Genomic DNA, 70,276 nt, shown 5'->3' on the forward strand with positions numbered 1-70,276 from the left:
GATAAATTTTGTTCACATCCATTATACATCTTAGGGCACTAATATCAGGTATTCAGAGGAGGGAAGTCTCTAGCAGTAATAAAAATATTTACTCCAATCATAAGTGCTTGCAAAAATATCTACTTTTTTGATGGGTTTATTTTCCTCATTGTGTGTGTGTGTGTGTGTGTGTGTGTGTGTGTGTGTGTGTGTGAGAGAGAGAGAGAGAGAGAGAGAGAGAGAGAGAGAGAGAGAAGGGAAGAGAAGAGAAGAGAAGAGAAGAGAAGAGAAGAGAAGAGAAGAGAGGAGAGAAGAGAGACAGAGACAGAGAGACAGATGATCTGGGTATACTCAGGTCTTCCTTCTCCTTGAGAAAGAGTCAGATTGGTCCACATGTGCATCCCCTGCCCTCAGCAAGCCATTCCTCTCTCCGAGGTCTCCATCAGTCCCAGGGAGTTCTGTCCCCTCGTCTCCCCTAACGCTGACACTGAAAACTTTCTTCTTGTAAGTCGCTGTTCTTAGCCATTCGTTACAGTAATAGGAAGCTGCCTGGCACAGCAGGCTGTCGACCTTCTACTGTCATCCACATCCTTTCTTTACTCCAGTCCCTTCCCATCCCCCAAATTCATATTTTTTCCTTTGGGAGAACCATTTGCCATCTTCTTACTCATCTCAAACTCCTCATCAAATTCTCACCTTATGTTCCAAGTACCCAGCAAGGTGTTTCCCAAGGTAAAAACAAGGGAGTCTGGAGACAGCCATGAACACAATCTTTTTGAATTACAAACACAAAGAGGGAAACTGCGAGGCACAGAAGTGGTGTGAGCAGCCCACCCCAGAAGAGTTAACGCCATTGTCAACCCACTGATTACCTGAAAGACGCCTCAGAGACACGACTTCCAATAAGGCCCCGGTCCAGCTTGGGCCTATTCTAAGCTACAATCAATTGCACTTTGAACATTTTAGGGGAAGCAGCGTGTCCCTCTCCATCCTGTCCATGGGCTCATCTCACGGTGCCACAGGACCGAGGGTGTCGTCTCCAGCTGCCTCAAGAAGTGTAAATAGTAATGTCATTTTGCCTCCACCATGTGAGACTTATTGAGCAATACAGATAAAATTAGTTTCCACTCCAGTAAACACAATACTCAGTTTCAAGAGATTCTTGAGTTCTCTCCTTCCTTATGTATTACTTTCTTCCTCTCTTGTGATCTGGACTTGTCTATACCCATAAATCAATGGTTTACAGCAGTAATAAACAATAATTTCTTATTCTAGTGGTTAACTGCTCTCAAGGATTTCTGTCCTCCAGTTATGCTTATTCAGCCTGGATGGAGGCCCGTGTTGGTTTTCTAAGTAAACACAGCACACAGCAGCGCCCCCCAAATGATCGGTCCCCGAGGCCCCTCCCAGTGCCGCATGCCACCCGTGGTGGGCCAGACTCTGCCTCCAACACACCTCGGGTGGGTGGGGCAGTGCTGGAGAGAGGACCTGGAACTAAGGTGGAGATCTCAAAGCAGGTGCAGCAAGGGGTGTGTCTAGACCTCCAATTCAGCCCGCCGCGGCATGGAGTCCTACATGTGGGCATCTTGGGCTAAATGACTTTGGCAAAACAGGCTGAGGCCGTTGTCGTGGCCCACCCCACGCTGAGCTCCTGAGCCTGAAAAAGCTGTTGCCTGGCTCTGACGTGGCGGTCTGCGGAGTCCCCAACCAGAGGGGGGGCTGGTTCTTTATCTTGCGCCCTGGGTCTAGAGGACTCATTGAACTGTCTCCAGGCCAGTTTAGACCAACTCTGTCTCTGCTTTCAACAGACTCTGAGGCATGTCCTCAACTCTGGGTCGTCTGTTCTACAGTTTCTGAAAACCCTTGCCAAGGTCAAGAAGAAAATGAGCCTTCTTGACCTGGCGTTTCTGAAAGGCACACTTGACAAATTGAGTCATGAATCAATCAGTAGGAAAAATAAAGTCAGAGATTGCCTGCTTTTGAAAAGAAGGAGCACAGGGTCACACGGCGCTAAAGAAGAGGATTGTAAGGGGGCGCCGAGGCCGCTGTCCTGGCAAGTGGGCTGGAGGGCCCTCGCCCGGGGAATGAGGAGCTCTGTCATGCCCAAGAGCACCAACAGCTGGAAACACAAAGGGCTGTCTGTGCTGCCCTCCCAGCACGACTCCAGAGGGCTTGCTCATGGGCACGGCTGCCATCAGGTCACCGGGCTTCCCAGTTCTTGGCGCCAAGGACCCGTGATCCCTGAGCCTGTGCATGGTGCTGAGACAAAGGGCGTCTCCTCACATCACGGAGACAGACTGTGAAAGAGTGGGAGGGCAAAGAGGCCCCGTGCACAAAGGCTCAGGATAAAAATACGCACTTGCTGTAGGTAATGAGACAGCTTGTAGGGCTTATGGGGAAGATATGGGAATTAAAGTCTTATCAGATTCTGAGAACACTTGTAGTCAGTCAAGTGTTTTTTGAGCATCTCCTCCAGGCCAGGGACAAGCGCAGGACATGATGGCACCTTCGCTTGCGGAGGGACCGGCCTCCCAGGGGATGTGTCAGCAAACAACTGCCAAGGTGCTGGCGGAGGCAGGCACGGTGCTAATAGAGGAAGCGGAACTGAGGGGCTGCAGATGTGATCGGTGGCGCAGCACATGTGTGAGGCCCTGGGTTTGAGCTCCAGCACCTTGGTGGGGAGAACCCACAGAATTCTCACGTGCCTGCAGACTAGAGCACTCGAACAATGAGCAGGGGTGCGCTGACATTCGCCAGCTGAACATTCTGGAAAAATAACAGAACATCAGAGGACACGGGACCTGGAAGACTCCTGTCAAAGGTGATGTGCTGAGACACAAATGGAAAGGACTGCTGAGAGGCCAGAGAGCTGGTGGTGGGCGGGTGGTTAGAAGTGGACTGTCCCCTGAGGACCTCATGTCCTATGGTCAGAGTTGACATGATTAAGTCCTGAGGGTTGTAATCCCCTCAGTGATTAATCCATTGTGATGGACTAACTGGGTGGGAACTGAGGCAGGTGGGTGTGGCTAGGGAAGCTGGGTCCTGGGGTGTGGCCAGAGAAGGTGGGTCCCGGGGTGTGGCCAGAGAAGGTGGGTCCCGGGGTGTGGCCTTAGGGCTGTGCTTTTTGTCTTTGAAGCTCATTGGTTGCTGACTCGCTTGCTCTGGCCTCTGTGGTGTGACAGCGCAGCCCTGGCTCTCTCCCTCTCTGCTCCCCTCCACCATGCTCTGAGCTCCACAGACCTGGCCTAACATGGACTGAACCCTAAAGTCTCCAAAACTACAAGCAAATAAATCTTCCTTTGCTGAGTCGTGTGGCCAGCCGTTTGGGTCAGGCAGTGGGGATGCTGACCTGGAGGCTGGGCCACACCCCGCTCCAGCTCTGGTGCCTCAGCACTGCTTAGTTCTTCTCATCGACATCCAGCCTGTAATTCTTACACCACAATTACTTGTTTTTGCTTTGCAGGGTCAGGGAAAGATGAAATTAATAAGGTAAAGATGTAATGAGGTAAGGAGTTTATTTTTAATGGCAAAATTCATTTATATATTTTTAGAAATTACCTTGGCCCCGGAATTATAGAACCCTTAAGAGTCTGGAAGGACTCCTTATGCATTTCACAGTGGAAATTGATGTCACGGTGACGTTCCTGAATGTGGACACTCACCAAACTCATGGGTGAGCCTTTAAGAAAGCCACAGGCCACAGCCTGTACATAGTGAGTTATATCTTACTGACAATCTACTGGATGTTTCAAGGTCTTAAGTTTCAAAAATAACACCCATTCCCTTACATGAATTTTCAATAATTTGGGGAAAGTTACCACTCCCTTTCTATTTATGAAGGCTTAGCATGTGCTCCCAGAAGAAAGGAAAGAGATTTACCCACAAACTGCCATCTGACTTAAGGAGATGGCCTAACTCCTCAGCTGAGTGCTTTTCTACTGTTCTATTTCCTAGAACCTAACAGCCACCGAGACGCAAACTCGGGCCCCTCCCCAAAATACCCTCTGGGCACTTCAAATGTGACATGACTGTACCCACAAACCCAACTTGCTTTTCTTCTGTCTCCTTCCAACCACAGATATTTGATCACCAAACCTGGACTTCTCAGAGTTGACCCAGATCTTTCCCTAACATCTCATCAGTTACCCAGTAAGTCAAATATGCCTCCTAAGCGGCTCCCAGATGCAGCCAGACCTCTCCAGCCCCTCGGCACTGCCCTCGCTCACATCCAGACCATCATCCTGGCAAGAGTCTAAAATCCTGCCTCTCTGTTCTCCTCGCTGATACCGTTATGGGTCAGAGATAAAATGTTCCCTTAAAGAGCTCATATTTTGAGGCTCAGGGGCAAATGACTGAATTATGATGGTTCTAATGTCATCAGTGGATGAATACATTGTAATGAATTTACTGGGTAGTAACCTAGGCAGGTGGGTGTGGATGGAGGAGGTGGGTCACGGGGTGCGGCCTTGGGGGCCGCACATGCATGCTTGAACCCCTTCCCTAGCTCCGGCTTGCTCCTGCCTCCATGATGCCAAAGCAGAGCTCGTGAGCATGCGCCCTCTCCCTGCCGCGCCCTCACCCATGCCCTGAGCGCTGCAGACTTCATCTAGCCGAACACGGGCTGCACCCCTGAAGTTTCAGAACTGTGCACAAGTGATTCTCCTTCCTCTTTGTGGCTGTCATCAGAGTCACAGGAGTGAGAATGCTGGCCGAGAGAGACAGCGCGTGCTTTTCCTCAAAATGTAAATCTCGCTCTCTCTGGTTCACGGGCAAGATAGGACTCAGGTCCTAGGTAACTGCGATGCCTTCGGTCCACACATAACACTTTGAGGACCCCTCGACAGCGAGCTGCCTTTCCCCACGGGGCGTGACACGTGTCCTTCAGTAACTCTGCCGTTCTGCAGCTGCCACCCTCTCATCCTGCCGGACCCCTTCACCCTTCGCTTCTTGGCCAACCTCTACCAGCCCTCCAGGATCCATTTCAAAGGTCAATGTGTCCCTGGAGCCATAAGTAACTTCTCAGTGGCCCCCTGGCATGGCACTAGATACTCATTCCTACGAGGCACACGTCACAGTGGCGGCAACACGTGGTTAGCAGATTTATCTTTTCCAGCCATCCCTGTGCTCCCTCTTGTCCACCCTTGAGCCTCTCGTGCTCAGCACAATGCCTGGCTCCTGCCAGGAAGTCAGGCAGTGTTTGCCGTCGAAAGGACCCAGTGATTGGCGTCTGTGACCACGGGATAAAACGGGAGGCCCGTCATCAAAGGGGAACACTGCTCTTGTGTTAACTATAAAGCCAGCCGAGGTGTCAGAAAAGTTAAAACAAGGACGAAGAGCACGTTTAGATCTCAACCAATTTTTAAATTACTCGTCACCTCTCTCCTAGCTCAAGAGCCCCTTAGCAGCCTCCGGCCCTCAGTCAGAGCATCGCCCCCTGATCACTAGGTCTAGCAAACGTTCAATGGTCGTGGAAAAAATACTTTAAAAGAAGCTATTGGCTTTGAAAACATAAATGGAAGAGGGCGGCGTAAGGTCAGCTGAATCCCCTTCCGCGTTGGCGCGTTTGGCAGCAGTGACAGACCCGAGGTCCGGTGTCCGCGGTGCGGCTCCAGCAGGCACCTGCAGACAGACGCCTCTTTCCTCTCATCAGACAACTCTTGGGCCTTCCTTGTGGCCAGTCACGTGCGGCGCTCCGCAGAGGCAAAGACAAGTGGGGGCTCTCTGTGGGGTAGATGGGTTACTACACATGGGCATCCCGAATTCGTGTCATTAAGCAGTTACTGTCCAATTCTGCCTGGTACCCCCCCCCAAAAAAAAATGTCCTCCAGCTCTCCTGGTACCCAGCAGGCCCTGGGGACCCTGCTAAGCACTGGAATCCAGCTCGTGGCGCGCTAGGCACAACCTGTCTCGGGGCGGACAGAGGCATACACAGGCAGCCTTTCCAAAGGAGGGCGAGCCCACCGCCGCTCCCATCTCCGCGGCTTTGTCGCCGGAGCTGCTCTAGGGGCCGGGGATGTGGACGCGGGCAGGCCTTGAGAGGGGCCGGGCTCCCGCCTCCGCCCCAACGCCCGCGTCCAGGAGAGCCCCCCGGCCAGCTGGAGCACCTGGGTGGGAGGGACGCTGGCGCGGCGCCCAGCCTAGCTCGGACCCGGGCCACCTGGCGCCCGCGGCCCGGCTCCCCGGGGACTCTGGACAGCGCCCCGCCGCCCCACGTGGCCGCCGCGGCCGGCCCTTTAAACGCCCCCGCCCCGCCGCCGGGACGGCAGCCGGCGAGGGACAAAACGCACGGCGTGCGGCCCGCGCCTCCGCGCGGCCCCGGGCGGCCCGGCCCGGCCCCGGCCCCGCAGCGGGGAGGGCGGCGCGGCGGCGGGCGGGCGCGGGGCCGGGCGGGGCGGGCGCGGGGCCGGGCGGGCGGGGCCGGGCGGGCGCGGGGCCGCACGCCGGGCGCCGCCGCCCTCCCGGCTCCATGCGGCCGCCTCCCCGGCGAGGGGCGGGGGGCTCGGCCGGGGCGCCGGCCGCCGAGCAGCACGCCCGCGGGCCGGGCCGGGGGGGCGGCGATGCCGGGCCGGGCCGGGAGCGAGCGGCGCGCCCCCGGGCCGGCGTGACGGGCGCCCCCGGCCGCCCCGCGCCGCGCCGCGATGGGCTGCATCCAGAGCGTCGCCTGCAAGGCGCGGATCCGGCGCGAGAACATCGCGGTGTACGACGTGTGCGCCACCATCGACCCGAGCCCCACGCGCATCGAGGAGACCTCGCCCATCGTGCTGCGCTACAAGACCCCCTACTTCAAGGCGTCGGCCCGCGTGGCCATGCCCCCCATCCCCCGCCACGAGACCTGGGTGGTGGGCTGGATCCAGGCGTGCAACCAGATGGAGTTCTTCAACACCTACAGCGACCTGGGCATGTAAGCGACCCGCGCCCGCGCCCCCGCCGCCGCCGCCCTGCGCTTTTGTTCCGCGGCGCTGCCCGCGCCCCGGCCCGAGGGCGAGGAGGAGGCGACGGAGGGCTGGGGAGCCGGGGCGGGGGCTCGGGGAAGGGCTGCGGAGGGCGCGGGGCGGCGCGCGCCCTGGGGGAAGCCGCGCCGGCCGGGAGGGGCAGTCGGGGCGCCCGCGCCGCCCGCCCCGGTGCCCCCCCCCGCCGGCACTGCCCCGCCGAGCCGCCCTGCGGGGCGCCCTGCGCCGGGGCGCGGGGAGCCGGGCCTGGGCGCGCTGGGTGCTGCCCGCGCGCGAGGATTGGGTGCCTCTCATCCGCCGAGGGGCTTTACTTTTCAAAACTTTCCGAATCCTGGCGCTGGCCGGCGCCCCCGGCGCCCACCGCGAGCCCTGCGGCCGGCTGGGAGCTCTCCAACTTCTTCAGCAGCGGTGGGTGCGCGGGCCGGCTGCGGCGGGGACTCCGGGGCGCGCAACGCTGCGGCGCGGCCGGCCCGACTTTTCTGTGACCAGGTCTCGGGGACCCCCGCCCGCCTCCAGAAGTGCCCTCTGAGCGGGCGGACCGCCGCGCCGGGAGGTCCGGGCCTGTGTTCTGCCTGTGCCCGGTGTAGGTCTAGAACACCCTCACTAGCCCGCAGCCTGCAGGGAGTCCCTTTTTCTGGAAATTCAACCTCATTTCATATCGGGAACTCAAGCGCTCCGAGGCTTGCCTTTTAGCATGGATATGGGTGGGGAGTCCTCGTTTGAAAAGGTCAGGCCTCCTTTATAGCAGCAGCTCGCAGTCCTCGTGTCACCGGGGCGTGTAAGTTGACACCAGTCATAGGCGCTAAGAGGGGTTTCGACAGAGCGTTCTTTTCCTATTTCTTCCCGGTGTTTGCACTTCTCTCTTTAAGCACACAGCTCCGTCCTGGGGCAAGCTCCCGCCCAGTGGGGAAATGCGACTCCAGCTTCCAGTGTGCCTCTGCACGCAGTGTTCTTGTCTTTCTGGAAGCAGGCTAGATGTGAGAAGTGGGGGACATATCATTTGGGGTGAATCATGCCATTTAAAAAGACACACCTTCAAAGGAGTCATTATATCTCAACGCATGTGTCTTAAAAGTGGCTTTGTTTTCTTTTACAAAATTCGCTCTTTCCCGCCAAGGCAGAGAAGGCCAGAGACAGGACAGAGGCCCCAGGTCAGTGGTGGCGGTGGTACCCTTGCCCAGGAACAGTAACAGCCCTCCCAGGCAGCGGGGAGCACTTGGGAGAGGAGTCCTGGAGAGCGGGGATAGAAGCAGCACTGTGTTTCCAAGACTGCACACCTGGGTTCCCTGGGACCTCCAATCCCCTGTGAATCAATACATCCAGAGCACATTATAAACAGTCCTAGCCAGGTACAGCGGCACATGCCCGGAATCCTGGTACTTGGGAGGCTGAGACACAGGTTCAAGGCCAGCCTTGGCAAGTTGCTAGGACCTCAGCAACTCATCTTGACCCTGTTTCAAAAGAGGGGCAGGAGGCTCGGTTTGTAGCTCAAGGTAGGATGCCCCTGGGCTCAATCCCAAGCACTAATAGACTTGCGGACTAACGATTCTTCCTGGGAAATATAGAATATATTTTGCCCTGGAGAAATTGAGACATGGTAGTGATATTTCCTTGAATTTGGAGGAAAGTGTGTCCACACTGGAACCAGTTTTCATGCGCATAAACCAGACAAGAAATTCCCTAACCTTTCCCCACGGATTTGTTGCATTTAGGGCTTGGAAAGAGGTTTTCTTGGGTTTTGTTTTTTGTTTGTTTTTAACTACCAATTTTGGTACTTAAGATCCTAGATTTTCATATTGTTGGTACAGGGGAACAAACATAATTCCTAGGAATCATAAGCTGTATTCTAGACCTGTGTTCAGCGTCTCCTTGTCTTTCCATGGTGTAACTTCCTGCTTGCCCGCCTGCCTACGGTACTAAGGTCTGAACCCAGGGACATTCTACCTCTCAGCTGGATTCCCAGCCCTTAGTTCACGCTAAGTTGCTGAGGCTGTCCTTGAACCTGAGATCCCCATCTCAGCCTCCCAAGTACTGAGATTACAGTACTTGGCACGCCTGGGAATAACTGTGTTTTTTCGCTCTGTGGAATGCACATTTTTTTTAAACAATTTCCCCAGGATAGAAACTTGGCCACTGCTGACTTTCGAAGGGAACTGGAGTTGCGTGAAAGTTGCCCCCTTGGACTAGGTCTGGGGTGGCCTTGGGCCGGCCCCTGAGCGGAGGGGTCCATCTCCACTCCTAAGGTGTGCTGTCCCTAGCAGGACATGGTGAGGGCCTTGCCTGAGAAAGCTATCTTTTCACCGGGCGTGGTGGCGCACGCTTGTAATCCCCACGCTTGGGAGGCTGAGACAGGAGGATCGCGCAGGTTCTAAGCCAGCCTCAGCTACTTAGGGAGGCTCTCAGCAACTTAGTGAGACCCTGTTTCCAAATAAAATATAAAAAGTAGGTCTGGGAGTATAGCCTGGAGGTAGAAAGGCTCTTGGGTTCCACCCTCAGTACCACAACCAAAAAAAGAAAGAAAGAAAGAAAGCTGTCTTGTCAGTATTCTAAAAAGAGAGGATTGCACCAGAAGAAATCAGCCGCCTAAAATGGCAAAAAACAACAAACAAACAAAAAAAAACCATTGTCTTTATAGGGGTAAGAGAAACCACAAACTTTTATAATTTAAGTGTTAAAAATTTCCAAGAAGGCGAGGGGTGGGGGGCTTTTTAAAGAGCATTTGAGGCAGTAGATGGCCATGATGGCTGAATTCTACCGTGAATCCCAGTACCTTGACTGCCCTCAAGTTCCGGCTGAGGCCAGGCCACGAACTGTGCGGGCCTGGCATGGCCTGTCCACGGCCGGGGACACAGGGCTGCAGGCTTTCTGCTTTCAAAGAGGAAAGGCCCCTGGCTTTTCTTGACCATCTGGCAGTGAACAAACCTTTACCAGGTGCTTCTGACACGCAGGCACCACAGGGAAGACCGCGGGTCCCACAGGCAGCCTCCTGCGCCCTCACTGCAGAGAGCCGGGGATCCCGCAGCCTAGGAGGAATGCCCAGAGGCCAGGGACCCGCACCAGGCGAGGTGTTCTTTTTATTTTATTTGATCTGTCAGTTTATTTGTGGTACTGGAGATTGAACCCAGGGGCATTCTACCTCTGAGCTATGCCCCCAGCCCTATTTTTTGTTCTTTATTTTGAAACAGGGTCTCACTGAGTTGTGAAGGGCCTCACTAAGTAACTGAGGCTGTCCGCAAACCACGATCCTCCTGTCTCAGCCTCCCGAATGCTGGGATTACAAGTGTGTGCCACCATGCCCAGCTGTCCCCCTTCTTTTAATTCTTTGTTTTGAAACAAAGTCTCTCTAAATTTCTTGCTTAAAGTTTCACTGAGTGCTGAGGCTGACTTCAAACCTGTGAGCCTCCTGTCTCAGCCTCCCAAGTACAGGAATTACAGGCCTGCACCACCATCCCCGGCTCAGGCAGGGTTTTCTAGAGGTGAAAAGACTCAGGCTGGTCTGAGGGATGGAGAGCACCCTGCTAGATGAGGACGAGGGTCTGATTCCAGAGGAAAAACAGCAGGTGTTTGGTGATAGGAGAGTGAAAGGTGTGTCATGGAGGCTAAGCAGGCCGCTGTGAAGGACTCGAACGCAGTGAGCGCCGGGCTGGGGTCTGCAGGAGGGCTTGGCCAGCAACCTCCGACCAGATGGAAGATGGAAGGTTCAGGTCAGACTTCTTGCCTAGGGGGTGCTGGAGGTGGTGTCTTAAACCCCTCGGCTATGTAGGAGCCTCCCAGTGCAGCCAGAGACTTATGGTGAGTGTTTTTGAATGCGGGGTCTCAACACCCAAGAGTTTTCCTGAGTGAGGTCTGAGCGAGGAACAGAGCTCTTGCATGGGGGAGCGAGGGGGAGCGGGGCCCGGGGACGCCGGCCTCGGCCAAAGGACCGTCCCCCGTCTTCTCCCTGTGTAAGGGAACTCGCCACAGTGGCTCAGCACTGATGGCCCTCGGTGACCATCCTGGAGCGCTTTGACATGGGCGAAACTTTGGGAAGTCGTAGCTTATTCCTGTCTCTGCTGCGCCCCGGGGCCCAGACTTCCCACCGCCTCATTCCAAGCTGGTTTCCGTCCATTAGGAAACCGCCCTTGGGAAGTTGTGGTGTCCATGTAGCCAAAGCTGACAGATGCTTATAAAGGTGCTCACCCTTCCACAACATTCCTGTCCTGAACAGTGTGTGTGTGTGGGGGGGGGGGTCTGACACGCCCTCAGTCAGCCTCCAGGCTGTTTTCCCCTTGTGATCTGTTTGTTTCAGTACAGTTTATCAGAATGTTTCTCTCGCCACTTCTCTCTCCCTGCGCAGTCTGTCCAGCCAGTGGCAGGAGATGCTCTGAGTGCAGCTCCTAGAGAATAGATACGTGTGTCTCTGCAATTTCCCTTGCTGTGGGAAAGAGACCCCACCTGGATTCTTGACCTCCACCGTAGCTCCCACACGCGACCTGCACCTCCTTCACCTTCTCCATCTTTGTAAATAACACCTGTACCTCCTGAGCGACTCAAGCTAAAACATCTGCATGCCCCTCAGAGGTCTCCCACACGTCCAACCCATCATCACCTGTGATCCCATCCCCAAGACACCTCTGTAACCCCACATCTACGCCGCCGTGCTAGGCCTGCCCCATCAGGCTTCCTGATGGAATTCAGCCCCTCCCCCTGTCCTCCCTCCCCCTCTGCTCTCTTTTCCAGGGAGTAGGAAGAATGACACATAAAAACAAAACATAGATGCTATCACCCCCTCCTTAAATTCTTAAATTTCTTAGCGACTTTTCATCACAATTGAGAAATCGAGATGCATTTCAAAAAATAATCTCTTCCTGCCAGTCTTTCCCAGTTTCCCCAGAAGAACCCAGTTTATCCCAACTCAACTTGCCCCTGTGCTGCTCTCTGAAGAATAGAGCAGAGAGTAAACAGGATGAAAGCAAGCATCGTGCCCGTTTTGTTCTCTGGACCATAGCAAGTGTTCAGTAACATGTGCTACAGTTCTATAAACGAGCCATGTTTATGACTTCAGACAGTCCGTGTCCTCATCAGCAGATCCTGACCCTTCAAATTCAGCTTTTCAAGCCAGGCGTGGTGGCGCACACTTGTAATCCCAGCGCTTGGGAGGCTGAGACAGGAGGATCTCACAGGTTCAAAGCCAGCCTCAGCTACTTAGTGAGGCTCCCAGCTCCTTAGACAGACCCTGTTTCCAAAGAAAATATAAAATAGGTCTGGGAGTATAGCCCGGAGGTAGAAGGCCCCTGGGTTCTACCCCCAGTACCACCAAAAAAAAAAAAAAAAAAATCAGCTTTTTGTACTAAGCCTAAGCCGGACCCATGGCGCTCTTGGACTCCTGGCCCTCTGGCGGCTGCCTAGCACTGGCCAGGCAGCCTAACTCCAGCACCATGCTGTCCCCTGGAAGCTTATAGAGATACCTCCTTCGGCCATTGTGTTCTTGAGGACCTCTCTGGGCCACTTCACTGCCACCCATGCCCCATCTGTCAGACGTGGTCTAGGCGTGGCAAGGCTGCTGCTCCCCAGAAGCACCGGGGACCCCGATGCTTAGAGGCTGGGGGGAAACAGGCTCCAGTTCCCTGTCATGTGTCCTCGCGCCCTTGAAGCGAGATGCCTGACCCTTTGCCTCTAATCTCCACCTAGGCCAGAGAGGAGAGGGGAGGATTAACAGTCTTATCAGCAGAGTATTAAGCTCACTGGAGATAAAGCAGAGCCCAGTGCTGGAGGGGCTGGAGGGCTGGGAGGAGACCCATAGTTAGGGAAGAGGGCGAAGGAAAAATGCAAACAGCAGAGTTAACAAACAGCCGTGTAGCTGTGTTTCTGGGATCCACTGCTCTGGCTGGGTTGGGAACAGGGAAGGGTGAGCCCTGAGGGCTGCAGGGACCAGTGCTGTCTTTGGGGCCAGGTCTGCAGAGCATCAGCTTCCAGGTTCACACAGAAGATTGGCAGTTGGCCAGGGGAAGGAAATGCAGGATGTGCAAGATCCGAAAGGTCCCCTTTACCTCTCAGCTGTCTGCACTTGGACCTCATGGCCCAGCGTCCCAGAGCTAGGGCTGTGGTCGCCCTTGCTTACTGAGGCTCAGGGGGTCAGGTGGCCTGCCTGCGGCCATGTATCTCATCAGTAGCTGAGCTGGGAACTCAGGCCAGGCCTTCCCACCCTGTGTCCTGCCTTCACACAGTCCCAGCTTGACCTGGCATGGGAACAGGTCAGCCCTTCATTAATCTCCACTAGAAAGCCTAGTACATGGTGACTATCCATTTTCCAAAATGATTGGGAATAGAAGCAGTTTGGATTTGAGGCTTTTGGGTACGTGGGTTTTTTTTTTGGGGGGGTGGATTTTGGAATATTTGCAGGTATATAAAATGAGATATCTTGGAACTAGAACCTAAGTCAGAACACAAAATTCCTTTGTGTTAAATGTATACGTGCACGTCCGCATCACCTGCGGCGGGTTTGTGTGGTTATTCTAGTGTTCCTGCGTCTTGACTGTGGCCCATCACATGAGGTCAGACACGGAACTTCTCGGAGCTCAAGAAGTGTCAGGTTTTAGAGCCTGAAGATTTTGAGATCACTCCACCTGGAGTCATGGCTGCCGCCAGCATGGCCCCAGCTCTCGACTCCAGCGTATGCAGGGAGGTACATGGTGGCTCAGTGGCCCCACGCAGGCACCTATATAGGCAGCTTCCTGCTGCCAGCTCCTCCCCGTCCACTCTGGTCTACCGAGACAGAAAGTTGTCATGAATAACAGGGCCGCGGTCCCTGCTGTGAACGCCTCACAGAAGTGGCCCCAGTTAGGAAGCTGGTTATTATGGGCTCCATTGAGAAGAGAAATAACAGGAGATTAGCAGCCACAGAGCATTCTGTGCATGCTCCTGGAGAGGCAGAGCCTCACCGTGCCGAGGGCCCCCGAGGGCTGGAGCCCACACGCCACCAGCAGATGCCCACAGTGGGCTGTCCCCATGCAGGCAGCCACAGGGCAGGCCGCCTGGTGGTCTCACCAGCCATCATCATGGGATATAAGGATGATTCTGGAGCTGTCATCCTGGACTTCAGTAAAGAGGGCCGTGCGTGCGTCAGGAGGGAGCGGTCCACTGTGGGGACGCCCAAGGACCTGGGAGGGAAGAGGAGGGAAAAAGAAGAAGAAGAAAGCCTGCAGGGGCGGGCTGCCTGTGCCCCCTGCAGAAGCCCGAGGCCTCTCAGCCAGGAGGCAGCTCCTTTCCCCGGGGTATTCCTAATGGACTGCCCTGCTTCCCGGGAAGGAGGTTCTCTGACCTTGCTCTACAAAATACAAATAAAGAGCCGGGCGTGGTGGCACACGCTTGTAATCCCAGCATTTGGGAGGCTGAGACCTGGAGGATCACGGTTCGCGGACAGCCTCAGCTACTTAGGCCCTCTGCAATTCAGTGAGACCTGGTTTCAAAATAAAGAATAAAAAATAGGGCAGGGGATGTTGCTCAGAGGTCAAATGCCCCTAAGTTCCATCCCCAGACCCGCAAAAACAACAAAAAAATACATATATACAAATAAAGAAGCTCACCTTACCTTCTTTTTCTCTGATTTGCCTGTGTCCTCACCGCTTCGGAAGCGAGCTTTGTGACCGCGGACAGGAACCTCTTGGTGCAGTAGTGATCTTTGCGGGAGGGCAGAAGCAGAGGCAGGGAGCCCGCCCATCCTGCCGAGGAGCTCATTGGGGGCCAGGGTCGGCACCCCAGGCTGGCCAATCAGGCTGCAGGTTGGGGCCTGCGCCTCTGAGCTTTTCCACAGTCACAGGCCCGCTGGGAAGGGGGCCCACGGCCCCAGCAGACAGTCGCCTCGGTCCTGGGTTTGGGCGAGCCTCCCTCAGCTCGGGTAGATGACTAGTGGGAAAGGGACAAAACCCCTCCTGGCAGCGAGAGGCACCCCAACTCCACTGGCTCTGGACATGCCCTGCCCCCACGGCGCTCACACAGTCCATGGGTCAGGTCTCCCCTTCCCCGTGTCGACCACATGGGCCCTGCTCCCCGCCCGGCCGTGGGCCTCACCCCTGGAGCCGGTCACTGTGCCTGTTGGCGATCCAGCCGGGTTCCCTGGCACAGGGGCTCGAGTCTGAAGACCATGACATCTGACAGTCCCGTAACAAGTCGCCGTCCTGTGCACCTGCGTGTATACAGGCTCTCGTGAGGTCCCGGTTCCTACACGAGGGCTAGAGGGCTAGGAGTCGAGTGAGATGGGAGTGTTGTCCAGCTTCGCACGCTGTGCCCTGCCGTCACTACGGAGCTGTCTGTCCCCGTCACTAGAGGTGACTCCGTCAGCCTTCGGGAATGGGGGGTGTGCTCTGCCTGGTGGCTTCAGTGGGCAAGATACATGGGGGCGCTGCAGAGGGTCCCTGATGCGCCGGCTCCCCCAGTCCCACTGGGAGCTGGAAGGGAGGACAGGCTGGCCTGGGGCCTCTGGAGCCGGGGTGGTCGGGAGGGGAGGGAGTCCTCAGCCCACTCAGCGGTCGCCCTGCCCAGGCAGCATCAAGGACCCGGCCGCTCTGATCCCAGGGGCGATGCCTGCAGCTTCCTCATGTCTGGGCAGAAGCAGCCCACCTTGGTGGCAGTCAGCCAGGCCCTGGTGAGGAGGGGCCCTGAGCCTGAGACGAGGACCCTGGGACTGCCACAGCCACACTGTACATCTCGGGCAAGCTGTGGCACTCCCAGCTCAGGGCCAGACAAGACCAAGTGCTGAAGTCCTCTGTGCCACCCTGTAGTGCACCTCGTCCTTTCCAAGTCCCTTTCTCACCTGTGCCTCTGCGTAAGAGAACCTCACGCCACCACGGAGCCGGTTGAGGGCACAGTTGCTCCCAGCTTAGACAAGAAGCCGAGGCCTAGCGAGATAAGTAATGTGCCCGAGGTTGCCCTGGCAGGCTGCGGTGGGGCCTCCCACCTCCTGCCCCAGTGCCCTCCTGTGCCAAGTACGTGGTCAGCCGGCCAGGGCTGGGAGGGGCCGACCTCGGGAGCTCTGCGCGCTGAGCCCTGTCATCTGCCAGCATGTGGGGACATCCGTTATGGCCCCTGAAGACCCGAGAGGGAAGACAGAAACATCTAAATGTGTTCAGCACACCACAAAGAGAGAAGTCTTCAGGCTGTCAGATTCAAACCTACGAGGCCGTGTGCGGGCTGATGGCCCGTCCCAGGGCGCCGTGTTGGCCTCATCTTGGAGCGGCCTTGTCTGCCTGCATCCAGAGGGCCTGACCTTTCCCAGCGGCCCCAGAGGCCTGTGTCGGGCCAAGGCTCACAGAGGCTGTCAGAGGTCTGTCCAATGGGAGGTGGTAGGAAGACATCCTCGGTCAGTGGCCTGCAGCTTGCGAGGGGCAGACAGGCCCAGGCAGCTGGTCAGGTGGCCAGGACAGACAGGCACGGCTGGGAGCTGTGAGAAACCAGGAGCCAGAACCTGTGGGGAGCCTGGGAGGGAGTGAGACATCTGGTTCTCCAGAGAGCTTCCTTTCCTGGGGGCCACTCATGAACCACACCCCATTCCAAAGGGCTGCGACCTCCCCAACCTCACCCTCACAGGAGCTGGGAAGGCCCATTCAAGAACAATCTTTTAAATGACTTCACTAGCTGAGCGTTTGTTTTCCAAACTTCCATGAGCCAGCGCCACGTTCTTTGGGGAGGATGAGGGCTTTGTGCCCCAGCATCCTGTTGGGAATGTGTTCTTGGCCTTTGGAAGCCAAGCGCTTGCCTTTTGCAGGGATGGGGCCGCCTGTGTGCTCTGAGTGATGGACAAGTCGGGTCTGTCTGACTCCACCCCATAGTGAGTGACTTGTTCAACCTCCTGATAATCACGATGAGACTATGCCTTGAACACTTACGTGGGTCGAAGACTTCCTGTGAGCTGTCTCCGAAGTTGGTTTCCTAGCTCGGAGATAGAGTCTGGGAGCTACAGGGTTGGATGGGATGCCCAATATTACCTATATAATTGGGGGCAGAGCTGAATCTAGAAACCAGATCAAACTGTTTCCAGCATCTGGGTATGATGCTGCCTCCTTCAGGCTAAAGAAATGAGCATGTAAATAAGGGCATTCAAGATACTGACCGGGCTTGCTTTTGTCCTTACGGAGAGGTAAAGAGGAAATGGCCCTTCTCACCTCCCTGCTGCTTGGCTCACTTGGCCGGTCAGGCTCTAATTCTAATGAGACCAGAGTCCTGGGATTGTACGCAGGGCCGCCTGGGATTGGAATCTGGCTCCCAGCCACAACCCGGGTCCTCCTGTCTCAGCCTCCCAAATGCTGGGATTACAAGTGTGTGTCACATGCCGGGGGCTAAAGAGAGAGAGAGACTCCAACAGGGGCTAGAAAGACAGGCTGAGAAGTTACAGGGGAGTCAGCAGAAGCCCTGGCTCCTGCAGGGCTCGGGGTACAGGAAGGAAGTCTCCTGGCCCAGCTGCCCACTTCACAGAAGGGCGTGTGAGCCAGGGGCGGGGAACCCGGGCTCTGGCCCATAGCCTCCACCAGGCCTCGCTGGAGGCCAGGGATGGAGGCGCCCCCACCGGTCTGTAAGCAGTCACCAGCCCTTTTCATGTCTGTCCCTCCCTGTCTCCTGAGGTGAGGTCAGGCCCTTCAGGCAGAGGTAACCCCTTCCTTCCCTGAGCAGAAGGCTGTCCCTCAGCGTGGGGCGCACCCAGCTCAGCCCAGGAGATTCCTATGTAGGTTCCAGGAGCAGAGGCCCGACTGCTCCCGGCATCCATACGCCATGATTAGCCAGCTAGAAAGGAGCGGCTGTCCCCAGAGATGCCCACAGTCAGCAGGAGGCGGGAGGGCTGGTGGAAGGGCTGCATGGAGAAGCTGATCAGCCAAGTGCTCCGAAAGCCAGAACCCTGTCCTCCGCCCCTGCCCGGCCCAGGTGCAGGTAGCAGGCATGGGCCTCTGGCTCCCTGCCACCAGCAGGCCGGGGTCCTCCTGGTTCCTGACAGCTCCAGGGAAACCAGATCCAAGTGGTGTCAAAGATGGCAGATGGCAAGGGGCTGGCGCCCTCCCCTGATGGCAGGGGTCAGCCAGAGGCCCAAGACGTAGGGCAGACGGGGACTGAGAGGGCTAGCCTGGCGCCCGCGGACACATCTGCTGCAGCTTGGAGTTGGGTATCACTCCACTTTTTCCTCTTTCTCCCCTTGTGGTTGTTGTTAACACAGCACTTTAGTGCGGGAGGACGGTCCAGGCACCCTCAGTTTTCACTGCCTTGATGGGATTTAGGGCCGGGATGGAGGAAGGACGGCAGGCGGCCAGGTGCGCCTCCAGCGGCCGAGCCGCTCAGGCCTCCTCTCTGGAGAGGTTCTACACCCAGGATGTGCCAGGGCACCTCGCACCCCCGGCACCTCGCACCGTGTGCGCTTGTGCTCAGGTCGCCTCCCCTCCCCCTGAACACCTGCGCCAGGCCCCGCTCCTGCCCTCCCCGGGGCCTCCTTGGGAAGGGCCTCCCTGGGCTCTGGGCCAACTCGGCCCCTGCGGTGTGCCACCTTGGTACTGCGGCCCTTTCAAACTCTGTGACCCCAGGGCTCTCGGCGCCTGTCTGATTGGTCAGTGTTTGCAGCCAGGCTGTGTCTGATTGGTCAGTGTTTGCAGCCAGGCTGTGGCTGCCCCATCAGGACCTGTGACTTGTGTTATCCTCTTCAACCCAACATCTACATGTCTGTTTCTGGACCTCTGCTTTTCTCGCAGGTCACCCTGTCAAGCCTCTGAGCCTTAGCCAGATACAGGCTCCCAGCTCCTCCTGCTCCAATGGGTTCCTGGTTGTGGGCTGGCCCTCTCCCTCTGAGATGGAGGGACAGACTCAGAGGGACCGCATAGCAGCAGGGACAGCACTGCCCTTCTACCTGGGGCAGAATTGCCCCTCTTCCAGGAACCCAGGAGCCTCCTGCTCCTCACGTCTCGCCAGCCTGGCTGGCTTCTTACAAGTGAGTTGCTAAGGAAAAACCCACTCACAGTGATCTTTAAAGAAGATTCCTTGTGACTCAAAGGGGCAACTAAGCTGTTTCTGGGTGTCTGGTGGGGAAAGAAACACAGTCCAGACCAGAGCGCCCCAGACGTTCCCTGAGCAGGCACTGGAGCCAGGGAGGGAGCAGGGACTGATGGATTCAGCAGCCTGTGGGCTGGCTCACCCTGGCAGTCCTCAGCAAGAGGCAGGCGAGGAAGAGGCTGAGGGGCGGGGTGCGCTGGCCTCACCCATGGCCCCTGTCAGGAAGGCCCAGGATTCAGGAGCAAACCCTAGGAGGGTCATCGGGGCAAGGGGGGTGTCTAGGGACCAAGCCTCGCTCCTGCCCTTCTCCTGGTCTAGCACGGTCCTGCTGGTGTGGAACCGGGAAGCCAGCAGGGTTGGTAGCTGCCTCATCTCTGCCTCCTCTAGGCAAGGCGGGTGTGGGTGCCCCGGCCAGTGCCTGGGCTTCTCCGGGGTCTCGGAGGCTGTCTCCTCAGAACCTGCATCCCCAGGGCATCTTGACCCTCGTACCTGTGGCCCGCGAGGTGGTGACTGGGCAGGCTTGAGGGTGAACTGCTGTGTAATTACGTAGAGGTTGGGTCAGGAAGACGGTGGTCTGAGGCGATGGTGCGGGGTTCAGTGGGGGGGGGGCCCTCCACTAGCCACCAGTAGAGGGGAGAGGAGGGGAGGGAGACGTGGCGTAGAGCAGAGTACTGTGGAAGCCCTGCCTGTGGCCTTGAGCCCAAGGCCCGTGGAGACTTACTTTCCCATGAAGCAGCTCATTGTCTGGAGCCAGGCGCTGAGGAGCAGGGCAGGTCCTGTGGTCCAGAGGAGCTGCTTGGGAGCAGCCTGTGGGCACACGAAGCCTAAGGCGGCTCTCCCCGAATTCTGCTTTTTATACCAAGAGCTCCAGACTCCAGGCTGAGGGCTCATATTTAGCCAAGAAAAGCAGGGATGCCCCAGATTGGAACCAGGAACATGAGGAACTTCGTTCCGAGAGAGAAATCCCTGGTTTTCCAAAACCCACCTTCAGCATCTGGTGCTACCTGAAGCCTATGGTCATTAGAATTAGGGTGTATAGAGCCAGGTGTGGTGGTGCACGCTTGTAATCCCACCACTTGGGAAGCTGACATTGTTTGTGGACAGCCTCAGCTACTTAGGCCCTTTGCAACTCAGTGAGACCTTGTCTCAAAATACAGAATAGAAAATAGGGCTGGGGGGTGTAGGGTTCCATCTCCAGTACTGCAAAAAAAAAAAAAAAAAAAAGAATCAGGGTGTAGAGATATACCCTGGAATTAGGACTTTCCACAGACAGAAAGAACCCCTGGCATGTTTTCATGCCATCCCCCGAAAGCAAAGATTCTGGAGAAAAATCCTACAGAAATGCCCCTGGTTAAACTGAAGCAGAACAGTGCCTGGGGTGGTTAGATTGCCTGTCTTCAAGGGGATGTGCCAAGAGACTGCTGTGCCCAGGGTTCAACAGCACTTTGCATAGCTGGGCATGGTGGCAAATGTCTGTACTACAGTACTTGGGAGGCTGAGAAGGGAGGATCACAGGTTTGAGGCCACCGTCACAACTTATAAAGGCCCTCCGCACCTTAGTGAGACCCTGTTTCAAAATAAATAAAGTAGGGCTGAGAGTGTAGCTCAGATGTAGAATGTCCCTAGGTTCAACACACACACACACACACACACACACACACACACACACACACACGGCACTTTACAGGCACGCCTTGGACTCTCACGGCTGCGCATGCGTTCATCCTTAAAGCCGTCCAGCGGGGGCCAGCAACAGCTGAGACGCCCCCTGGCCAGCGGCTCTGTGGTGAGATCGGCTCCCAAGCTAGGTTCAGAGCTCAGGCCCGGGTCGTCCTCCACCTTCTGCACATCTGTATTTCTTACGAACATGGGATCAAGCTTAATTGTGCAGATGTTCCATGTTCTTGATACTCTTTTCTGCCTGGTCTGTCAGCTGCGGAGAAGCCGCACACTTCCCCGGCTGGCGCCGGCTTCTCCCATGGCCCCTTCATGGCTGCGTTAAACCTTTTCAGCCTGAGCTGCCTCTTGGTGTTCCGTTTCCATCATTTTTGGCCTCCAGGGATTTGCTTTGCAAATCAACTGTGCATTCAAGGAGAAATTTATAATGGGGGAAGGGGTTCCCAAGATATTTAGTTTATTATGATTTTGCTTACTAGGTTCTTCCATTCCTCGGTTTTAACAGAAGTAAGCTTTCAGCGGCTACCTTTTCTGGCTTGAGTGAATGTCTCTCAAAGGAGCTGCCTGTCGAGGCTCTTTCAGTGTTTCCTGCACTCTGCTATTGGGGCTACGGGGGGAGCTGAGCCCGTGAGGGTCTGGGGTCCACAGCCAGCACAGGGGGCCGAGCAGATGGCCCACTGCGCATGGACGCTGCTGCCGTGGCTCACCGAGGCGCTCCTGGGTGTCGCAGAGACCCTGTGGGCTTTGTCACCTGCCTCACACACGCCAGGCCCTGACTAGCCCAGAGGCGCCTGCCTTCCTTGATCCCTCCTGCCCTCGAGCCCAGCCGTCCAGTCTCGCTCCCCGTCACCTGGCCTGGCCTGAGCCCTGGGGCCATCTTGCTCTGGCATTTGGCTTCTGCAGGCTGTGGCTGGTCTGCTTCCTTCTCTTCCAGATGGCTGGAGAAAGACCAGCAGAGGGTGGGGAGGTGTGGTGGCCCAGGAGGCCCAGGTCTGCCTTTTCAGAAGGTGCAGCAAGGGCTCCCGGGAGGCACGCGCCTCTCCACCCTGGCACCGCGCCTGGTTCGCCAGAGGTGGGGGACACTGTTGAGCTGTTCTAGAACGCCGAGCTCTTGAGGTAGTTGGGGCCATACAAACCTAGAACCTGCTGGAGCAGGCCGGGCTGAAGCTCCCCATGTGCACAGCTCTCCTGCGGCGCTTCTGCTGAGCCTCAGACTGCCCAGAGAGAGGCTTCCGTCGTCCTCCATGGACAGGTGGGAGACCGAGGCTGAGGAAGCCCAGCGGATCTGACAGCTTTGCTCGGTTAGGAATTGGCCAGACTTGCCCTCGATTCCAGATTGGTGGCTCCCTTTATGTAGCTGACCCTGGAAAAGAGAAACGTCAGGAGCTGAAAAGACCCCAGAGATCCCAGCCAGACCCCGGTGTTTCATAGGTGAGGAAACATGTAAAAGAAGAAGTAGCGGGAGCTGCCCAAGGTTGTCCAGGAAGCGATCTTCACAGGACGGAGCTGCTCTGTACGTATCTGTGTTTTATGTAACATTTCGAGTCCGTGCATTTAATTTTCGTGAACGCATTCCTCTGAGCAGCCCATGTAATGGGATGAGGCTCACAGAAGTGTCCTCCCCTGAGCCAGTAGAGTTACAGTAGAGGAAGCTCTGCGCCTCCAGGTTGCAGAATGGACCCCCCCATATCCTGAGGTCCCCGTGGAAACCCGAGCTGCGGCCTCCTGCCCGCCTGACTGTCCTGTAAAGCCCTTCCTGATGCAAACGTCCATTGAGGACCCTGCTTTAATAGGCAGGGGTGCACAGGAGACGCTGGGTGTTCACGCAAACCGCAACTCAGCTAAAGCTCACTCCCATTCATGTCCCTCCGTGTGATGCATAGAGAAAGCAGCTCCTGTGAGACCGTCAGCGCCAGCGCCCACGCTGGACCAAGAACCTAGCACCAGGTTCAGACCCTCCTCTGCTTCTGACCACCTCGCTGTCCGTACATCTGCTCACCGCAAAGAGAAAACTGACCTCGGCTCCTGAGCAGGGCTTGAGAATGCTGTAACAGCAAATCACTGGATCTTCTCAGGCAAAACTATTACCACACTCTCACTAAGCCGCGACGGTAGGACAGGCGTGTCAAGACTGTGTGAGTCACAAACCAACATGCCTCACAGGGACTTCTTGATTCTCGCCCTCTGGGCCCCACAGCCAGCTTCCCGCTCCTCCAGGGTTGAAGACCCTAGTCTTTGGTTAAAGTTGAGGTGAGTCCAGCAGAAGGGGAGCCCCAGGCGGAGAAGAGTGTGGGGTGTGGAAGCCGCCAGCCTCCAGGAATCCAATCCCCCTGGTTTCTCCTTGATGGGCAACCGCATATTGAAAGCACAGACTCGGGACCCTTAGTACTTAGTAGCTGTGTGCCTTCAGGAGCCTTAGTACTTAGTAGCTGTGTGCCTTCAGGAGCCTTAGTACTTAGTATCTGTGTGCCTTCAGACCTTAGTACTTAGTAGCTGTGTGCCTTCAGGAGCCTTAGTACTTAGTAGCTGTGTGCCTTCAGGAGCCTTAGTACTTAGTAGCTGTGTGCCTTCAGACCTTAGTACTTAGTAGCTGTGTGCCTTCAGGAGCCTTAGTACTTAGTAGCTGTGTGCCTTCAGGAGCTTTAGTACTTAGTAGCTGTGTGCCTTCAGACCTTAGTACTTAGTAGCTGTGTGCCTTCAGGAGCCTTAGTACTTAGTATCTGTGTGCCTTCAGGAGCCTTAGTACTTAGTAGCTGTGTGCCTTCAGGAGCCTTAGTACTTAGTAGCTGTGTGCCTTCAGGAGCCTTAGTACTTAGTAGCTGTGTGCCTTCAGGAGCTTTAGTACTTAGTAGCTGTGTGCCTTCAGACCTTAGTACTTAGTAGCTGTGTGCCTTCAGGAGCCTTAGTACTTAGTATCTGTGTGCCTTCAGGAGCCTTAGTACTTAGTAGCTGTGTGCCTTCAGGAGCCTTAGTACTTATAGCTGTGTGCCTTCAGACCCTTAGTACTTAGTAGCTGTGTGCCTTCAGGAGCCTTAGTACTTAGTAGCTGTGTGCCTTCAGGAGCCTTAGTACTTATAGCTGTGTACCTTCAGACCTTTAGTACTTAGTAGCTGTGTGCCTTCAGACCCTTAGTACTTAGTAGCTGTGTGCCTTCAGACCCTTAGTACTTAGTAGCTGTGTGCCTTCAGACCCTTAGTACTTAGTAGCTGTGTAACTCAGCTAACGCAGAGCTCTTGAGGTAGTTGGGGCCATACAAACCTAGAACCTGCTGTCTTGTCTTCTCCTTGGCCACCCTTGGGACTCTGTCCAGAGTCTGGCCTGGAGGGACTTCTCAGTACTTCCTGCACACCGATCCCTAGCCAGGGGGTCTGTGTTCCCGCCTGGTGCCTGCTTCCCCTAAAACCGTGGCATCCCCGCAGGAGAGGCCGCTGTCACCTGGATGGCCCTTGGGACCGCCTGCCTTTCTGTCCCGCCGTAGGCTGGTTCCCCCTTCCCCTGCCCGCTGCCGCTCCTGCCAAGCGGAGCCTCATCCCCTCACCCCTGGGGCGAGCTGCTACTGATGCCTCCCTCACACCTGGTCTCTCTGGAACCCAGCCAGACCTGGGGTTGGGCTGTGCATGCTGGGTGGCCTGGGAGCCGAGGTCAGACCCACAAAGACAGGTTGCCGTCCCGATCACAAGGCGGTAGACGGAGCCCACGCACTGAACACCAAGGGAGAAGGTCTAAAACTGCCAGGTGGAATGCCGGCTCATACCCAGGAGGGAGTTTCTTCTGGTTTAAGAGGGCGACTGAGAAGGCGCCCAGCTTCCTCACCCGCGCGCTGCCCACCCACCGCCCTGCTGGCTGCTGTGCCTGGACTTGCTGCTCCTGCCCTGAGGCGGGCTCGCAGCCTCTTCCTCCAATCCCCAGCCCCCACTGCACGACAGAGCTCTGCCCCTGGTGCCGTGGGACCGACCTCGGAGTGCTTGCAGCTCAGTTACAGGTCACTAGGAGAATCTTCTAGCACTAGGAGACTAGACAGCCTTCTATCCCTCCTCACTGCCCGAGGGCTGGTCTTCCCACGGAGCCCCTCAGCAACTCTTTATTTAACAAACATTTTTTAAGCATCGGCTTCACATCAGCCACCGTTCTAAGCACCAGGGGACAATCAATAAGCTTGACCCAGAGGTAGAAGGAATGACTAAATGTCCTCACTGCAGCCGAAGCTTTGTGGCCCTGAATGAACAGTGGAAATTGGCCCTGGGGCCAGAAGCCTTGGCAAAAATGGTGGTGGCCTCAAACGGGTGCAGTGCTGCATGCCTGTCGCCCCAGTTCCTGGGGACTGAGATAGGAAGAGCCAAGTTCAAGGCTCAAGGCCTGCAGCACGTGCTAACCCAGCAAGACTCTTTCAAAAATAAAAAATAAAAGGGCTAGGGGCATGGCTCAGGCAGCACCCCTGGGTTCAATCCCCCAGTATCACAAAAAAAAAAAAAAATAGAGACATCCGTACCCTGAACTAAAGGCCATAGACCCCCCCGAGTCCTTCCCAGGGGAGCTGAGACCCTCCCTGGGGCTGGCAGCGGCCCTCCAGCATGCTCCCCTCCCGCTCCCCACACCAGCCGCCAAGGGCAGGCACTTCTGAGAATTGGTGTCACTTGTCGGGGCCAGGCTTGGTGGTCCATGTCTGTGATCCTCGTCCTCGGGAGGCTGAGGCGGGAGGTCACAGGTTGGAGGCCAGCCTCAGCAACTTGAGGAGACCCTGCTTCGAAATAAAAATAAAAAGGTCTGGGAGTGTAGCTCGGAGGTAGAATGCCCCTGGGTTTCATCCCCAGCACCAAAAAAAAAAAAAAAGTATTTGAGCTCAAGTGAATAGGCCAGCTCATGACCTTTGTGTGCTGCTGGAGCTTGCCTCTGATAACGTGTTCAGGACCCACTGGCCCTTCGCTGGCTTCTGCTGAGGCAGTGTGTCGTGGTCTTGGACGAGTAAGGCAGCTGAAAGGGGGTCTGGGGGGTCTGACTCTCCGTCCACGCAGCCTCGAGGCAGGCGGGGGCTCCCCACAGGCCCTCCATGCCCCGTGCCTCCCAAGGAGTCATCTTGCCCCTTGAAAGCACAGGCGGAGCCCCAGGCCCAATGGCCCCAGCCCCAGGTGCCCCGCAAGCAGGGGCAGCGGTGCCCCAGGAAGGCCCGTGGAAAGTCACTCAGTGTAAGGGGTCGCCTGGCACCGTGCCTTGAAGGGGCCTGCCTCGGCGGAAGAGAGGGGAGAGGGAGGCAGAGGGTGGCTGCCACCCTTCACCCCCGGGTATGCGTGCCAGAGTTTTGGCGTTGGTGCCCAGGGCCCTTCAGGATGCTCATCCTGCCCACGTCTAGCATGGGCCCCTTCACGTCTAGAGAGCACGCTCCTGTCCTCCCCGCCGTCCTCTCTGGCATGGTTTGGGGTTCGGGGGCCGACGCACGCCTTTAGGATGTCCAACCTGGTAGGTGGTGGTGAGTCCCCCAGAATCCCACTCCACCTCCAGCTGTTTCAGAGAAACCCAGAACTTCAAAAGGAGGGTTCTGCGTGTTTTATGGGAAGCCCCTGGAGGAGGCGGCGGGGTCCTCCCTGCGGCCCTGTGCCTTTGATGCCCCACCCCACCTTTGGCTGAAGACTTTGCCCTGGAGAAAGTTAGTTTATACCCCGTTACTGAGGAAAATCATGAGGTGGAAGAGATAAGTAGCCACCCACTCCGTGTCTGTCCAGGGCGGAGTTTAAGATAAGTGGGGTCCTCGCTCTGCCCCTCTCCGCCCGCCCCATTACTCCCCTGCTGTCCTTCTCCATCCTGAGGAGGACGGCCAGCCGCCTCCGCCCCACGCCTGCCTCCCACCAGAGGGCAGGCGCAGCAGAACTGAGCTAACCCTTGAAAAGGTTTAGTGCTCATGATAAATGCCCGCATAGATGTGCTTTGAGGGCTCCTGTGATTCTGGGTTTAAAGCCGCCGCCCTCCTCTCCTACAAATTCACCCCCATCTGTTGATCTCATTCCTGTGACACCCACATCGTGATCACTCATAGGAGGATGGGCCCCACTCCCAGGGCACCCTGACTCCGCACCATCCACAGGCCTGAGACGGCCCATGGAGAGGTGTGTGCACACGCGCAGGCGTGCACGCACAGCCCTGCTTGAGCTTTGGTGTTTGGTTAATAAATCAGTAAGAGTGGGCGCGCACCAGCCCTGCCCCCCAAGAACCAGCCCGGGGCTCATTAAGGGCCTGGATTTCTCTGCACCCATTCTCACCAATTCTCCCGTCTTACCTTTGTTTCCTCCTTTCTCGACATATCCTAGGTGAGTTTAGGCCGTGCCGTCTGTGCGCCGGCTCCTAGGGAGCCCATCCTCACGCCACACGCGCGCCGGGGTCCTGGGCTGGTGGGGACGGGCAGACGCTCCCGCTCTGCCTGCACAGCGCCTGGCCTGGCTTACGGCGGGCGCCTGGTGCTTTCCTACACACTGCGCCTGGTTTAACCTCCGGCTCCGCAGAGCTGCCCTCTTCACTCCACCCCCATCCTCCCCACAAAGCCCACCGGCTTACACACCACCACAGCCTCCTCGCCGGCCTCTCTGCCTCCGATCCCACTCTCTGTCTCCACCACCTGCTTTCTATACCACACACCACAGCACAGTGGGCATCTCAGAACTCTGACCATGTTTTACACACACACACACACACACCACTGAAAGCCTCTCAACGTTCCCATTCCCTTAAAGATAACACTCAAAGCCAGCCATGGTGGCACACACTTATAATACCAGCATTCGGGAATCTGAGACAGGAGGATCGTGGTTCACTGACATCCTCAGCTAATACTTAGTAAGGCCCTCTGCAACTCAGTGAGACCCTGTTTCAAAATAAAGAATAAAAAATAGGCCAGGGGGTATAGCTTGGAGGTAGAGTGCCCCTGGGTTCGCCCCAGTACCGCTTCCCACTGCTGGCCTGGTCTTTCCCAGTTGGAAGCCTGGGTAGCGCCAGCCTCCCATGTTTCTGCCTCCCCCTGGGGCCTGGGCCAGAGCCACACCGCCTGCCCTGCATTTCCAACCTGTTGCCTCTGGCCGTGGCTTATGCTGTTCCCAGCCGGGGTCATGCCCCTTCTGCTAGAAGATACCTGTGCACCTCCCAGAGGTCCCTCCCCGGGACCCCTCCCCGAGCGACCTCCTCTAGCACGCATCAACAGCTGACACTTGGCGCTCCCCAACAGCTCCTATGTCCTCACCAGCCCTGCACTGCTGTTCCTGCGGCCCCTGAGAGGTGAAGAGGTTGAGACATTAGGTGATTTGCCCGAGATGGGGTAAGAGCTGGGGCATGAACCCCACGTGATCTGCCCCCAGAGTCCACATGGGCACTCTGGGCTCCGTGGTCTCTCACTACCGCGCCATCTGCCTGCAGCTGTCCCTGCCCTGAACTCCCGGCCCAAGACAGCAGGTGCTTCTCGAGCGTGCGTGCTGGTGTCTGTCCACTGCCCGGCATGGCGGGAGCCTGGTTTCTTTCCTTTTAACTCCACTCAGCTCATTCATCATCCCAAAGCTGCGGTGCTCAGAGGAGCCGAAGGCAAGGCCACACAGCATCCCATAAACAGGGGCCCGAGTGTTCTCTGTGTCCTGCAGCTGTGGGGTCTGAGGCCTAGACGCCCAGGCTCCACTTTGAGGAATTTATAATTTGGCTGAGGAGACAAAAAAAATATATGCATACCTAAAGTAAAGGCACAGCCAGGCATGGTGGCACACACCATAATACCAGTACTTGGGAGGCTGAAACAGGAGGATCACAGGTTTGCTGCCAGCCTCAGCCACTGAGGCCCTTCACAGCTTAAGTGAGACCCTGTTTCCAAATAAAATAGGGCTGGGGGTATAGCAGAAAGGAATGCCCCCGGGTTCCATCCCCAGAACCACACATATACAAAAAAAAAGAAGGTAGGACACTCCTGGGTTCAGTCCCCAGTAACACACACACACACACACACACACACACACACACACACACACATGATAATAATAAAGGCACAGTTCCAACCCTGTTTCTTTGTTTTCTGGGCTAGCCCCACATATAGATGGTCTACCTCTTTCCCTGGCTAGACCTCACACTGCTTGAAGCAAAGGTCCAGGCTAGTGGACACACGCGCACACATGTGCTCTGCATGGACCTAGGGCTCCCGCTGTTGCCCCCGTGCCCACCTCCCTTGCACATTTTCCCGGGCCTGGTAGCTGAGGCCACCCAAATGACCCAGGCATCCAGGAAGTCCCAACTGGAGGGAGTTTCTCGAGGCAGAGCCCCAAGCTGCAGTAGACCGAGTCACTCTGGACATAAGAACCCCCTTAGAGCAGCTGACGCTCCCTGACTTCAGCGCACCGCCCCCAGGGGCCTTCCCGGGCACACGCCTCCGCAAGCCAGCTGTCCCTCCACACGGGCTGCTGGATGTCGGAGTAGGGATGGCCACAACGTGCACTCAGCCAGCCTGATCAACGGACTGCACCCAGGGCAAGGCAGTCCGGTCATGCGTGGACGGCACGACTGGCCGAGACATGAGGGCCAGTGACCAGAGTGCGTGTGAACCATGCTCGTAGGGTTTATTGAGTGGTTTCATAAAGTTCAACAAAGCGCAGTGTTTCCTAGTGATCAGCCACTTACTTAATGCCCCTGAGTCCTCAAAAAAAAAAAGAGACTTCTCCATTCAACTCTGTGTCCCTCAACCCAGCGCAGTCACGACACATGTTCTTGGTGTTTTTTTCAATAAAGAGGCTGTCTGCAGGCTGGGCGTCGCTCAGTGGCGGAGCGTGGTGTACTGCGAGTGTGGGCCCTGATCTGACCACCGTCCAGCTGCAGCAGTCTGCGGGCTGCACTTGTTTTAGGACAGTGCACTTGGGGTTTGCTTGGCTACGAAGTTTCTTCACCCTGGATCCTCCCTCTTCCTATCGAATAAACCTCTTGAATAAACCTCTATGTCCCGCTTCTTCTCACAGCTGCTGGGCCCCGTGGGCTCCACTGGCCAGTGACAATCCCTGGGGCTCTGTGACCCAGACCCCGCTCGGCAGCCCAGAGACAGGGTCTGGGTTCTCTTCACGCCACGTGCAGGGAGCTGTAAACGTTCCATGAGGGAGCGAGACGGTGCAGGGGGCCAGGCAGCTGTCTTGAATTATTTGAGGGGCTGGTGTGAAGATGATGAATAAGATTCGATTCTTTTGAGAAGCCCCGAGGACTATCATGAAGCCAATTATTAATTCATTCAACAAATATTTTCTGAGTGGCTGCCACACACCAGGGACTGTTCTGAGCGATCTCAAGACAGTGATGAGGAAACCCGCCCAAAGTCTGTGCCCTTGTGCTATTTACGTTCTCCTGAATGGAGGTGATACGGGAATCCAACACACCCAAAGGCGGGGCTTCGGGGCGCTGCTGTGCACTATGGAGGCCGTACGCTCACCGATGCGTCTAGTGCTTGGAACCCACTTGCAGCGCAAGTCCTGGGTCAGCGGCCCAGCTCGTGACCTCGCTCTCTGGCAACTCCGTGCCGGGTGCCATTTTCAGGAAAAGCATCGAGAAACAGTGCGTTGGAGCGTGCATTGTGGGGTGGGGGCTCCTGGGGTCACTGTGGTGTGGAAACTGCAGAGAGAGGCCCACGAGGGATGGACAGCAGGGTTGGAGGAGCAGACAGTGAGTCCAGAGGAAGAGGAGGCAGACGCAGGACACGGAGTGCATCTCTGACCAAGAGGGAGCCCCGCCTCACTCCCCAGGCCCCACCACCGCCTCTCCTCCAAGGAGCAGGAGCGAAGCAGCAACCCACGTTCCTGTCACTAGCGTGTGCGCCGCAACCGGATCTGGGCCTCCAATCAGAGTGGAAAGGGGGGAGGAAGGCTGGAGGACGAAGCCCTGCCCTGCGGGAGACCCTCTCCAGCCGCTGGCTCCACCCTGAAGCGTACCTGGGGCCAGCTGTCTTCAGGGCACTAGGGTCTGCTTCTGCTGTTAGCCTCGATCCCCTCCCAGGCTCTAGCCTGTGGGTATGGACCAGATGCAACCGTGGCAGAAAGGAAGAGCCTGGACATCTGAGGCCCCGCAACGTGCCAACCAGGGCTGCTGGACCTTGCCCCGTCCTTGTAGCCACTGACTGCACCCTGGTGTGAAGCAAGGAGGGGGGCTCAGAGCTCTGGGATGCGGACACTTCATCTGATGGCTAGCAGTTCTGAGAATAAGAATCGTTTCGTCTAGTCTGCCAGTGAGGAAACTGAGTCATGGGGAGCTCACTGGCCCACACTCCCAGAGCTGGAACTGGTATTAGGACAGGAGAAGGAGCAGAAGAGTGCCAGGCTTGGAGTCCAGGCTGCGGGTTGGATTCCATCCCACTAACGTCCAGCTGTGTGCCTTAGGATGTATCTGATACCTAACTCCATTGTCTATGAACTAGGTTGGGCTAAAAAAGAAAGTGTGGCGACATCTCGTCCCATCTGTCCCCACGCCCGAGGCCCACTTGGTCACAGATCACCGCACGCCGTCCCACTGAGCCAGACTCACCCACACCCTCAGTGCAGTGCTCCTGGCCCGCAGCCCCTGCTGAGTCCCTCCTTCCTTTCCAGTCTGAAGTTCTGGGCATAGAAAACGGCCTCCTGCCCTTCGGCCTCATGTTGTCTCTGCCGGGGCATGCTGGGACATTTCCTTCCTGTAGACCTAGTAGTCGTGTCATGGCTGGGATGAGGAGACCTGGCCGGGGCCCTGTCTCTCCCTCCGTGTGAGCTTGGTCTAGGCAGAGGAGCTTCTGAGAAGCGGAGCAGATGAGCAGCCATCGTTAAGGAGCACAAGCCCGTCTACGCGGCTGAGGTCCCCGGCCACAGCAGAGCTCCCGCCAGGCAGGCAGGTCCACCAGGCTCTCAGCCCGGCAGGATGGGGTGTGGCCGCCCCAGGCCCTGCTGGAGGTGGGGTCCCGAGGCAGAGCCCTCCCCAGCTCTGCTCGCTTTTGGATCTTTCTGTTCTTCACTTACTCATCTGCTCTTGGCCCCTTTACTCTGTTCTGGTCCTTATTGATAACCTTATGCCGCTAAGAAGAGAGAGCAGGCGCCTGGTTCATTATAACGCCGGGAGCGAGCGTCACCAAGGACAGGCCCAGGCCCTGAAGATGGCCTTCCTATTATCCATGCCTCTCCCCCGCGCCCGCCAGGAGCCATCACGCCAGCAGTCAGCCTCCCCAGCCCTCCCGGCCCCTGTAGGCTCGGCTTTCTGTTCCAGGCGCTGTGAAGATTCGCGTGTCATCTTTAAAGCACTTGGCGCTCCTTGGGAAAAGCCATGCTGTGAAGCCAGGCACTGCTGAAAGCGCACACTCTTATGAAGTCTCTGACACCCTGCATGCATCCGAATCCTTCCGGCCTTTTCTGTGACATCCCCCAGGCCCTGGCTCACTCCCAGCTGGTCCCAGCGACCAGCAAATTACTGGCGGGGTCTGGTGAAGACACTGCACTCAGCTCGCTAACACTGGCGAGTGGCAGTCCCCTTTAAACGGCCATCTGAACGCTGGCTTGCCATGTCCTGCTCCATCTCCTCTGGCTCCAGCATGCTGGAACCTCGGGGGCTTTCTAGGTCTCGGGAAACTAGATCTCGTCTTAATATGTCAAAAACCAACTTTGGAAAGTTGCCTTTGTCTATACCGAGTCTAAAACACCTCGGATCGGAGTCTTGGTGTCGTCTACAGAACACGCACCGAACGTGGCTTTCTCTGGCCGTACCTCCCCTGCCCGCTGGACAGTCCTGGGGTTGAGCAGGGCCTGCTGTCCTGGGCCAAAGTGGAGCGGGCCAGGGACCCGGAGTCCTGGACCACGGTGGAAACTGCTCCACCTGGAATCCTCCCCGGCTTGGCTCCTCCCCGCTCACAGGAGGGGACATGAGAGCGCCTCGATCTGCCCGCCTCTGCCTCTGCCTCTTCCCGCATGTCTCCCAACGCCCACGCCCACACCCCCGGCCTGGCTTAGTGCTGATGGAACACCCGAGGCCCGGCACTTGCTTCCTTTATGAACCCTGAACCAGAAGGATGCGGGAGGTGGCGGGTCTTCACGGGAGGGGGCTCCACCGTCTACGCGGGTACCAGAGTGGGTTAGCCATTCCCAGTGAACCCCTGTGCAAAGACGAATTGTTCTTAGAATATTGGACACTGAAAACAAAAGGAATATATTTTCAAGTTGTCACTGCTGCCGTACTTTATATTTTAGGTATTTCTGACCTACGCTCCTACTCTTTCCTTTTTATTCTGGATCAGATATGAACCACGACCATACAAGGTGACTACAGAAAATTCTTACCTGAGCCGGTTCTAATGAGAAGGTAGCTGGGGAAAGCCGGCCCTTGTAAATGGACTGAACTTTTTCAGGGAACTTGTTGGAACCTCAAAACTGGCCTAATTAATGTGTTTGCATAGTAGTGCACCTGTTTTCATTGTAGACTTAATTAGCTTCTTTAAAAATAATTCTTCAGGTGAAAGATGTTAATGGCTTCTCATCCTGCCCTGCTGAGCAGAGCCAGAGAGCTTGATAGTTTCAGGCCAAATAAAGGGAAATGGTACTTTACGCTGTAGGTAGTAAATGTGCGAAAATCGTTACTCCAAGAGAAATAGTATGGGCTAAATTATAAATAGACTCCAGGAATGAACTTGTGGAGGAAGTTATGGATGACAGACAGAAACTGGGCTATTAAAAGGGGGTCGTGGGGTCTCGTGAATTTTCAAAGTTAATATTACAGATGGCTCCCATGGTCTCCCGTGACCTTGGCGACGGCTCCCACGGTCTCCGGTGACCTTGGCAATGGCTCCCATGGTCTCTGGTGACCTTGGCGATGCCGCCCTCGAGGACCACCTCAAGGAGGCGACTGCTGTCTGACCTGCAGAGGCCTTGTTAGATTCTCATGCTCCACTCTTAAGCCCGTTTGGCCCCGATACCCTCTGGGTTTCTGTTTGACTCTTCAATATTCTGTTTTCTCAAACGGTCACCTCTTCAGGACAGTGAAATGGTTTAGGAAGAGCAGAGGGTTCTCGGGCTGACCATGAGACGGCAAACCCTAGCTCCCTCCCTCTCCACCACCACCTAGGCACTTGCTGAGCGACAGCTCCGCACATCACCGCGCTCTCCTGCCTGCCTTTTCTTCCTGCTGAGGGAGGGATTGGGTGAAACGCCCCGCTGGGGATTGAGCCAGTGATGGATGTTACGTGCACACTCAGGAAGCCCCTAGGATTAAAAAAAAGAGACAGTGGGGTGAGGGCCTGCTGTGTCCAGCTTTCCCAAAAGACAGAGCGGTCCTCCTTCTGAGGGAGAAGGGGCGTGATAGGCACAGCTCGAAGCCCCTTTACCCGGAACCAGAACTTTGCAGATTAATATTGTTTGAAACTTGCATATATTTTAATAAATCTTTGGAAATTGTTAGCGTGTGGAATCTGAAGATTCCTCCCCAAAACGAAGGCATCTGACTGGTACTTTGGCTTGTGGTGCTGCCGCCTGCTGGTGGAGTACACAAATTGCAGGTTCTTTTGTTTAGAATTGGTTACCTCAAGCCGGGCGTGGTGGCACACATTTGTAATCCCAGCATTTAGGAGGCTGAGACAGGAGAATCAAGGTTCGCAGACAGCCTCAGCTACTTAGTGAGGCCCTCCGCAACTCAGTGAGACCCTATTTCAAAATAAAGAATAAAAAATAGGGCAGGGGGTGTAGCTCGGAGGTCAAATGCCCCTGGGTTCCATTCCCAGACCCGCAAAAAAATAAATAAATAAATAAAAGAATTGGTTACCTCTCAGATCTTCAGAAAGTGTAACACTAAACCCAAAGTTAGGTAGGAGGCACAGCATCCTCTCCTAAGAGGGACTATTATTAGACACATCAGGCACTGCTATGAGCTGCTGAGTCAGGACAGGCAGGTGCAAAGCTCAGCCCATGCACCCAACCCAGAAAACTGGGTCTACCCTGGAGCAGAAATGTCATTCCCAAAGAGAAAAACAGAGTTAACTATAGACTTGCCTGGTTGTGGCCAGTTTAATAGATAGCCCATTGCTTCCCTTCTCAGTGCAAACTCCAGCCCCCAGCCAATGCTGGTGACCTGAGAATGGCCCAGAGGCTGTGGCCACACCCAGAGGGATGAGCTGAACACCCACAGACCACCCTACAGACGGGCCTCAGCGCTCACCAGGCCTCCTGTTGGGAAGCCGGCAGGCACCGGGAAGCGGGTTCCTCATCACTGGGCTGGTTCATGCCTGGATTGGCTGTTTATCTAGCAGAAGTAGGGGCTGTCGGTAACAAAGCTGACCCCAGTGGTTCACGTGGCTGATGTGGTCATGTTCGCAGCTGGTCCATCACAGGACTAGAGGCAAGAGGCTTTGAGCTTCAGATTCTGCCGCACACATGAATCTTCGTGTAAGTAGGTGGGACGGCTTGGCAAGAGGGCCCGGCACTTGGCTGGGGCTTCGTCCATGGGGGAGGGGGTGGAACCCTCCCCCTGGCCTTGTGGGAAGGAGCGCCTTTGCTACAGTGGCTGTCTGTGGTGGGCACTCGGCGAGCACACTCCCCCTTTCGCATCCTTCACAAATGTCTCCTTTAATCCTCAACGGGTAACCTGCAGAAGGGAGTGGCGTTTGTGTCCCCACGTCAGACAGGGACACCACAGGACTGAAACCACAGGACTCACCCAGGGCCACGCTGCAGCCCCAGCCCAGGGACCTGGCCGTGTTGGGCATGCTGGGTGCTGTGCTCCTCACACTGAGCGTGGGCACGAGGGACGTTCTGAACCACCCTGTGTAACAAAGGGTGAGGAGACGCCGGGGGCCATTCAGCTGCTCGTGTGAATGGCACAGCCCTGTTACCTGCTGGTAACGACAGGGCGCCGTGAACACGTCACCCTCACTTCATGATAAGGCTTCCTGATGACGGGTGTCCTGTGCGCGGGCTCCGTAGCCTGTGGCTCACGCTGTGGGGTGTCTTAAGTTGAAGGCGGTGCGCTGTGGTGGGCTTCTGTGCCCTTCCTGAGTTTCAGCCTACACTGATGCAGCCGTCTCTGCACTGTGCCCACAGCCTTGACCTGCGTGTGCAGAGAGATCTGCGCCACTGTGGCCGCGATTTAAACCTGGGTCTTCTGAGAGCAGCCCAGCGCCTCCTGCCTCCTGCCTCGCAGGGGCACGGTCCCAGCCCTGCCGGGAGCATGTGGCCCAGACCCGCGTTCTCCTTTATAAAACATAACGGGGCTTTAGCATTTCTAGATAGGAGTTTTTTCAACATCCCTTGCAGGTCACCCAGCCTACCTGACTTCCTCGAGCTGTTTTAGACAGCTCTCTTCTCGCTCTCTCTCTCTCTCTCTTTTTTTTTTTTTTGCAGGTCTAGGGATGGAACCCAGAGGCATTTGACCTCTGACTACACCCCCAGACCTATTTTTTTATTCTTTATTTTGAAACAGGGTCTCACTAAGTTGCAGAGGGCCTCACTAAGTAGCTGAGGCTATCTGTGAACCATAATCCTCCAGTCTCAGCCTCCCGAATGCTGGGATTACAAGCGTGCGCCACCATGCCCAGCTGTTCTCTTCTTCCTCCTCGTAGAGCACCCAAGTCTTCCCAGCTCTGCCCTCCAGGGCCCCCAGAGAGGCACCTCCCTCCTCTCTACATGGCTGCCCTGTGGGCCAGAAGATGCCTCCTGATCCCCGCACCTCCTCTCCATGCGGGCTGCCGCCCTTTCCAGCCCCTGCCATCCTGAAGTGGCCAGCTCCAGAGCTGGGCCACTAGCTGGCATCCATGCAGTCCCTCCTCCATGGTGGCCACAGCCGCCCTCTGCTCTGCTGAGTCCAGGCATCAAACACCACCTTTCCCCCACCAACTCGACTCGCCCCCACCCTTTGGTTATTCCACTCCAGCCCTGCAAGCAGTTAGGGTCCTGAGATTGTTCAGTGCCGCCAAGAAGGAGCAGTCAATGTGATAACGCGGTGGTTCCCAGGACAGCCATCCCTCTTCCACCCTGCACACACTTGAGCTGTTGATCCTTACCTGCCAATGCTTTCCTGCCTCCTCGGCCTTCCTACATCCAGACCTGGCTCTGTGTCCCCTTCCCACACCAGGGCTGGACGCCCCTGGACCCCCATTCCTCCCACAGCCTCCAAAATCCTGCGCCCAGGGCCCCAAGTGGCCTCTTCTCCTTCCTTCTCTCCTCTTCTGCTGCCCAGTGAGAATTCTGTCTAGTTCTGTCCACGTGGCGTGAGCCTCAGTCGGCACCAGGCACTCAAGGCTGGCTCTCACAGGCCCTGCCCTCTGGGGTAAACCGAGGCCTGGGTTTGGGTGCTCTGCCGCCTGCTAGCTCTGGGTCTCGGGAAGTTGTGTGAGCCAACTGGCTGCTCCTTGCTCCATGGAGCGGGCTGCTGCCAGGGCCCACTGCCGTGAAGGCAGGTGTGTGGGCACTCTAGAACACCGCCCATGTGCTCCCATGATCCTTCTTGCTCTCCAGTGTCAGTAAGGACACGTAAGTGTGCTAGGAGCCACGAAGGGGGCTGCACTAGCACAGGGACCCTGGGAAGGGTTCTCGGGAGCGTTAGCACGGGGCCTCCTCCAAGCAGGGGTAAGCGATGGAGGAACGCTCCAGGAAAGGGTGCTGGACCCTAGAACAGGACGTGGGCCGAGGCCAGCCTGTGGGAGCTGAGGAGCCTGCGGTGCAGCGCGGGGGCCGGGTCCCAAGGGGATGCTGGCCTGGGCTCGGCCACAATGGCCTTTGTCTTTATCCCTTGACTTGTATGGACCCAGGTACCATCCCCAAGCCACTGATGGCAATGTGAAGGGATGCGCCGTGGCCCAGGGCTCCCTGGGATTTCTGCCAGAGCTGTGGTGGATCCGGGTGGCCCTCCTGACAGTGTGGAGAGAGCTGTTCTGGGCCCCTGACAGCCTCCTCCTCAGGCATGGAAGCCCTCCTCCTCAGGCATGGAAGTCCTCCTCCTTAGGCATGGAAGTCCTCCTCAGGCATGGAAGCCCTCCTCCTCAGGCATGGAAGCCCTCCTCCTCAGGCATGGAAGTCCTCCTCCTCAGGCATGGAAGTCCTCCTCCTTAGGCATGGAAGTCCTCCTTAGGCATGGAAGTCCTCCTTAGGCATGGAAGCCCTCCTCCTCAGGCATGGAAGTCCTCCTCCTCAGGCATGGAAGTCCTCCTCCTTAGGCATGGAAGTCCTCCTCCTTAGGCATGGAAGTCCTCCTCCCGGCCCCTGCAGTCCAGTACTGTCCATGGTCCTCCTTCTCTTCTATGAATATGCCAGGCATCCTGCCTACAATTTTTTTCTTACCTGAAGTTTCATCAAGTTGTTTTCTAATATTTGCACATGAAAACAAAATGCTAACTACCAGACTAAGGGGGATTCATCCCTTGAGCAGCGAGGGCTGTGGAAGGTATTCAGTTGGGTCTACTGTGCATTTTAGAGCCAGTGCGGACAGTGGCGCATGGGGGATGAGTTAGAGAGGCCGGAGGCGAGGACTGCGGTGGTACAGGCATTCCAGGTAAGTCTGAGGGGCAGGAGCGCCGGGCCAGGGGCCTTGCAGGGTCCAGGACGCGCCCAGCAAGGCGACAGGAGCTGGTGGCAGTGGCCACTGGCCGCTGTGTCGGGCCGCTGACGGGCTCTGCTCTCTGGCGTGGGTATTCACTCGTCGTCCAGCGCTGGGCAAGGGCGGCTTGGCCATGGCGAGGAGGAGCATGGAGCCCTCTTGGGGGACAGAGACATTAGGGCCAGTGGGGGCTGGTCCCAGCTTCCGCTCTCCTGGACAAACGTGGATCATTCTTATGGTCCAGTGGCTTCTGTTGCTTGGGACATCTGTAGGTCAGAAGCCTGACCTGGGCAGGGTCGGCTGTTTGCTCTCTAAATTTGCGTGGGGTAGATCGATCTTGTTGTTTTCCCTCCGCGGGGTCCCCTTTGGATTTGCCTTTTTCCAAGGAAGGTAAATATCAGGTCTGCGTTTGTCTCGCTGCTGGAGCAGATGCCACTGAAGGAACGGTGTGTTAAAACCTTTCAACCCGTCGGGGCTGCCGGGAGGGCGTCCCTGGGAGCCTGCAGAAGGGTTTTCAAGTGGAGCTGAGACCGCTGTAAATGTGTCCTTTGTTGGGTAGCAGAGAGGGAATGCTGATGGCCAGAGGGATTGGGGAGCCTCCTGCTGCACCATGCTCCAGCGCGCCCACTTCCAAGGCCCAGGCTCTCGGGGCGGTCACAGCTGGCTCTGTGTTGGCTCGCCTCGCCTGGCCCGGGAGGGACAGCGACACTGAGAGGCTGGCCACTAGGCTGGCCGCTGGGCTTCGGGCCCAGCTGTGCTCTGACCCGGGTCGCAAGCTCTGCGCATCCAGGGGCTGTCTGGCCCAGCTCCGGGCCCAGCCCACCCAGCGAGAAGGACCCTAATGCATGGTAGGCCCTCGGGACTTGGCGTCCACTGTCTCCAGGGCCTTCCACCCACCTGCACACCCTCAGGTCCTCTGTTCCTGGAGGCAAAACAGCTAGCCGCCTTCTTGATAGACTCCATGCTGGCGAAAGCACGCATCCAGAGGAAAATAAGCACCATTAAGGCCAGAGCGAAGTGCAGGCCCCAGCACGCTCCTGGGGGAGGAAGGAAGGGATCCTTGTAGCCATTCGCACATGGAGAAGCAGCCGCTCCTGCTGAGAGGGAACTCAGACAAGGCTGTCATGGCCGATTGTGTAAATGAGGACAGGGAAATGTGCTGTTGGGGAGACTGTTAATGTACTGTTGTATTTACTGAGCACCACCAGCAAGCTGTGTGCTCCCGAGATGCTAATGAGCCAGACTCCTCCCCAGGGGCTGAGCCCGGGAGGAAAGCAGGAAGACTGCAGGAAGGGGGTGTCAAGTCCAAGTCCAGGCATGATGACCCCTGCCAGAGAGACGGCCGGGTGCTGCTGTGAGGAGCAAGCATCAGGAGCCAGAGCTGGAGGACACCTGGGGCCTTGCCTCTGACACCCCTGCTTCAGATGGCCACTGAGGCCCAAGGAGCTCGCCAGGACAGGAGCCCAGCCCGTCTCTACCTGAGCCCCATGGACACAGGAGGCCTCGGCGGGACCGCGCCAACGGGAGAAGACAGACTGGACGGTTGAGCAGATGCCCCTCAGGCTGGGGAGAGCGACTTTTCTTCTTGGTGGAACCAGAGAAGGGAATGTGGGTCATACTCAATTCCAACTTCCCTGTTAGGGGCTTTTTGATTTGCAGAGGCCTGGCCAATCTGCTGATGGAAATTTACTCCCAAACGTTCCTCCAACAAGAAGCCGGGTCCCAGGTCTCTGTGGACTGAGTGGCCAGCTTTGCTGGATGGACAGAGGGATGCTAGGAGGCCGCGCTTCGCCTGCTGCTTGCGCACAGGGTCATGGACATGCAGGAAAAAGAAGCAGTCGGGGGAGACAGCGGCAGTACTTTACATCCATGGAGGACTTCACCGTCTTCAAAGCATCTTCACACCCTTGGCCTTGATTCTCTCGAGTAAAGTCTTCTTCTTCCTATCTTGTGCAAAAGATAGTTGGAACTAGGAAAGATCCAGGCTTGTCCTGGAGGGGAGGGTACAGCTGGACACAGAACGCGGGCCTCTGGCACCTTCACGACGGCCCTGTGCGCCCTGCCCTGGGCTTGGCCTCTGCCTGCCCTCCCTCACTAGACCAGCAGCCGCGTGCAGACGGGCCACTGCTGTTCACTGTTGTTCCTCCGACACCAGGACACGCAGAGGAGGCACATCAACGCGCAGGTCCTCTGGGTGTGGCCTCCTGCACCCGCCTCCTGCCCCGGCCTTTGCTCTTCCTGACCCATATGCCTCGAACACTGTCTCCTGATAGCCACATGCTCCTCCTCTATAAAATGACAGCATGGCAACCTGCTCCAAGATGCTGCCCTGCCCCTCTCTCCTAGGAAACACCCCCCGCGTCTGTCACGCTCGTGGGTTTGCTGTCTGTCTCCCCCTCCAGAGGTAAGCTCCCTCAGGGTAGAAGCTTTCCTCACTGCGGTAGCCCCAGAGCTCAGAGCAGACTGTACGCAGAGAGCACTCGTAAATGGACGAACAGATCACGCTCTCCGTGTTTTGAACACCTGAAGCTGCTCTCTCTCCCACGGAGGCCACAAGCTTCTCCTGAATCTCTTGCTCCTCACCCTCATTAGCCCCCAAATCTGAGAATCTCCACCTCTGTATCAAAGGAGAATGGCACTGTCCTTTGTCTTTGTCAACATTTTTATTGCAGTCATCCACAACCACTGGCCACACCACTTAGAGGAAGGAAAATTTATTTGCTCATAGTTTTTGGAGATTTCAAGGTTCAGTCCATGTGAGACCGGGTCTACGAAACTCAGGGCATGGTGGTTGGAAACAGAGAGAGGGAGAGGGCGGGGGCTCTGCTCTCACACCATGGAGGCCAGAGCAGAGAGGGAGCGAGGGCTCTGCTCTCACACCATGGAGGCCAGAGCAGAGAGAGGGAGAGGGCGAGGGCTCTGCTCTCACACCATGGAGGCCAGAGCAGAGAGAGGGAGGGAGCGAGGGCTCTGCTCTCACATCATGGAGGCCAGAGCAGAGAGAGGGAGAGGGCGGGGGCTCTGCTCTCACACCATGGAGGCCAGAGCAGAGAGAGGGAGGGAGCGAGGGCTCTGCTCTCACACCATGGAGGCCAGAGCAGAGAGAGGGAGAGGGCGAGGGCTCTGCTCTCACACCATGGAGGCCAGAGCAGAGAGAGGGAGGGAGGCTCTGCTCTCACACCATGGAGGCCAGAGCACAGAGAGGGAGCGAGGCTCTGCTCTCACACCATGGAGGCCAGAGCAGAGAGGGAGGGAGCGAGGGCTCTGCTCTCACACCATGGAGGCCACAGCAGAGAGAGAGTAAGGGCTCTGCTCTCACATCAGAGGGAGAGGGAGAGGGCTCTGCTCTCACACCATGGAGGCCAGAGGCATGAGGAAAGCAAGGAGATTCCAAGGCACCCACACAGTCTTTAAGGCCACAGCCCCAGGAACCCACCACCTCCACCCATCCCCCACCTGCCTACCTTACGACTCAGTAAATTCACCAGAATGAATTAATCCATTGGTGTTATTACAGCCTTCATAACTCTATTACACCAACTCTGACCATTAATGCATTAAGCTATTCTGGTAGGATTCTTTATCTAACCTTTGTTCAAGACCAGACTGTGTCTTGGGAGTCAGAAGGCCCTCGGGGCCCCTAGAATCAGACATGGCCTATCTCTGCTAAGATGCTGGCCTGGGGAGGGGAGGCCGGGTTGCAGCTCAGTGGGAGAGCTTTACCTAGCATGCACAAGGCCCTAGGGTCCATCCCAGCATTGCCAACACACACACACACACACACACACACACACACACACACACACACACACACAGGCTGGAATACATGATTTCTGAGTTTGGGGAGGAAAAATCGCAGACTCTGATGTTTACTACTGTCTCTCTTTGAGACTCCGCCTTGCTCTGCCCTCTGAGCAGGCTCCATGTCTTTCTGCTTTACATCCTCTGAGGTAACTGATACAGAAAAGCAGGGGGGAAAAAACATTTTTAATACTGGCAACAGAACCCAGGCGTTGCACGTGCCCAGCAAGCCACTCCTGAGCTGCACCCCAGGCCTCGCTGGGGCAGGTGTACCGGCACCCTCTCCCACCCACTCTGTCTTGGTCCAGGGCCGCATTTCCCACGCCCTGCTGGGAATCTCCTGGCTGGAAACCATCCCAGACACCCAGTTTTCTTGCTTGAAGTGCGTCTCTCCTTTTCTCCTTGAAGTCAGGGCAGGAGAATTTGTGTGCTGTATGTGCCAGCCTTGTGGGAGGCAGAGCGCGCTCAAAGTTCACACAGAGCTTCTGAAATGCAGTTTTGTGCAGAGTTGACGGATCTGTACCAAGCTGCATTAAAGACAATTCTGAAAGAAAAAAATCCTAAGCAGTTTATGAATGAGGGGGCGACTCTCCCGGTGGGATCTCCCAATGGGCGTCAAGTGCTCCCTGCCGTTTGGTCACTGCCCGTGGTCCTGGGCCTGGTCCTTCCCTGTCGGCATGCAAGCTTGCTCTGCACCGCTGGTTGTGGGAACTCCGCCAGCTGATGCCGCAGCGTGCAGACAGAGGTGCGCTTCTGTAGCCCAAAGCTGCCAGCAAATGGCAAAAGCGGCCGTGATACCTGTCTGGTCTATTTCTTGTCCTGTGCCTTGTTGCTCGAAGGATTTGCACACTTAACCAGCGCCTTCGGGCTGGTGGCTTTGGGTGGTGGGCAGTGGCAACGGTCCGCTTGGCGGCCTCTGCTGGGCCTGTGTGACGGTCCCGGGTTTGCCCCAGTTTGGGACCTGGCTGCCCTTGCGGAGTGGCTCCCTCCCCCGCTCCCAGCACGGAGTTGCTGAGTCAGCCTCCTGGTGCAGAGCTGTGCCAAGCCTCGCCGAGGGCAGGTCCCACCTCCCCAGCCCCTCCAGCAGCCTCTGTACCAGGAAACACCAGTGTGCATGCGCTGGGGTCTGCAAGGCCCAGTCGATGAGCACGCACGCAAGGAGGGCCGGGCAGGAGCCGGAGGCTGCGCTCCCCCAGGGCAACTTTGAATTGGAGGAAGCCAGGGGCAGGCTCCTGGAGTCCCCTTGCCCCATACACACCCCACTACTTTGGGCCGCCTTTGTTTCATTCCTCTCCTCTCTGCAGTTCAGGTATCACTGGAGGGGATCCCAAGGCCATTCACACCTCGGTGCCTGCACGTAGCTGTGTTCTTACTCACTAAGGTTTGTAAGCGCTGAGTGTGTTCTCGTCGCACACTCCGCGGTAGCCGTGAGCCCCGCTTGAGGCCAGAGCAAGAGGTGATCTGAACGTGCAGAAGGGGTCTCGCCCAGCCCGAGCCTGCAGAGCGGGCCATCTTGTGCCACAGGACCGCCAGCCAGGGTGCAGCTGAGGCCGGCTCGCTACAGTGCTCCTGTGCTTTTATTTCTTTAAGCAGAAAATAAATGTTTAAAAGTGCGTCTAATGTAGCCCATTTAACAATATCCTTGGCGTGGCTTTCCCAGGAGTACAGACATGGGAGTCCAGTGGCCCGAGTCCGCAGCCCAGCCCCGGCGCCCGTTAGTGACGTGAGTTTGGATAATTATGCAACCTCTCTGGGCCTCGTTTCCACATCTGTAAGATGCAGGCGCCCTAGTGTGAACCTGCCGGGACCGCGGCAGACATGCAGTGAGGTGACCACAGAGATGACAGAGTCCATGGCTGGGTGCACGGGAAGTGGGTGCAGACTGCAAGGCCCAAAGCTTGGTCGCCACGCCCTGCACTCTTGGGTTGCAGGCAGGAGCTTGGGGATTCCAGCCACCCATTGAACCGGAGAAGGGGCAGCCGGGGTGGGAGGCGAGCACATGTACGGTGCCCTCCCGGCTGAGCACTGGCATCTTTGTCCAGAGAGCTGTCCCAGCAGATGGTGACTTCTTGGGAGCCTGGAGCCAGTGCAGCCATGCTGAGAGGTGTTTCCAGGAAAAGCACCCTCCCCGGCCCTGGGGCCTCTCCTAGGCAGGTCCAGACTGCAGATTGAAAGCCCTGATTGGAACGTTTTGCTAAGTGGGTTGAAGTGAGCTGGAGGCCAGAGGAGAAGGCGCAGGCTCCCGTCACACAGCGGCCTGGGGCTCAGCCTTCCTCTGTGCCTACCCAGGGACCAGGGCTGCGAGCCCAGCTCTAACAGAACGTGATGAGTGACTAAGGACGCCAGTTCCTAGTGAGTCTGTCTTGAAGACTAAGCTGAAAGAGAGTCGCAGAGTCAGTGGAGAGAGACGCTGGGAATTGGCAGAGACGGTGATAGCAGAGGCCCGGCTGCCTCCAGGACAAAACTGCCCAATTGTGGCCAGGGCGCCGCAGTGCTGAGCCCGTCTAGGATGCCGATGAGGCCTCCGAGAGCCCGCGTCACCCAACTTACTGATGTCATTTATGTTCTCCTGGGCCAAATCTCCGTGGCCTGGATAAAAGTAGCTAGAGAATAAGAAAGCTGAGACGGACCCAGGGGACCGGCGGCCTCTGGGGAGCCAGTTCCGCTCGGTGGCTTCGTATTTTTTAAGTTACAAGAAATTAGGAGATGTTGGACATTTACTGTGTGTTGTGTGCCAGGAACTGTGCTGTGGACTCTGGTGGCCAGTGTCCACTGAGCCCCCTCTAGAGCCCTGAGCAGGCCGCCCCATCCTGTCCCCACGTGGCAGTTTTCTGTTGCAAAATATCTTCTTTGTTCTGGGGGATTTGACTTTTCTACCACTTCAGGTGGCCAGAAAGAAGTGATATTCCCAGTTCCTTGTAAACAAAGCAAGAGACTTAATACTTTTGCCCGGAACACAGGCACAGCAGGGACACTGTGTGAGCTGCAGCTGCGTGTCATCGCTGCAGACAGCTCACCAGCCTTTCTAACAGCAGCTTGAGGCCCTAGATCTCTAGCTTCGGCACCATGCTTGATGGGGTCATGCCATCAGACCTCTCCACCTCATAAGCTTCGAAAGCAGAGGCCCTTTAGTGGGATTCAGAGACCCAGTGGTACCCGGTGTGACCCTGTCTTCCGCTCCTGCCCATCAGTCTTGGAGAGAATTCCTATTTCAAGTAAACTCCATAAATTTGGGATCTCCTTGGTGCAGAGAACAGCAGATGTGCTGAGCCTGGACTGAGCCTAGCTACCTGGACCTCACAGTCACCTGGCCTGGGAAGAGAAAGGAGAAGGGCCCAGTCTGGCCAGTATCTCTGGGGTCCAGCCCTGTCCGCAGTGGCCTGCCCGTCCGGTCCCTGAGGCTGCTATAGAAGACAGTGGTTCCCACTGGCTCCTTCATCACAGCCTCTGTGTCCGTCTTCAGCTTTCCCAGCAGGAAACTCACAGCTGCTTGTGCGATTCCTACACACATGCATGGGGAGAGGGGCGTAGCACACACGCCAGGCTGTGCTGACGCTCGGAACCTCCTGGTGCATAGCCTCGGGACCTCCATTCGTGGTCCTAAGCCATTATATTCCATCGTTCCTTCTGCCCCATGGGTTCAGATGTGCTCAGCTTCTCTGAACTCTGCAGATGCGGTGTCAGAAGACACGCCCTACCAGCTGGAGGCCACCGCTGTCCTCTCCAAAGCCCGCCCTCAGGTGCATCTGTGTGGCTCAGTGCAAAGCTCTGTGACCTCTGAAGTCGCTGGTACCATCTGACCAGGGTGCAGGACCACACAGCTGCTGCCCCATGGTGGCCCTGGGCAGAGCCTCACAAGAGGAAAACATGAGATGGTGTTCCTCCCTTGCTGGCTGCAGCCACAGGAGGGAAGATAAAAGAATAAGGTCCAAATGCCAGAAGGAAGAGGGCATCTGCAGTCTCTTGCTGCCTGGCTCTTCGAAGATGCCCAGCAGCGCAGAGCCAGGATCTGAGGTTGGGCTTTCACAATGCCCAGGGTCAGGACCGGGATAAATCCCTGCTCTTTTTCTTCCCAACACAGCCCTTCATCTTCTCTGGATCCTGAGACTCCAGGCCGGTTTCCTTGGCAACCAGCCAACTTTCTGAGTGACAGGTCAGGGTGGGTGGGATGCACACACAGGAGAGTGGACATTCAGGGAGGAAGCCGGTGAGCGAGGAGAGGAGGGCCACTCAGGCAGGCCTTCCCAGCCACTTCAGGACAGTCAGAGATACTCCCATCCTGTCTTTAGGACGAGGAAGCTGAGGCAGTGAAGTCTTGATGTAACCGGGTCACATCTCCAGGACATTAGAGAACCAGGCATTAGATCTGTTGAAGAGAGAATTCTCCTTAACAACGAAATGCCTCCAGCACCCAGGGAAATCTTGTACTCAAATTGTGTTCTTGGGAAAGAGGGGAGCGCACTTTTGAGGGCGAATGGGCAGTGGACTGGCCAGCCATGAGCCCCCTGGCCAGGGACCAGCCTGTCTAGCAGTGGCTTCTGAGTAACAATGGGGCTTTGGGACCCAGAGGAGAGCCAGCATCCCAGCCTATGCCCCTCCTCACCCCCACCCCAGGCAGAGGAAGACAGGGCGGGAATTTGCTGATGGAGGCAAAGCCCAGGGGACCAGGCCGAGCTGAGTTTCCCAGACACAGACAATATGCTAGTACCAGATGTCATTTTAAGCTAAAAACCTGTGGTTATGTTGCTTAGATGATCTGCTTTATTTACTCTAACCCATAATCCAGATGCCACTCTCCATTGAATGTGGGCCGCGGAGCGTTCCGGGGAGGACCACCGCTCCGTATTTTTAGGTGTGGGCCCTCCCAGCTGGGGGGTCACGCGCCTGTCTGCAGCTTCCTGCATTTGGCATCTAGCTGTCCCTGGTCGGTTCTCCTCACCCTGCTCTGTCAGGCAGCGTCACCCCAGACGGTTCCTGACGCGCTCCTCCCCGGGAGGGTCTGTGCGTGGCCCACTGTCTCAGGCACATCTGACCATGGCTCTAGGCTCTCCTGTACTGTCAGCCTTGCGAGGAACGTGCAGACTGTTTGAGATAGGAAATCCAGCCCCAACAGAGCTCGGCAGACTCCTTTCAGCTCAATGCAACACGGCCCAGGGCAGTTCCGGGCCCCCCTGGACTGAAAACCCCTGCTGCGGCTCAGCTGTGTGCCTGTCCTCTGCAGGGTGATGCTCTGCTCCGTCACTCCTTTGGGCTGCAGCCTCCCCTCCTCGGGCTGGCTTGGCTCCCGCCGTCCCCGCCTCCCCAGGTCCTGCCCCTTGCTCACCACCATTTTTCTTTGGCCCGTGGACTGGGGCACATTCCCAGAGCAGCGCCCCTTGGGTAGCTTTGGCCCCAGGCTGCAGCGCGCCGTGTTCGAGTCACTCCAGAGCGTGGACTCGGCGCCACACATGCGTACACACACAGCATGCCCATCTGCTTGCCCTGGCTGCCCCCCAGGCCCCCAGGCTCTGTGCACAGTGAATGATTGCTCAGCACCGCCCCGGCATGGCAGCACGGTCCTGGGTCCTCCCAGCCCATCAGGACATATTGAGGAACAATTAAAATCTTTCCTTAAAATAAGGCAATGCCTGCCTTGCCTGCAGTGCCCAGCCCACCCCTGCTCATGTTGTCACCATTTTAAAAACATAAAAAGCCGGGTGTGGTGGCGCATACTTGTAATCCCCGCGGTTGGGAAGCTGAGACAGGAGGATCACACAGGTTCAAAGCCAGCCTCAGCTACTTAGTGAGGCTCTCAGCAACTTAGTGAGACCCTGTTTCCAAATTAAATACTAAGTAGGTCTGGGAGTATAGCCGGAGGTAGAAGGTCCCTGGGTTCCACCCCCAATACCACTAAATAAATAAATAAATAAATAAGTTATAAGAGCGCCTCCCACATGGCCCGCCTGTCTGCCGTTTGCAGGCCCCAGAAGTCCATGAGGATCGGGCCCCTTGGTTCTGCCGAGATGCTCTGGCACACTCTTCTCGTGTTGTCCTCTACTAACGTGGCACAGGCTCCGTCTCTTCGAACCTTTACAACAGGGAAGGGATAAAGATGCTCTGTGGAGGAAGACTTGAAATGGGGGCTGCCTCCCCTCCGGTGGGGCTACACATGCTCTGGCCTCTTCCTTGCCTCACCCCAGAAGAAGAGAGAAAAAGAGGTGAATGCCCAGCCCCGCTGCATGGGGTGGGACCCATGGGAAGGGCGGGGACGTGGAGCAGCTGCTGGCGGCTGAGAGGTTAAAGTCGTGTGTCTCTCTGCCCTTCCCTGTCGGTGTCTCCACCTAGAAGCAGGGCCCGACGTGGCCATGCAGTCTGCCTCCCTCCTTTCTGCCTGATGCCTGTTCTGGGCCAATTCTCACAAGCTTGCACACCCCACTTTCAGAAACCGGAGATGAGCACAGCTGTAATCCCAGTACTTGGGAGGCTAAGACAGGAAGATCGCAGGCTTGAGACCAGCCTCAGCCACTTGGTGAGACTCTCGGCAATTTAGCAAGACCCCACTTCAAAAGGGAAACTGGAGATAGACAAGCGACAGACAGACAGACAGGCCCAGTGTGCTTGCATGAAAAATAGGAATGACATTCATTCCCACATAGGCAGCATTATAGAAAGCATGTCATTTCTTTTTTATTTTATTTTATTTTAGTCTTGTAATCTTGAGGACTTAACCTAGGGGTCTTTTACTTCTGAGCCACACCCAGCCCTACTTTTTGTTTTGAAACAAGGTCTAAGATGCAGAGGTCTCACTAAGTTGCTGAGGCTGGCCACAGACCTACTATCCTCCTGTCTCAGTCTCCTAAGTACCGGGAATACAGGCATGAATCATAAGGCCCAGCAGGTAGAAAGGATTTTTTAAAGTTGCTTATTCCTTCATTCATCAAAAATGTGTACTAGAGTGATAGTGTATCGCACAAAATCTCCTTCTCGTGGTACCGCACAGACGTCACTGTAAGAGGTCACCAGGTATAGGCGTGTGTCTGGATGGGTCGGCCCTAGACTAACTGCTATGGTGCCCTCGCCCTGGGGCCGATGTCCTGCGACCCCAAGGTCGGGGCTGGAGTGCTGGTGGGCACGGCTGGCTCTCAGCGGAGCAGTGTGCTGTGACTGGCCGGAGCCCGTTCCCTGGACAGTGGGACAGGCCAAAGAAAGCTTTAGGCTTGGAGACCAGAGGCTGCGGAGACTCCGAAGGCCAGGATACTCTGCAAGGAGAAGGTCTCAGGACAGAAGAGGCAGGCGGGTCAGCACTGTTACCTGCAGCCCCTTAGAACAAGCCCTCGTGGGCCGGAGCACCAGGCAGGGAGTCCCGGCCGCGCCGCGCACGGGCCCGCAGCCTGGGGACGCTTTCACAGCTATTTATTCTACCAATGCTTAGCTCCATTGGCACAGATAATTAGCATTGATGGTAGCTCATTAGCTAATTATTTCTGCCTCGTATTTACCAAATGTATTACAGGCGGTTTGGACAGATCTCCTCTCTGAAATCCAAGTTCTGGAAAATTCTTAAGAAAAAGAGACTTCTGGGACTCCAGGCACTCTCGGCTTTTGCCTTGAGAACTGTGGCGGGCCCGGGTGTGGCGGAGTTGCTGGGCTCTCCTGCCGCCTTGCCTTGGTGAAACAGCGGACGTTGCAAAAGACACGAAGGATGTGTGTGTGCTCGGCCGGCTCCACCATTCACAGCCCGCTTGGGCTTTCTGAGCTTTGGCTTCCTTGTCTAAGAGGTGGCGGGCGTGACGTCTGCTTCTAGCCTGATCGCGAGGATTGCCTTTGGATTTTGCCAGATGCGTCAGGTCAGGCTGTGGTTGTGGTACCCTCCCACCTGTGCTGTCACCGTGTGAACCCAAGTGTGATGCGGATGGGAGGTGGTGGGATCCATAAAGACTGTGCTTGGAGACACCAGCTCCTTGACCACTCCACAGTGCGTCGGGTGTGTTCAGTCTCCGTGTTACCCTAGGCTAGGCCCTTCATCTCCCCAAGCCTCCGGCCCCGCCCCTGCAAGGTGGGAATAAGGCTAGACCATCCTCACTGGGTCGCCGTGACGGCTGTCAGTCAACGCGTGCAGCGAGGCAGGCGCGAACTCCTCGGCCCTCACTCTGTCTCCGCCAGCCTGCTCCTGCTGCTGCCCTTGATGACGGCTCGGCCCTCAGACAGCCCGTCTCTTTTTGGCATGATCTGCTCTAAGACTGTGTTCCCAAACAACTACCCTCCCGCAGGGCAGGGACGCTGTCATGAGCCCCGGCATCCCCTGCACCCAGGACGGTGCTGAGCGCATGGCCAGCAGGTCCTGGAGCTGACCCCTAGGCGCCCGTCCCTGAGGTGGCAGCCTTTGTTATGATCATGATTGGGCCTGCATCCCCTTGGGCAGGCTGGGTGAAGCCAGCGGAGGGAAGACTTGGTAGCCTGTGACGTCCAGTGACCCTTGCTGCGCTGTCCTTGGAGAAGCCGCCCCTCCTTTGACTCGTGCCTCCTCCTCTCCTGCGGCTTGCGCTTGTTGGGCTCAGTCCTCCTGGTGAGCGAGGACCGGGCCCAGTGCTGAAGCTGCTCTGGCCGTCCAGGGGGGCGGGTTCCTGAGTCGGTGGATGGACAGAAGGCCACTGTGCCCTGGCCTGCTTCGCTGCTCAGAGCCCTGAAAGTGTCGTATGCGTGGCAGGGCTTTTGCTGTCTACTTTTCCCATCACAACTTTTGACCTACACCAGGGTGCAGCTCAGAGAGTAGACACGGGGAAGCCACAGAGCTCAGGGAGGGACAGGAGGCGCATGTGTTACCGACTCCGGTATGAATTCTTCTTTTAAAGAGCTGGTTTTGCAAGAAGCAGTTATTGGCTTCCTGTTGGCATCTCCACCCTGCCGCACCCCTACCTTCCCAAAGAGCTCCCTCCCTCTCAGTCCTATGGATTCTAATGAAGTTCCCACTCCCTGACTCCTGGGGGCAGGACCACCCCATTACCCAGGTCACAGGCAGCACTGGGCCATCCTCGGGGCCCTCTGCCACTTCCTGGCCCATTTCCCAGCTCCCAGGACTCTCAGATGGCCAGCCCCATGGAACATCAATAGGGCCACTTCTTCCCCTCTCTCAAAGCCTCAGAACACACCGGGCCCCGTGAGCTCCTCCCGGGTCTTCCTACTGACCCAGACGGCTGGCCCTCCACCGCCTCCTGCAGCGCCGCCCCTCCCGCCCCCTGAGACGCCCCCTGTCACCGGCCAGGCTGGTGGGAGGAGGGAGAGCCCATTTGCGACAGTATCAGAGTTCATGTGCTCCAGGCCGCATGGAGAGACATCTGGAGGTTAAACCGCAAGCCAGCTCACGATGTGTAATCACAAATGGCCATTGAGTCGTGCAACTCAGGGAAAGACGGGTTTCTGAAAGCAAGTTTGGTATGGGGACATGGAAATCTGTGGGACAGGAGTGGTTTCCAAGGAGGGCTTTGCTCAGCCCTGGGGATCATCCACGAGCCCCACAGGAACAGCCACAAGGCCCATCTCAGCTGTCCATCTAAAGGCGCGGCTGCAGAGGCCTCGGCCACACACTGCACACGGCTTCCCGCAGCCTCCTACATGGGCGCCAGGGTCATCCAGCCGGGAACAAAAGCAGGCGCCTGTGTGTTTGAAGGTGACAGCCAGCCTGCGCCGATTGACCGGAACACCTGCAGGCTGGCTTCGCACTGGGGGACTGACTTCTGAGCCCCCTGCCAGGTCCAAGAGGGAGCCAGCGGCCCAGCGGCCCAGTGCAGAGGAGGGCAGCGGCCCCGGCAGCCCAGAACATTCTTGGCCCCACGGGGACTCCCCTCCCTCCGCTGTGCACACGGATGATCGGCATATGCCTGCCAGGAGCCGCTGTGTTCCCTCCCTCCAAACCGCTTATTCACACAGGACTTTAAAAATTACTTATTGAAGCAATTAGCCAAATGAGCAAAAGGCAAAGTATATGGGAGTCGGGGAGGCAGGTACATGATGTAACTCGTGGAAACCGAAACCACGGCCCAGTCATGTGAGATGCTGTCCTGGTCTGAGTGTCAGCTACGACGCTCTCCAGCTGGTGGACACGGACCGGTGACTTAAACTTTCTGCATCTAAGTGGCCCCAGCTGTAAGACAGGATAACAGTGCCTCTGTCACCAGCTTGGGCCCAAACGAGCTGACCACAGAAGGCACCTTGAATGGTCCCCCAAGGGCAGCAAAACAGGGTTGTACCCTTCCATGAATACTGGAGCTAGAGCTATGTTCCCTTCCAGAATACTGGAGCTGGGAAGGCTCTTCCATGAGAACAGGTGTACAGCTTCCGTGCACCTCGGTGGGCAGGGTCCCGCTGGATGGCTGTGCCCAGCACCACTGAGGCATCCCTGGAAGCCTGCCAACTCTGCCGCCTTGGCGGGCTAACAGCTCCATGATGTCTCTGCCCACGGGTGTCAGTGTGCCCGCCACCCATTCCCTGCACATCGGCGCCCTCCCCGTGTGCTAGGAAAACATTTCCATGGCCCTGTCACTGGGCCACACTCGGCTGCCGGCATCCTCACAGACCCTGTGCCCAGCTTAGCTGCCACTGGTAGCTCCTCACATCTGCAGCCCTGCTCAGCGCGCCGAGAACACAAAGTGGAGAGTTAATGAAAATGATGGACTCTGATTTCAAAATCTGTGCTGTAGACCACTCCGCCTCCACCCTCTGCCTCCCCATCCTGCCTCCTCATCTGCTCGCGATGGTGGACCTGGCCTCCCCCCCCCTTTCTTGGTGCTCCTTGGCAGGCACTGGGCAGCCCCTAACGCCTCCCGCCCGCAGTGCCAGCATAAGACATGGCCGCTCCCAGCAGCCGGCGCGTGGCCCTGCCAGGATGTCTCTGTGCCTCCACCCCTCCCGGGGCTGCGCCTGGGCCCCGCGGCCGCCCAGTGTTCAGGGGTGTCGGGGAGGGAGACTCGGTCAGGGCGCCCTGGTTGGTAGGGGCTGCAGCTGCACTTGGTCCTGCCCACGCTGGGGGCGTGGGTGGACGAGTCCCCAGCCTCCTCCCGCTCGCCTTGGTGACGTTGGAGCCATTTGGCCTGAGCTTCAGCTCCCTTCTGCAGAGCAATGGGAGCCATGTCCGCCCGCTGTGAGGCTGCTGTCCACAGCACCTACTACAGCACTCGGCACACAGCGAGCTCCAGTGAGCGGCAGTGCTGGGTATTACTGACGCCCGGCTTCGGCATCCCACCCTCAGCCACCCGGGCCACCGTGACCTCGCTGCACGCTGCTCAGCTGCGCGGCTCCCCTGGCCTTATTCTCGCTCCAATAAACAGAGCTCTTTGACTCAACTTAATTTCCTGGTTTCCAGCTTTTGCAGCCCACTGAGGCCAGGGAACCCCCAGCCCAGGGGCACTGAACCGGGGACACTCACCCTTGTCACTTTGGGTTTTTTGGTACTGGGGATTGAGCCAGGGATGTTCCACCTCCAAGCTGTCTTCCCAGCCCCATTTATTTTTTGTTTTGAAATGGGGTCTTGATAGGTTGCTAGGAGTCTCACTACATTGTTGAGGCTGGCGTGGAACCTATGATCCTTCTGCCTCAGCTCCCCAAGTACTGGGATTACGGGTGAGCACCACCACACCCGGCTTCTTTGTCACCATGAGCCCCACCCTCGGCTCAGTGGCCCAGGTCCAGGTCTTTAGGCCTCTACTCTGTGCCTCAGCCTTTCTCCCTGTCCACTCCCCAATTCTTACCCTTCAGAACAAATGTCCTGGTGCAGCCTGCCCCTGAGGGCCTTCTGTAGGGCCAGCGAGTGGGCAGGCAGAGCAGAAAGGGCCATCTGCACCCGTGCTGCGCAGCGTCTGGGAGAAGAGTGCCCCGCGTGGCCATGGTCAGAGCAGATGGGCTTAAGCTTGGTGGCAGGGGACATGTCCTGGCCCCGGCGTCTTCTCGCTGGATCACTGTTGCTGCCACACGCCCTGAGCAGGGCGTGTAACTGCTGGTCCCGGCAGCCTGGTGGTGCCAGGACCCCTGCTCTGGTCACTCACTCAGCTGATAAATATCTAGTGCGTCTTTACTCACTCCGCAGAACATTTGACAGCCACGTCCTTATCAGTATGTCCTAGGCTTTGGAGATTTGTTCCCTGAGTGATCTCCGAATCCGGAGGGGAGAGGTCATAACACCTGTGCAGGCCACTGCTCCAGGAGGCTCAGAGCGGAGTCGGGCAAGTCTCCCTCAGGCCTGGCCAGAGAGCTGGCCGCTGACCCAAGACCTCGGACCCAGCCGGGGCAGCCGTCCTCCAGGGAATGCAGGCTGGGACACCGTGAGGCATCCCCAGGGCGGGGGAAACTGGGACCACACAGCCTCCACTAAACAGGGTGCCCCCCAGCACTGAGGATTCTGGGAAACACTGGACAGGCTCTCTTCTGCCCTGGGAAACAGATCTCCCTGTGTGCCACAGACAGGATGTGGCCAGAGAGAAGCATGGAGGGGCCGTGGGAGGAGAGCATGTGTGGGCTTCTTGGGTCTGACACAACAGTACAGAATGAGGAAAAGCCTAATTTTAAAACTTACCCTGTAATCATGGCGGGAGCCATCTGTGGATCGGGGCGTGTACAGTGCCTGGCTGGGGCATTGGTGCCTGAGAGGCGGAGCAGCTGCCCCTCAAGGCCGTGGGCCCGTGCCTCACCAGGGAAGTTCTCAGAGGAAGTCCCATCCTGGTTACACTCTCCGTGTCCCCGAGTGAGTGGTAACTCCTGGGGTTCCAGTCGCGAGGACTAAGGGATCAGGCAGGAGCCTCCTTCCCGCCCTCGAGGTCCAGCCCCTGTCCCTTTAACAGCAGGTTCACCACAGCGCTGAGACCACACGCTCTTGGAACAGTGCCTCCCACACTCCGAATGCCCTGGGTCAGCTGTGATGGGTGATGTAGAGCTCACTCTCGGCCTCAGGACTGCAGCCGGGTCTGCATTAACCCCTCCGGTGACTCTGGGGAGGAGCCTGGGTGCCAGGGAGGAGGCGCTGCGGGGAGCGGGAGGGGCTGCCCCTGTCCAGGGACATCAGCAGTGTGACAATGGGTGCCTGCGGTGTGGGTCGCTAATTTCACCCACAACTATCATTATTTCTCAGAACTTTGGGACTGTTTTGTACCAGAGGGAACCACAAGAAAGCCTTAGAAACCAGATCCTGCATCTGCCTCTCAGTGCTGCCCCTTACTCGCCAAAGGGCCAAGTCCCTTCCTATGCAGTGTGAAACAGAATCGCTCCCACCTCGTGCAGTTGGTGTGCAAAGTGCAGGACTGGATCCTGTTTGCTGAGGCTAAATGGGTGTGAGTAACAATACAGAGTTAAGTAAATAATTCCTATTTGGAACTGTTCGAGGCCCAGAACTGTGTGTCCAGATCACTTTCCTCTGCCTCTAACTTGTGTGGGCTCTGGGTAAAAATATGAAGCCTGGGTACCATATTTATGAGCATCTTAAAGTTATACATCATACTAGCAAAGCACTGAATCAACTGTTATCCTTCTACCTAGACAAACACACCTTTAGAACCTGAAGGCAAAGTTTGCATTTAGAATTCTGGACTCTTACGCCGGGCGTGGTGGCGCAGGCTTGTAATCCCCATGCTTGGGAGGCAAAGACAGGAGGATCGCGCAGGTTCAAAGCCAGCCTTGCTGGCTTAAAAGACCCTGTTTCAGTGTGTGTGTGTGTGTGTGTGTGAGTGTAGCCCAGAGGTAGAAGGGTTTCCAGGAATCCCAGTACCACCAAAAAAAAAAAAAAAGAATTCTGGATTCTTCCAAGCTCTGTGCCAGAAAGTGGCTGCATAGGACCAGCAGACCCTCAGCCCCTGTCCCCACCCACCCCATGTTCCACCCCTGACCCAGTACCCTCTTGAGAGATATGCACCATCCTGTGTATACCCAATACCCATGTCCAAGCCCCATTCATGCCCTGACACACAGCCACCCTCTGAGCGTCCCTTGGGCCCAAAGGGCACCTGCAGTGGAGTGGCTGTCCATGGGGGGCAGAGAGGAGAAGCCTGCATGGATCCTGGAGTTACCCGGGGGTGATCTAGGAGGAGGGGCACATCGTCTCAGCCCCGCAGTCCCCTTGCCTAATATGGAAGGACATGCCAGAAGACCAGAGTGGGCTCCTCCCACGGGGGCCTAAGATACTAGATCCCAAGCCTGCCTGATGGCTACCCAGACCTGAAATCATGGGTCTGCCGTGTGGTTCCCTCACCAGGCCCACACTCCCCAGGGACATTAGTGTCAGCAGGGCCTGGACACCTGTCTCCAAGAATGCTGCTGCCCGTCTCCGCAGGGCCTCCCGGAGCAAAGTGGGCCCTCACAGAGCCACTCTGCCCCCGGGCACTGGGGAGCAGCTGGGTCTAGGTGGAGCCGGCCCTTAACCCAAGAACCACCTGTTTGAACAAAAAGCTTAACATGAACTTGTGTGATTGAGATTTGCCTCTTCTAAAAGTGGGAGGCAGAGGGCATGAAGGTGGCCATAATCGACGTTTTCATGACTAGGCTGTTGGCAAGCCCATTAGCTGTGAGCTTGGGGTCAACGGGTGATTGTTTAAAACAAAAACACTGTTTGTCTCAGTGAGGGGGAGGAGGGCTCTGGGAGAAGGTGGGAGTGAGGTGTGACCAATGTTGGCAGAGCGTGCCACGGGGTGCAAGGCATCCGCTCAGACACCATCATTCCTAAACCGAAGTTTAGGTATGCACTAAGTTGCTGAGGCTGGCCGCAAATGTATGATTCTCTTCTCTCAGCCTCCCAAGTACTGGGTTTACGGCATGCACCACCATACCCAGCTCCAATAGCTTTTCATTTTCTTATTTTTTTATTTTTATTGGTGCTTTATAGTCTCACAACACAATGCAGTTGATAGTGATGGTGCCACCCATGCCCACAGCACTTGGCGGGCTTTCCCCCTCCGTCCCCACTTCTCCCTTCCCTACACAGGGTACTGAGACTGGCACTGGTTTTCTCACAAGCACACATGTCAAAGGAAGCTTCCTTCTTTGATCCTCCCTCCCCTCCTCCCCTGGACCATCCCCCAGTCCACTGGAATTTCTCTTCCATTATCTGGAGTCCCTCTGGTATCCTGATTACTCCCCAGCTTCCGCATAGGAGAGCGAACATACGGCCCTTCGCTTTCTGTGACTGGTGGTCTCACTGAACACTTGTTCTCCAGGTCCATCCATTTTTCTGCCAATGACATAATTTTGTTCTTCTTTAATGCTGAGTAGAATTCCATTTCCAACAGTTTTTCTTAGCCCTACTCTCTGATTTCCGTGGCGTTCAACACTGCCAACTCCCTGAAATTCCTTGACTATGGAAACTAGTCGTCCCTCTTCCCTGGCTTCTACCTTGCGTTTCAGTGTCTCTGGACATCTGAGGAGACTCTTCACATCTCTCTTCTGTCCTCAGAGATCTCACCCAGCATCATCCCACCTCTCCAGTCGGTGGTGAATCAGTACACATCTCTACCCCTGACTTTTCCCCAAGCGCTAGTTCCAATTCTACGACAGCCTCAAAGCTAGTGTCCACTGCCTGACCAACACTGCAAAAGCAGCTGCCCACTTACTGAAATCACAGCGTCCTTGAGTCCTTATTTCAGTGCTTATCCAACAAACAATATTTATTTATCATTTCTATTTATATTTATCCAACAAACAACTTTCAACTCCTATGTGCCAGACACCATCCTAGATTATTGGAGATGTTGCGGTGCGTAAAACTTGTGCAGTCCCTGCCTGCGTAGGGTTACTTTCAGAAAGTGGAATGAGAGGAGACAGGCCACAGATAAAGCGAGTAATTTATACAGTTGACCAGGAGGTGTGACAGAGAAGTAAAGCAGAGTTGGGGGTGGGGATTGTGAGGCAGGAGGCCGCGATGTTAGATGTGGTTGCCGGGAAGGGTCATAGACCCAAAGAAAGGGAAAGGGTGCCATGAGCACATGGTTTTCAAGCCAGGGATGGTGGGAGCAAAGGAGTGAGACTGCGCTATCTCCCACCTGCAATCCTCCTGTCTTGGCCTCCCAAGTACTGTGATCTCAGACAAGCACCACTGTAGCTGACATGGACCGCTCATCATCGGTATATGATGCTTTTAAAAGTCATCCAGAGCCAGGCATGGTGGCGCACACTTGTAATCCCCACGCTTGGGAGGCGGAGACAGGAGGATCGCGCAGGTTCGAAGCCAGCCTCGCTGGCTTAAGAGACCCTATTTCCAAATAAAATATAAAATAGGTCTGGGAGTGTAGCCCAGAGGTAGAAGGGTTTCCAGGAACCCCAGTACCACCAAAAAATAAAAAGGTCATCTAGATACACTCATGCTCACTAATTTATTCAGTTTTATTTAAGTGTGCCCCCCAACTGAGGATAAATAACTTTTAAAACCATGTGGATAAAGCCCTGTAAGGTTTCTCTAACTATCTAGAAGGAAGAATTTTATATCAAATAAGGCCTTTTTGTGTAGGGGTAGTGATTACTGGGGATGGGACCCAGGGACATTCTACCTCTGAGCTATACCCACAGCCCTATTTTATTCTTTTATTGTGAAACAGGGTCTCACTGAGTTGCAGAGGGCCTTACTAAGTTGCTGAGGCTGGCTGCAAACCTACAATCCTCCTGTCTCAGCCTCCTAAATACTGGGATTACAAGCATGCGTCATCATACCTGCAAGCCACCACCTCTTAACTGAAAAAAACAGTCCCACTTTTTTCTTTACTTATTAAGTTCTCATACATTATTACCAGTCATTATCCCTGGATCCAGAAGCAGAAACAGAAAGCACCTCTGCTGGGGACGCCGTCCCGCCCCTCCAGCCCTGGGGCTGCCCCCGCAGACAGAGTCTAAGGCGCTCCACTCTGGCTCCTGCTGAAGGGCTCTTGGCGAAGCACGAGGCCTAGTGGCCAAAAGCGCAGGCTCTGGAGCCAGCTCCCAGCCCTGCCTCTTGCCATCTGCAGGACCCTGGGTGCGACCTTAACATCTTCTCTATTTTTCGTACTAGGGATGAACTCAAGGACATTCTACCCTGGACCTACACTCCCAGTCCTTTTTATTTTTCATTTTGAAACAGGTTCTTGCTAAGTTGTTGCAACTGGCCTTGAACCGGAGACCCTCCTGTCTCCGCCTCCCAAGTACTGGGATTACAAGGCATACAGTGCGTGTTGAAACCTTCACTCCCTCATGTGAACACGAAAATAAAATTTGCTTATGGCACGGGATATTTTGAGTACTGAGATAACACAAAGTTCTCGTCTCAGTGGATGGAACAGAGTAAGTGTCCGTGTCAGCCATTACTGTTAGTATTGTCATTATTATTAGAGGCAACAGTTCAGGCAGGGACACATGGGCTAAGAGTGGGGTGAAGTCCTTCTCCCTCCTCTGTTTAAGCGTGGGGTCAGCCAGGAAGAGTACCCAGAGTGCCAAGCTTGCTTATCTAGGCCACCAAGCTTCCAAGCCAGATGCTAAGCTGAGAGGGAGCAGTGTGTCAGAGACCGTGTGTGCCAGGGACCTTGCACAAGGGGCCAGGTGGCATCCAGAGTGGCCAGTGTCTCATGTGTCAGCCTCTTCTGTACCTGTGGCTTCCAAGTGTTGGATGGGCTGTTGGCTAGAATCCACACCACCCTCTTTATTAATCAGTAGAAATTCTACTACAGGGATTTTTCAAGAAATTAGTCCAACCTTTAACCTCCTTTTCCCCCCTTTCCACTGATACCTCCTTCCAAGTACGTCAGACTCTTGGGGCCCTGAGACAGTCCCTCTGGCTTCTGCTTTCAAGCGGGCCACCTAGGGTTTTATGTAACTCGCTCCAGCATCGCTCTGTTGTGTCTGTTTTGATTTGTCCTCGTTTAGTCCTGAAACAGCTCAGCCTAGAACTGCTTGGCCCGCGCTCCCCTCTGAGACGCCCGTTTCGCCCGTCTGGGTTAGTAAGTGGTGGGCACCTTTCCAGCCTCTGAAAGATTCACTCAGCCTCTTCTTTTCTTGTGCGTCTCTTCTGCTTTGCCAGGTCAAGCTGGGAGCTGCCTGACCTGAGGGAAGGGAGAGTAAAAGCCATCAGTGACTCGGATGGGGTGAGCTACCCCTGGTACGGGAACACCACGGAAACTGTGACCCTGGTTGGCCCCACCAGCAAGATCTCCCGGTTCTCTGTCAGCATGAATGACAACTTCTACCCCAGTGTGACCTGGGCGGTGCCCGTGAGTGACAGCAACGTGCCCCTGCTCACGAGAATCAAGAGAGACCAAAGCTTCACCACCTGGCTGGTGGCCATGAACACCAGCACAAAGGAGAAGATCGTCCTGCAGACCATCAAGTGGCGGATGCGGGTGGACATCGAGGTGGACCCCCTTCGGCTGCTGGGCCAGCGGGCCCGGCTGGTGGGCAGGACTCAGCAGGAGCAGCCCCGGATCCTGAGCCGGATGGAGCCCATCCCCCCCAACGCGCTCGTGCGGCCCAACGCCAACGACGCCCAGGTCCTCATGTGGAGGCCCAAGCGCGGGCCGCCCCTGGTCGTGATCCCGCCCAAGTAGAAGCAGCCCGGCCACTGTGTGCACGGAGCCGCGCCGCCGGCGCAGCGAGGCTGCCGGGGTGGCAGGAGCCAAACTGAGTTTCTGAGCCAAAGCGGACCTCTGGGTTTGCCAGCCCCGCGGTGGCCCCTGGAGAGCGGAGCTGCGCCCTGGGCGGTCAACCTCATCCTTAGGAAAAGCCCCTCCTCTTAGGAATAAAGAGTCACTGCTCTGACAGGCTTGCTGTGGTTAGCATGCAAGTAGCCATACCTTGGAGCTGCCCAGGATGATCCTGCTATCTGAACTCTTGACCATTTCTGTCCTGTGAGATGCAGGGGACGGAAATGAAACTAAACCGTGCCTGTGGCAGAGGCTGCTTCCCAGCCTGTTAGAAGCGGGCGTGGAAACATCCGCACCAGGCGTTTGTAAGACAGTCCCGGGGTCCGCCCGGAGGGTGCTGGGGAGACGGGCTGAATGAAAAGTGGAGGGAGAATGGGTGGGGGGAGGGGAGGAGGGGCTGCCACTGCAGATGGATACTGTGCATTTCGTAGCTGGGCAGCAGATTGCCAGCACTCTCGCTGGAATGAGGGAACACTTAGGAACCTGGGGAAATCCTGGGATCTGCCCCACCTTGAAGGGAAAGCCTCCTGGGAGCTGTCCAGGGTGCTGATGCGAGCTTACCAATGTAGACTCTCACGGGTTCTGGCTGCCCACGTCTTTCCAAAAAGATGGCTTTATTCAAAGTATTTTTAGTCACACTAGTTGGATTTGCTGTTGCTGTGTTTTGCAGTAGCTATGATATTCGGGTCCCTCGCTATGTTTTAGTGAAACCCACACTGGGATTTTGTTTACAGCAGCTTCTCCTCTTCCCATCACCAGCCCGAACTTTGCAAAAAAAAAAAAAAAATTATAAGCCATGAATCCACGTAGGGTTTCAGGAACATTTCAGCCAATAAGAACAGTGCTTTCATTTTTTGTTTCTGAATGACTTGAACACAGAAGATGCACACGTGTGCACATCGCAGCGCGCGATGGTGACTAGCAGATCCGCCAGCAGTTCCTGCGGGTCCCCCCGCGGCCCTCGTGCACACAGCACACACGCTGTACATCCGCACAGGCTTGTCTCAGCTGTCTCACAGAAGGCACACTGTGAGCATCTGCGGGAAAGTGTTTCCTAAGGCTCAGCTTCAGCATTCTTTACTGAAAGAGCTGAGCTCTCCCTGACGCCTGTACTGCTGAGCTCAGCCAATAAAGACTCAGGCCAGGTCTTCCTTACCCAGGCCTACGCGAAACTTTTTAAAGAGTTTCCAGTCTTTACAATGAGAATTTTTCCTGTTCACCACTCCCCCAAAAAAGAGCTCTTTATTCTCAATAGTACAAAGTGTGTGTGTGTGTGTGTGTGTGTGTGTGTGTGTGTGTGTGTGTGTAAGAGAGGGAGGGGTCCTTGTTCAGATCCCCTCATACAAATTAATTATAAAATGCTCACAATGTCATTGTGGGGTTTTTGTGTGTGTGTGTGTGTGTGTGTGGCACTGGGGATTGAACACAGGGGTCTTCTACCTCTTAGCCACACCCCCAGCCCCAGCCCTGTTAATTTTTATTTTGAAGCAGGACCTCACTAAGTTGCTGAGGCTGTCCTTGAACCTGAGCTCCTCCTGTCTCAGCCTCCCCGGTACTGGGGTAACGGGCATGTGCTGCCATGCCCAGCTGCCATTGGCACTGAACGAGTGTTTCAGAGGTGAAGGAATTGAAGTCCAGAGCAATTATAGTCCCCTGGGTGCTCCAAAGATCGTCTTCTACCAGAGTTTGGGATGGAGAATGAAACGTCGGAGAACTTGCCTCTTACTTTTATTTTTTTATTTATTTATTATTTATTTATTTATTTATTTTTGGTGGTACTGGGTTCCTGGAAACCCTTCTAACTCCGGGCTACACTCTCAGATATATATATATATATATATATATATATATATATATATATATATATATATATATATATATATTTTTTTTTTTTTTTTTAAACAGGGTCTCGTAAGCCAGCACAGCTGACTTTGAACCTGTGCGATCCTCCTGTCTCCACCTCCCAAGTGCGGGGATTACAAGCGTGCACCACCATGCCTGGCTTTTTTTTTTTTTTTTTTTTTTTTTTTTTTTTTTTTTTTTTTGCTGGTCTGGGGATGGAACCTAGGGTATCCTACCTCCAAGCTGCACCCCCAGCCCTATTTTTTTTATTTATTCTTTATTTGTAAACAGGGTCTCACTAAGTTGCAGAGAGCCTCACTAAGTAGCTGAGGCTGGCAGCAAACCCCAGATCCTCCTGTCTCAGCCTCCCGAATGCTGGGATGACAAGCGTGTGCCACCACGCCCGGCTCTATTACTTTTATTAAATGTGCAGCTCAGTCTGATTTCTGTCAGATTCTAGTCCTGAGATATGGTGCTTATTTATATAAAAGTGTCAGCATCCCCACCCCATATCGTGCAGGATTGACCTCCTGCCCGACCATCAGCTCCTATTTTATAGGTTGGCTATTGATGGCAAGCTATTTCTAGCAACACGTTATTGACGCATCAGAGACTCGCAGAAGATCTGGAGATGTTCCCACTCAAAACAACTCAGTTACACTTGGATTCCTCTTCCTTGTCTCACTTTCTTATTTTTTTTTGGGCGAGGCCTCTGCAGAGAGCTCAGTGGCTGAACTGGAAGGATGCTTATTTCCCACACTGATGTCAGAGACAGCAGTCACTCCTCAGACGGAGTTAGGTGCCACCTTCATGGGATCCTGGACAGTGCACAGGACCCTGGGGTCTAATGCACGAAGGCCCGTTTTAAGAAAACGTGACATTTAAAATCCAAACTTATAACAACAGATGAGTGAGAAAAGACTGATATTACAAAGTCATATATAAGGTTTTAGTTTTCAAGTTTCGCTGGCCATTAAAACATGATCTTATACAGTTGTATTTACGCATGCTGTAGCTTTTTCAAAGGCAGGTGTGTGCTTATAAAGTAAGGTGCGGTATATGGAGCTAGGTTTGTTCCTCTTGAAAAGGAAAACCTCACTTTTCAGAGTCTCAGAAGAATTTCACAGTTCTTTTAAAGTCACAAGTCAGTTTTCTAAGAAAGTGTAAAATGAGAAAAATGAATGGGAAAGTGCCTATAAAAGCAAAGAGCATTGTGCAGATGTACTTTACAGCTGTTGCAGTTGATCCTATTGTGACCTGCACCTTGAGTCCTGAAATCGGCCTAGCAGAACCCTGTATCAGCCTATAGACAGTGACTAAGTCACCGCTGTTTTACAAGGAAACAGCCCTTTCCTCCTGTGACCTGTGCGTCTTTACCATCCAGGACGTTGGCAGGCAAGAGGCGCTCATATGAGAGGGAATAAGCCTTGGAGTCTCTGCTGGGGACACCCCGCTCCGCAGGCCCTCCTCCTCTGAGAAGGGAAAGGCGCTACGCCCTCAGACTAAGGGGGCTCACCCGGCCCCTGAGGTTTAGTCAGTGGGATCTTTATACACACGCATGGTTTCCCGGAGGCACAAGAGTTTGGGATTCCTGTGTATGAGGACGCAGTTCATCAGATCTTTGATTCTTACGTGAGGGCACCTTTGAGATCTGTTAGTCTGTGATCTCAGAGGAGACTGAGGCCCATTTAAGTTGGGTCACATGGCCAACCAGCACAGGGCCAGGAGAAGCCCTGGGTCTCCCAGGCCTCGTCTGACAGCAGTCACACTGTGGACCCGCAGCCTCTCCTCGTCTCCAGGCATGGCCATCCACCCAGCGCCAATTAGCCTAAGAGCTGGAGGCTGTTGGCTCCATCCTTTAAAGAACAGGAGAAAACCCTTGGTACTCGTAGCCCAGAAAAATGAATGTTCCAGATTCCCTTTGATCTGTGGCAGCTGTTTTGAGGCTGAACCCTCAGTCGGGCCCTTGCTGCAAGCATTTCCCGCTCCCGGCATGCATTTCCCGCTCCCGTCATGCATTTCCCGCTCCCGCCATGCATTTCCCGCTCCCGCCATGCATTTCCCGCTCCCGCCATGCATTCCCCACGTTCGGTCGTGCTGCCCCCCGCCCGTGGCCTGTAGGAAGGCTGGCAGTTCATCCCCTTTCAGCCCCCATTCCGTGCACTTTCCTAACACTCTTCCAGTACTCCGCGGTCAAAATCATATTCTAAGCAGCAATTCTGGGTAGTAAAATTTTTAAAAGGACTGTGATTTACAGAATATTTTACAAAAGGCTTCACGTGAATTTTCTCATCTCCAGATAGTCTTATAAGAAGTACAATATTGTGTTGTTATTATTAATCGCCAACTTATTTTTTGGCACTGGGGATTGGACCCAGGCGTGTTCTATCTCCAAGTCACACTCAGCCCCATTTTATTTTTTATCTTGAAGCAGAGTCTCACCTAGTTTGCTGAGAGTCTTGCTACATTGCTGAGGCTGTCCTCAAACTTGCAATCCTCCTGGCTCAGCCTCCCACCTGCTAGGATTAGTCAGGCGCCACCATACCTGGCATTATCAACAATTCATAGCTAGAAATTGAGATCAGAGATGTTAAATTACGTATCAATGTGCACACAAACAGAAAAGGTCAGTAGCCAGGATCCAGACCCTACGCTCAAACCCCATGCGCTTCCTCTGTACAGAGCTGCCTTCATTCGTCCCCGTCTAGAAAGCATCAGAAGAGAGGAGGAGCGAGCGCCGTGCCCACGCGGTCATGTACTCGTTACCTATCTACTAAGTGCACTTATTAAAAATAAGAGAAGGAACACTGTTTTCTTGTGCAGAGAATCTTGTAATCCCCAGGGCGTTTGGCCCAGAAAAAATGCCTGTCAGAGGCCGCAGCGTGGGTGAGCCGGCTGCCACTCAGCAGGGCTTAGCACAGTGCTCGTAATTAGCCGAGTAGGAATCTACCCCCAGCCCAGGCCTGAGTACAAGGACCAGGAAGAAATCACGCATCCCGCAGCAGCCGAGGACCCGGCGGAGCCAGGCCCGGCCACCAGCTGTGCCCGCACACTGCGGGAGCAGCCGTGGGCGGAGGCAGTAGAGACAACAGCTTTCCAAGCCCTGCTTGGCACACGGAACGTTCATCATAGAGCTGAGGGCACAATTAAAAATACCAGAGCCGGCTCCCGACTGGGCTGCGAAAAAGCTGTAAACACACACACGCACGCACGCACACACACGCACACACACACACACACACACACACACACTTTCCAAGCTGAAAAGAAAATTAATCAAAAACCCAGTGAACGCCTGAACTCTGTAATTAAGCCTAAATGATCCTTAGATAGAGAGGGAGCTGGGCGAGCGAGCTCCCTGCACGCAGATATTTTTACCCGGAGCCGATTGCCATTAATTTCTCTTGAGATCCTGGGTACATCTGGCTCCCATTTCCCTGGGAGGACATCCGCCTTCTGCAGAGTGGCCAGCTCGGCGGCCAGAGGACAGCCAAGGTCATCTGGCCATCCCAAACACTTGCATGGGACTGCGCCTGGGGGGTGGATGCCGCTGCCCCGGGCCGGCCCTGTATCCTCCTGTGGCAGGCCCTTCACCAACTTCACAGTGGGGTGGGGTGCAGAAACACCCCAGATCTCAACAGCCCTGCTTCGTCCCCACATTGTCACTCAGGAGAACTGCACAGCCTGGGGCTGGGTGCAGAGCGAAAGGCCCCATCTTCTAGGAGGCCCAAGACCACCGCAGGGCTCGCTCGCCCCTCCTGCAAGTGAGACCTGCCTCCCATGGCAGTGGCCCGGAGCTCTGCTCTGCCCCGCCCGCCGCCTGGCCTAGGACGCCTAAAGCCCGGCAGTGAGGACAGGCAATGCTTCCTGCAGGAAGCAGCTCAGGGAAGACTTTGTGGCTGGCGCTCCAAGAGGCCTCTGGGAAAGGAAGTTCTGGTCTGGGCAGGACTTGAAATCCCAGCATGGTATGTTGAGTTTAAGCTGCCAGAGAAGCCAGCCAAGAACAGCTGTCTTCCTCCCGCCGTGGGCTCAGGCCAGAGGTGCAGAGGGGAAAACAAGAGCATTCAAACCTTTCCGTGGGCCTGGCCTGTCTGACCCCTCGGTCTGGGTTGGGGCCCCACAATTTGGAAGTGGCATTGCAGACCTGACATATGAGTATACATAAACGAGGAAATACCTCTTCCCGGGGCACATGGCTGCCCACCTCCAGAAGCACCCTGTCTCTGTACCTGTCTGCGCCGGCCCCCGGCCCCCTCTGCACCGGCCAGTTTTCTGAAGGGCCGGCTCTTGCCCCACACCCCAAACGGCACCTCTTGCACAGCTGGGCCTGAGAGTGTGAGGCCAGTTGCTCTCTGGGAAGCAGCCCCACAGTCAAGCGGGAGCCCGGCCTGCCTCCGGGCACGCTTTTGTCCTGGGCTAGCCCGGAAAGCCTGTGTTGACCCTCAAAACTGCCGAGTGCGGGGTCAGGGGTGCCCGGGAGCCAGGAAACGAAACATCAGAGTTATAGCATTGGCGTGCCAAGCAGCCCAGCACCACAGGACCCCGGGAGGGCGGGGGCACCGACAGCCTGCGAAGCATTGGAAGGGTGGGTGCTGGGGCCTGGGCTGGCCAAGGCTGGCTGTTTCTGGGGTAAGAAAGATTAGAGGACAGGAGGCTTTTGCGGCACGCCTGGCCCAGGTCCAGGAGAGACAAGCAAGGCGCCCAGGACGTTAGACGCTCACTCAGGTCTGTCCCAGCAGCAGCCTCACACATGGCTAAACTGGAGGCTCTGCTCACTGGAGCTGGGGCCACGCATCCCCCCCCCCCCCGGGCTCACAGGCTGCAGGGAGGCTCTCTGTCTGCCCTCTGCCTGTAAGAGGACTAGGCCAGCCCCTTTTCTGGCCCCTGAGGCTAGGTGAGGGGACAGGGCCTCCTCCCCAGCACTGTGAGCTCTCCCAAGGCACGGCCCTGGGGAACCCCTGCGCCGTGATGGAAGAGCCAGCGCTTATCTCTCCATCCTCTCCATGGGGCCTGCCCCCACCCCTGCCCTCAAAACAATTAGAGTCCTCCGCACAGATGGGATCCAATGAAATGTTAATTGGAAAAATAACAGGAAAGATAATACACACACTTCAGGCTGAGAACTATTTCATTAAACTGGGCTTTGAAAGCAAGACAGCCAATTAAATTATCCCACTGTACTCCACACGTATCAGAAACTATGGAAAGCTATGATTTCTAATTAATTAGGAAAGAAAGACTGCACATGCATATCAGATGAACAGAGACGGGGCCACCCCAGCGACCTGTCTGTGCACACCTGCGGGTGTGCTTGCGTGCACACACACACACACACACACACACACACACACACTCTCACCTGAAGAATTTCACAGCTCTTCCTAAACAGCAAGGAAACACCTGTTTCTGAGAGCCAAAGCGAGGCAGACACTGAGAAAATTGAGTTGTCATGAGAGAAAAAACAGACTTGAGCCCAGCTGAATTCCAAAACTTCTGAAGCCAATAACTGACCCTGTCTTCAATAAAGTAGACTTTGCCAAGCTGCTGTCTAGACCAGAGGTAATTCTCGGGACATGGGATGGTCTAATGGCCAGGAAGCCTGGGACTCCCAGGCCTGAGTTAGAACTGGCTTCACAGCTGGGCATAGTGGTGCACCCTTGTCATTCCATACTTGGGAGCTGAGACAGAAGGATCGCAGGTTCAAGGCCAACCTCAGCCACTTAGTATGGCCCTCCACAACTTAGTAAAACCCTGTTTCAAAATTTAAAAAATAGGTCTGGGGATACAGCTCAGAGAGCTCAAAGCTTCTTGAGCCTGTTACTTTAGGAGAACTGATCAAATTCAGCCAAGGAGTTACAATGTTTTCTGTACCTCTGCAAAACTTGTGCTGCCCAGACTCATTGTCATCTATGACCCACACATCTAAGATGGCTGGCCGGATCGTGTAGACCAGTCGTCCCTGCGATGGCTCCTGGGCAGCAGGCCTGGGCGTCAGCGCTGCCATGCCTACCTCCTTCCCTGCACCTGGCAAGCCGCCATCCTGTGCCACACACGGGGTGGCGCTGCCGGCACCAGCCGCGCCCTGGCCCACGTGCCCATCTTGCCATTCCGCACAGGGAGCTGGCATTTATTGACACCAGAGCTCATGGCAGCAGTTTTGGGGCACGGGGAAGACAGGGAGAGACTTTCTAGAAAGAATTTTAGGCTAAGTCCCCATTGTGTGTGTTTAGTAGGATTATCTACTGATTTCAGACCATTGGAACAAGTCCATTTGACCTCTGACGTAAGAGTGTGGGCTCTTCCTAAAGCTGTAACCACATATGCAACCTAGGAAAAGAGACAAGTACTACCTGATTGTTAGTCACAGAGCACTGACGTCTGTACGGCGACACAGCCTGGTAAGCCAATCTGACTCCAGACAGCCAGAGGCACCACACAGGACAATGGCGGCAAGAAAGAGCGGAGGGGCCGTGCTTGGCACACCCTCTGAGCGACTTCCTGTGTGCGTTCTAAAACGCCTTTCTTCTTCTTACTTTAAAATTTCATTTCACCCCTTCTTGAGGGACACATTATATAAGGCAATCATGTGCAAGTATTCCCTTTCCCAGAAAACTGACAACCTCAAGTTGAATAATTCAGACACGCACTCAAGAAGTGAGTTTTAGCAGCACTGGTATGTGAGCCCCAAACCAGAATCCTGCTTAGACTCTGGCGGGTCGGGCAGATTCCTGTAAATCTCTTTGTGCTTTGAGCCGCTGAGGAACGGCGCAGGGGAGACCTGGGACTCGCAGCCATCTTTGGAGACCCTCCATGCCTTGCTAACAGATTACACACATAAGTGACTTAAAATCCTTTAATATTGCCGGGCGTGGTGGCGCACGCTTGTAACCCCCGCGCTTGGGAGGCGGAAACAGGAGGATCGCGCAGGTTCGAAGCCAGCCTTGCTGGGGTTTTTTTTTGTTGTTTTTTGTTTGTTTGTTTGTTTGTTTGTTTGTTTGCAGGTCTGGGGATGGAACCCAGGGGCATTTGACCTCCGAGCTACACCCCCTGCCCTAGTTTTTATTCTTTATTTTGAAACTGGGTCTCACTGAGTTGCAGAGGGCCTCACTGAGGAGCTGAGGCTGTCCGCGAACTGCGATCCTCCAGGTTTCAGCCTCCCGAATGCTGGGATTACAAGCGTGCGCCACCACGCCCGGCCAGCCTTGCTGGTTTAAGAGACCCTGTTTCCAAATAAAAATATTTTTAAAAAAATAGTTCTGGGAGTATAGCCTGGAGGTAGAAGGGTTCCATCCCTAGTACCACCAAAAAAAAATCCTTTAATATTATTTTAGTTTTGAGTGTGTGTGTGTGCGTGTGTGTGTGTGTGTGTGTGTGTGTGTGTTACTGGGGATTAAACCCAGAGGCATTCTGCCTTTGAACCACACCCCCAGCCCTTTTATTTTGTTTTGTTTCTTGAAACAGGGGTCTCTAGATTGCTAAGAGATCCACTAAGTTGCAGAAACTGGTCTTGAACCTTCAGTCCTCCTGTCTCAACCTCCCAGGTCTGGGATTATAGGTGTGTGCCACCACACCAGCTCAGTTTTAAAAACCAGATGAAAGTTAGAGATCCTCTTTATGGAGGAATGCAGATGAAAATAAATATTCGTGTTTTTACGTAAAACATCCGTTATCGTCCTCTCGCCTACTCTAGCAGGAGGCCAGATTAACCCTCTGCGCGAGGCCCAGCCTGCTCTGCCAGTGTCTTAACGCTGCTCTGTTTCCCTGTCCGTGTCCACATGCAGGTCTCCCAGTAGGACAAGGAAGCCCCGCCAGCAGCACCACATGGCAGACGGCAGGTGAGAGCAATGGCGGTGGCTCCGGACGCTGAAGCCTGGGCAGCCAATTTCCCGC

At 55.8% G+C, this 70,276-nt stretch overlaps 1 protein-coding gene across 1 annotated transcript; it reads left to right on the top strand.

The window, feature by feature from the left end:
- Positions 1-6,617: 6,617 nt before the first annotated feature.
- On the top strand, positions 6,618-60,448 carry FAM78B (family with sequence similarity 78 member B; the record flags this gene model as incomplete). The annotated part of the gene is made up of 2 exons (XM_080699020.1): positions 6,618-6,880; positions 59,926-60,448. 2 exons carry the CDS (start codon positions 6,618-6,620, stop codon positions 60,446-60,448), a joined length of 786 nt encoding a protein of 261 aa, XP_080555146.1.
- Between the last annotated feature and the right edge of the window lie 9,828 nt (positions 60,449-70,276).

This window comes from Muscardinus avellanarius, assembly GCF_963383645.1.
Source record: "Muscardinus avellanarius genome assembly, chromosome: 7".
In the NCBI taxonomy this organism is placed as follows: Eukaryota; Metazoa; Chordata; class Mammalia; order Rodentia; family Gliridae; genus Muscardinus; species Muscardinus avellanarius.